At 32.2% G+C, this 72089-nt stretch overlaps 1 protein-coding gene across 3 annotated transcripts; it reads right to left on the reverse strand.

Annotated features, from left to right (window-relative positions):
• Positions 1 to 26604: 26604 nt before the first annotated feature.
• Positions 26605 to 33707, reverse strand: LOC110631561 (putative axial regulator YABBY 2). Of its 3 annotated transcripts, none has more exons than XM_021779425.2 (6): positions 33407 to 33707; positions 31226 to 31345; positions 30550 to 30670; positions 29015 to 29063; positions 28770 to 28845; positions 26605 to 27097 (listed from the first exon to the last, which is right to left on the reverse strand). In XM_021779425.2, the coding sequence occupies exons 1-6, from the start codon at positions 33473 to 33475 to the stop codon at positions 26963 to 26965; spliced, it is 570 nt and encodes a 189-aa protein (XP_021635117.1). In that variant the 5' UTR covers positions 33476 to 33707; the 3' UTR covers positions 26605 to 26962. The 3 variants fall into 3 exon arrangements, with proteins under 3 accessions (XP_021635117.1, XP_021635118.1, XP_058001360.1); XM_021779426.2 differs by having other exon boundaries at positions 30550 to 30661; positions 33407 to 33706; XM_058145377.1 differs by lacking the exon at positions 33407 to 33707 and adding an exon at positions 31439 to 31888.
• Between the last annotated feature and the right edge of the window lie 38382 nt (positions 33708 to 72089).

Consider the following 72089-nt stretch of genomic DNA (forward strand, 5'->3'; position numbering starts at 1 on the left):
TAATGAGTTATCGGTAGGTGAAGTTCGGTAGTTCATTAGGTATTCTACGGGATCATGTTATGCCTTACAGAGGGGTAAGGTGTGACACATTAATTCATATTTCTGATGTAATTGTACTATATATATCAAATATTTTAGCAGTTGTATGTACCGACAAAATATTTCAAATTCAAAGTTCAAAATTTACTTTAAAACCATTGCTTTGATACCACTAAATATGTCACACCCTACCCCTCAGTAAGATGTAACATGATCCCGTAGTACATCTAATGAATTACCATACTTCGCCTATCGATAACCCATTAAATATACTACAAGGGATTTTAAAATAATTTTCTTACTTTACGAAGGTGTCGAGCACTTTTGGTAGGGATTAAAAATTTTTACTTGAAGTTTAAAGACTAGTTAAAATTTTTGTACATTTTTATTTTTACACAAATTTTAGAAAATTTTCAGTAGAGTGCCATCTATATTTGGGAAAAATAGTTCTTCAAACACCTGTAAAAACACTTCCAATAATTCATTTCATCAAAATAAACCACTTCCACAACACAAATCAACATAATTTCCCCCAACTCCATAATTCAAAATAATTCTCAATTCAATTATCTTCAAAAATAATATTAAATAACGTCATTCATATTCTACTAAAGAAAAATTAATTTACATTCATTACAAAACTCAAAAATAAATTTGAACATTACAATAATTTGCATTTCATTACATACCAAAATAATATTACAAGAGTTTTTGTACAACTACTCAAAAAATTTACACACATATATTTACATACATAATCAAAATCTAATATACAAGGGTATACTTATAATATACCCGAGGCTAGTTACAAGCAGTCTTCAAGGTGCAGCTACAGGAATCTCACTCAACTGCTCTATCTCTACTCTCACCTGCGATAGCATACAAAGCTATCGCTGAGTGGTGAACTCAGTGGTGCATAACTATAATTTAAAATGTAATACAATATATATTGACAATAATTATACCAAAAATTTTGGAATCTCGAAACTTTACCAATTTCCAAATGTCAAAATTTTCATTGCTAATAATAATAGTCACTTGTTAAAATAACCTTGATTAAAATTTTAATTTGTTAAATCACAACTGAACAATAAAAATAATTCCTGCAATTATGGAAATAAACAATTATTTTAACAAAATCATTTGTGCACAATCTCATTTAAAATCACAATTTCTTATGAATCAAAACCCATTTTTTATCTCACTAACTATGCAAGACTAATCCAAAAAGGCCATCTTCAGGGTGATTCTAACTCCCTATGATCAGGGAGGTCGAATCGAGATTCTAACTCCCTATGGTCGGGGAGGTCGAATCATCGTGCATAGTACAACACAATAATGAAACTTCCGACGGGATAATAACAATTAGTTAGATCTAACTCTAATAAGAGGAGGATCTAAGCATGTGCACATACCATGGTATTCAAAACAAAATAAAGCTAACTCCATTGTCTTATCAACAAATGATATAGAGACGGGTAATAACCTAGTCAAGCATCTATAGTGAAATATAAAATCATATCATGCATTTCGTTGTCCTTTTTATGAGCATAAATCACAACACAATATTAATTCAAGATTAATTCCAATATTCTATAATTTTTTTATGCTTATCACAATCCAAAACAAAATTTTATATTTTATTCGTACAAATTGCCCATCACAATTCAAAACATAATTTATCCAGTCCAAAACAATATTCAATAATTATTGAAATAATATTTCACAAAACTAAACTCATGCTTGCTATACCGATTTCAATAATCATTGAAATAAATCACATAATTGATAAACATTGTGCATAAGGAAAAATAAAATCATTTTCTTACGTAAAATATTCAAAAAAAAATTCAATTAAAAACTAGTTGTGCACAAACCTCTTTTGTCGACTCAATTTACTAAAACTTTCGTTTCTCCTTCGAAGATCCCTTTCCAACTGAAACACATAAATTTAAAGTGCTTCAGTATCCATTTCTAATACTTAAATTCCAATAATTTCTTTGCAAACTTATCCTACCTATTATGGTTTATAAATTTCGGGTCTTTCACATTTTTGTGTATGGTGGCACTATCATGGCACTATTTAAGTCAAAATATTGACTTTTCTATACTTAATAGGTTTATTAGTTCTAATTGTACCCATATACCATACTTTGGGTATCAATTTTGTTGGCATTGATTGCCAATTCAATTTCTAAGTCTCCTAAGAGAAATTACAATTTTTTTTAGTTTTTGTCACACCTTACCCCTTTGAAGGCATAACATGATCCCGTAGAATACCTAATGAACTACCGAACTTCATCTACCGATAACTCATTAAGTACTCTACAAGGGATTTTAAAATAATTTTCTTACTTTTTATAAGTGGTGAGCATTTTCTAATAGGTATCAAAATATTTAATTAGAGTTTGAAAACTAGTTAAGATTTTTGTTTCATTTTATTTTTTCGCAAATTTTATAAAAATTTCGACAGAGTGCCATCTGTATTTTGAGAAAACAATTATTCAAATACCTATAAAAAGCACTTCAAATGATTTATCTCATCAACTTCATCAATTCAACATCCATCCTAACCAATTTCAACATCATTTCTCAAATTTCAAAATTCAACATCATCAAAAATACTACTAGGTAATTTCATTCAAATTAAAACAAAATACTTCTATTCATATTTCATTAAAGATAAAACAATTTACATACATCATTCTAAAATTTAAATTAGGAAAAATTCAAACTAAAATTTATTACAAGTTTTATACAACTGCTCATGAGTAGTTCTACATGTACATACATTTACATACATCAAAATAATTATTACAATCAGGGTATAAAATATACCCAATAGAACTTCAGAGTAGGTAGCTCCTCACTCCTCAGCAGCTCACTCTGCTACTCCTCTAGTTTTTATATTTGCGACAGCAATAACAGCCATCGCTGAGTACTAGGACTTAGTGGTGCACAACATACTAAAATAACCTTCATGCAAAATTTAAATCATACTTATTTAAAAATTAAACTGAACATGAAATATAAATTTAAAACATGATCTATAATATTTTAATCCAAACAATTTCATTTCAAAAGTCTCAAAACAAATTTCATAAAAACACACAGTCATATCATGCCATTAGAAACAAATATTATCTCAATAGCCAGAGGCTAAGGAGAAGTCACAACACAAAGCTAGCTAGCTCAAATATATGGGAACCCATTCTTTTTCTTCTTCTACTGGCACACACCTCAACACTTCAGCCAGAGAAGGAATCAAAATTCGAAACTGATTTCCCCCATTAGTCATGCTAATGAGAAATTCAAATATATGATCATGACACTGTGGTTTCAAAACTATCTTAACAATTTACTAAACATTTAATGCCATTTCAAATATATAAAATTAAACTTTCAACAATTTAAATTAAAAGCATAATAAACATTTCAAGACAATGATATCACAATTCAATATTTCAATTCATTCATAACGATGTGCAGAAGAAAATTTACAGAAATTCTTTGTTGTGCACAAACCTTATACGAGTCGCCTCTTGGCCTTGACTTGATCCCTTGGGTTTTTTCTCGGTATTCTTTTCAATTGAAACACACAGTTTCATAGTGTTTCAGCATCATAACTTATCATAAATCCAAAAATAAATTCAAATTTACTTTTACCTAACTTTAATATTCTAAAATTGGCATTTTTTAAAATTTGTGTTTCGGGGTTACTATTCATTACACTATTTAAGTCAATTTGTTGACTTTCTAATGCTTAATAGGCATGGGAATTCCAATTTCACCCACATAACATATTTTGGTTACTAAATTTGTTGGTTTTGGTTGTTTACTCAAATTTTAAGTCTTTTAGGCAAATTTGCAAATTTTCAGTTTTGGTATCCTATGTTGCACTGTTCCATTGGTCACGTTGCTGTTAGAATTTGGCTAAGTTTTCCTCATAGAAATTGTTTCCTATTGTCTTAAATTTATTCTCCTTTTTGAATTACTCTAATTGGAGTTTTGTAGCTCAAGTTATAGCCATTTGAATTATGACTGCCGGATTGGCCTAACCCAGATTTCTGGGCACCAAAACTAGTTCTGGCAGTTTTAAGTCACCAATTTTGGGTGGCTAAATGACTTGGTTAAGGGTATAATTTGGATTTGTGTTCTTCATAAAAGTTTTAGGCCTATATCTCAGCTTTCTACTGGTAAAATTTCAGGTCATTTAGACCTACTTAGCCTAAGTTATAGCCAAATGAACAAATACTATTCATTTGGTAATTTTTGTACAGAGCATAATACCTAAGTCTGGATTTGGTCAATTTGTTCACTAGGTTTTAATCACGTTTTGGGCATGATTCCTAAATGAAAAATGTGTCATTTTGTGTCTAATTTCATTCCCAATTGGCCTCACACCAATTGGGTTGGTAAATTTTCAGTTTTGGTCCCTGAAAGGGACCTTGGTTCTGCTGCCTGCATAATGGCCCTAAGCAATCCGAATTTCCATTCAATTCCAACACTTCCAACATACCACAATTGGTCACAAATGACCATTTTTCAACTCAAACTAGGTCAAACACACCATTTGACCAATTCTCCAATTTTTGTCTTCCAAAACCCTAGGTCCAAACCCTAATTCACCAATTTGTTATATTTAATTGATTCCAAACATACCAACATCATTTCACCACTCATACAAGCTTACTAACATATTTAATTCAATCAAATTCATACATTCCCATCTCAAACCCTAGCTAGCCAAAATCCATGCCTAGTCCTCCACACTTGTTTTCATAAGTTCCTTAAGCTAAAATCACAAAGATTAAACTAAAAGTTTCAAGTTTGGATCACTAACCTTAGTGCAGAAATTTTTGTCCTCTTCAAACCTCTTCCTTTCTTCTTTCTTTTTCCTTGGACCTTCTTTCTAGTTGCCCAAACAAAGCCTAATCATGGTGAGTAATTTTTCTATGGTGGGATTTTGGTTCTTCAAGCTCAAAAATGAGCTTCAATGGTGGTTTTTGGAAAGGGTCTGATGCAGTCTTAAGTCGATCTCTGATCAACCTAATCTTCTCCTCGGTCTACTGAACAATTTCGGGCCCAATCATCTTCCTTTCACTTACTTCATCCCAACACAGGGGATTCTGCCATACAAAGCTTCATATGGAGGCATCTCAATGCTTGATTGATAGCTATTATTGTAAGCAAACTCAATCAAAGGCAAGTGTGTATCCCAACTGCCCTCAAATTCAATCACACAAGCCCGTAGCATGTCCTCTAAGATTTGAATTACCCTTTCAGACTGGCCATCTATCTGTGGATGGAATGTCGTACTGAAGTTCAATCTAGTTCCTAGGGCTCTCTGAAGACTATCTCATAATCTAGAAGTGAACCTAGGACTGATACAATGGATACTGGCACTCCATGCAGTCTTACTATCTCATCAATGTATAACTTGGCCAATCTTTCTAAACTGTAGTCCATCCATACTGGCAAAAAATGAGCAGACTTGGTCAGTCTGTCAATAATGACCCAAACTGCATCATGACTCTTCTGTTTCCTCAAAATTTCCATCACAAAATCCATAGTTATTCTCTCCCATTTCCATTCCAATACTAGTAGTGGATGTAACAAACCAGCTGGTACTTAATGCTCTGCCTTTACTTGCTGACAAGTTAGGCATTTGGAAACAATTTCTGTCACATCTCTTTTCATACCCATCCACCAGTAATGCTCCTTTAGCCCTCTATACATTTTTGTGCCACCAGGGTGCATGGCAAAAGGAGACTCGTGTGCTTCCTTCAAAATAATCTGCCTCAAATCAACATCATTAGGAACACACATTTTGTCCTGGTGTAGCAGTAGACCATCATCTCTAATTGAGAATTTTGGTTTCTTGCCCTGCCAAACTTCTTCCGACAGCTTATGATACTTTTTGATCATTTTGAGCAGCCATTCTTATCTGATCAATCAACACTGGCTGTACATGCCATGCAACTGCTGTCTGCCCCTCATCATTAATCTCTAAGCTGGCATGTAATGATCTCAACTCATGTACCATAGACAAAGGAGTAACTCGTAGACTTGCCATAGTCTTGCGACTTAAGGCGTCAGCCACAACATTAGTTTTCCCTGGCTGATAGTCTATCAGACAATCATAGTCTTTTATCAACTATAACCATCTCCTCTGTCTCAAATTCAACTCCTTCTGAGTGCCCAGATACTTCAAACTCTTATGATCTGTGTAGATGTAGCACTTCTCCTCATACAAATAATGTCTCTAGATCTTAAGAGCAAACACAATAACTGCAAGCTCCAAATCATGTGTTGGATAATTCCTCTCATGCGGTTTTAGCTGGCGTGATGCATAGGCAATGACATTTCAATCTTGCATCAATACACAACCTAACCTATTATGAAAAGCATCACTATATACTGTGTATTCTTTACCTGGGGTAGGTAAAGTCAGGACTGGAGCCTCAGTCAAACACCTCTTCAATTCATCAAAACTTTACTGGCATTTGTCCGTCCACTGAAATTTCACATCTTTTCGAAGTAATTTGGTCAATGGAGATGCCAACATAGAGAATCCCTTCACAAATCGACAGTAGTATCAAGCTAAACCCAGAAAACTGTGAAGCTCCGTGATATTTCTGGGTGGCCTCCAATTAAGGATAGCTTCTATCTTACTTGGATCTACCTTGATGCCCTCTACTGATACTACGTGCCCCAAGAAGGATATTTCCTTCAGCCAAAATTCACACTTTGACAATTTGGGGTATAGCTGTTTCTCCCTCAAAGTCTGCAGTACAATCCGCAGATGTCTATTATGCTCTTCTGCACTCCTCGAATAGACTAATATATCATCTATAAATACCACGACAAACTAGTCGAGGTATGGTCTAAAGATAGTGTTCATTAAATCCATAAAAGCAGCCGGAGCATTAGTTAACCCGAATGGCATGACTAAGAACTCATAATGGCCATAGCGGCTTCTAAAGGCAGTTTTAGGAATACTCTGCTCTTGTACTTTTAGCTGATAATAACCTGATCTCATGTCAATTTTGGAGAACAAAGCTGCACCCCTCAACTGATCAAATAAATCATCAATGCGGGGCAATGGATATCTATTCTTTATTGTCACCTTATTCAACTACCGATAGTTAATACATAAGCAGAGAGTGCCATCCTTTCTCTTAACAAACAACACTGGCGCTCCCCAAGGTGACACATTAGGGCGGATAAAGCCCTTATCAAGCAATTCTTGCAACTGCACTTTCAACTCTATCAATTCTGTAGGTGCCATTCTATATGGTGTTATGGAGATTGGGTCCACACCAGGCATAACATCAATCTCAAACTACACTTCTCTTTCTAGAGGTAATCCTGGCAATTCATCAGGAAATACATCCGGAAAGTCACATACTGTAGGAATGTCCCTTAGTGTTGGACTCCCCACTTGGGTGTCTATCACATGTGCCAAGTATGCTTCACACCCCGTTCTAATCATCCTTCTGGCTAGTGTAGCCGAAATAATGTTTGATGGCAGTAAATGTCTCTCCCCATGTATTACCACATCACCGTACAGAGGGAGACCAAAAGTGACTGTCTTCAGCCTACAGTCAATCATGGCGTGATGCCTGGCTAACCAATCCATGCCTAAGATAATATCATAATCTCTGAAGGGCATTTCAATCAAATCTGACAGAAAAACATGTCCTTGGATCACCAAAGGACAGTCTTTATAGATTCTGTTAACCTGAATCTCTTGTCCTAATGGACTAGTTACTAGCACTTCAAAACCCATTTTGACACACGGAACAGCAAGTGAAGTGACTATGCTAGCACTAACATATGAGTGGGTTGAACCCGGATCAAATAACACAAATACTTCTTGATCAGAGATAGAGAATGTACCGGCCACAATGTCAGAAGTCTTAGCCTCTTCTCGCTGTCTCATCGTATAAACCCTGGCTGAAGCACTTCCTTGTGCTGACTGACCAACAATACCCTGACTGCCTAAAGCATGGCCTCTACCTCTGCCTCTTCCTCTGCCAACTAGTTGTGAACCTCTGGGAGCAAGACTCTGAATAGATCCTTCTGCAGTCGTAGGAGCTGGACCGAATCTAGGAGCACTAGTATAATCTTTCGTAATATGACCCTTGCCTCCATAGTTAAAATAGGCTCTTGTTGCCCAATAGCATTCTCCCCCATGAATCTTGCCACAAGTCTCACAGGGCCGGGGAGGTTGTGAACCCCTGCTCGACTGTTGACCAGACATAGCGGGTCTCTGTCCAGAGAATCTGCCCCTTCCAAACCTTCCACCTCGACCTCTACTAGGTCCACCAAATTTCTTCCTCTTCTCAGAAGTACCACTAGAACTTGGCTCTACTGACTTTTTCCCCTTATCTTTCTCTGATTTCTTAGCTTTTTCTGATTTTTCGTTTACTGGGTCGCTTCTGATTCAATTCTTTCCAACTCAAGTGCTTGAGAAATGAGCTCTGAAAAATTATTGTGTCTGAATCCCACTACTTGCATCCGTAGGCTGGGCTTCAAACCTGTCTCAAATCTCTTACACCTTTCCTTACTGGTAGAAAGGAGACCCCAGCATAGTGGCTTAAGCAGGAGAACTCCCTCTCATATTCTACCACTGTTCTATTACCTTACTTTAAACTCAGAAATTCTTGTAGTTTCTGATCAACATATGCATCTGGGATGCATTTCTATCTGAACTCTCTAATGAAGTCATCCCAGGTCAGTACTAGTGGTTCTGCCAAGCTGTGGGGGATGGTCTACCACCAATCATACGCATCCCCTAACAGTAGTGACACGGAGTATTCAAATTTCAACTCATCTAGGTAGTGCAACTTCTTGAACACTCTGTCCATTCTTTTCAGCCATTGCTCTACCTCTAAAGGGTCTACTGTACCCTTGAATTTCGTAGCCCCATACTTTAACAGCTTGTCATACTGTCTGATTGGAGCTTGAGGTTGCACCATAGAAGTCTGGAGTGGAGCTTGAGTAGGCATACCCCCGGCCATTTGTTGAAACATTACCGCCATCTGTTATGCGAACTGTGCAGGAAACTGCGGCATTTGCGGGGCTGGTGCCACTGACCCACTAACATTCTGTAGAGCTGGGGCTTCCCCTTGTGTCTCAGCTTCAACAGATTGCTTAAGCAATCTTCTTCTCCTTCCATATCAGTCTAAAATTAGGGTATTTCCTGAACAAATAACACAAGGAGATTTCCCTCTATTAGTTCATATTTATGATGTAATGCACTCTATGTAACAAATAAGAACATTGAGTAGTTGTACTTAACAAAGAAAAGACACAAATTCACAAGTTAAAACACACTTTAAAAATTTGCTCTGATACTATTAAAACATGTCACACCTTACCCATCTGTAAGGCATAACATGATCCCATAGAATACCTAATGAACTACCGAACTTCATCTATCAATAACTCATTAAGTATCCTACAAGGGACTTTAAAACAATTTTTTTACTTTTTATAAGTGGTGAGCATTTTCTAATAGGTATCAAAAAATTTAATTAGAGTTTGAAAACTAGTTACGATTTTTGTCCCATTTTATTTTTCTGCAAATTTTATAAAAATTTCGGTAGAGTGCCATCTGTATTTTGAGAAAACAGTTCTTTAAATATCTGTAAAAAGCACTTCAAATGATTTATCTCATCAACTTCATCAATTCAACATCCATCCCAACCAATTTCAACATCATTTCTCAAATTTCAAAATTCAACATCATTAAAAATACTACTAAGTAATTTCATTCAAATTAAAATAAAATACTTCCATTCATATTTCATTAACGATAAAATAATTTACATACATCATTCCAAAATTTAAATTAGGAAAAATCCAAACTAAAATTTATTACAAGTTTTATACAACTGCTCATGACCAGTTCTACATGTACATACATTTACATACATCAAAATAGTTATTACAATCAGGGTATAAAATATACCTGATAGAACTTCAGAGTAGGTAGCTCCTCAATCCTCAGCAGCTCACTCTGCTGCTCCTCTAGTCTCTATATTTGCAACAGCAATAACAGCCATCGTTGAGTACTAGGACTCAGTGGTGCACAACATACTAAAATAACCTTTATGCAAAATTTAAATCATACTTATTCAAAAATTAAACTAAACATGATTTATAATATTTTAATCCACACAATTTCATTTCAAAAGTCTCAAAACAAATTTCATAAAAACACATAGTCAAATCATGCCATTCGAAACAAATATCATCTCAATAGCCAGAGGTTAAGGAAAAGTCACAATACAAGGCTAGCTAGCTCAAATATATGGGAACCCATTCTTTTTCTTCTTCTACTGGCACACACCTCAACACTTCAGCCAGAGAAGGAATCAAAATTCGAAACTGATTTCCCCCACTAGTCATGCTAATGAGATATTCAAATATATGGTCATGACACTGTGGTTTCAAAACTATCTTAACAATTTACTAAACATTTGATGCCATTTCAAATATATACAATTAAACTTTCAACAATTTAATTCAATATTTCAATTCATTCAAAACGATATGCAGAAGAAAATTTACAGAAATTCTATGTTATGCACAAACCTTATACGAGTCGCCTCTTGGCCTTGACTCGATCCATCGGGTTCTTTCCCGGTATTCTTTTCTACTGAAACACACACTTTCACAGTGTTTCAGTATCATAACTTATCATAACTTCAAAAATAAATTCAAATTTACTTTTACCTAGTGTTAATATGCTAAAATTGGCGTTGTTTAAAATTTGTGTTTTGGGATTACTATTCACTACACTATTCAAGTCAATTTGTTGACTTTCTAATGCTTAATAGGTATGGAAATTCTAAGTTCACCCACATACCACATTTTGGTTACTAAATTTGTTGGTTTTGGTTGTTTACTCAAATTTTAAGTCTTTTAGGCAAATTTGCAAATTTTTAATTTTGGTGTCTTATGTTGCACTGTTCCATTAGTCATGTTGCTGTTAGAATTTGGCTAAGTTTTCTTCATAGAAATTGTTTCCTATTGTCTTAACTTTATTCTTCTTTTTGAATCACTCCAATTGGAGTTTTGTAGCTCAAGTTATAGCCATTTGAATCATGGCTGCAGGATTGGCCTAACCCAGATTTCTGGGCACCAAAATTGGTTCTAGTAATTTTAAGTCACCAAATTTGGGTGGCTAAATGACTTGGTTAAGGGCATAATTTGGGTTTGTATTCTTCATGAAAGTTTTAGGTCTATATCTCAGTTTTCTACTGGTAAAATTTTAGATCATTTAGACCTGTCTAGCCCAAGTTATGGCCAAATGAACAAACACTGTTCATTTGGTTATTTTTGTACAGGGCAAAATACCTAAGTCTGGATTTGGTCAATTTGTTCACTAGGTTTTAATCACGTTTTGGGCATGATTCCTAAATAAAAAATGTGTCATTTTGTGTCTAGTTTCATTCCCAATTGGCCTCACACCAAGTAAATTTTCAGTTTTGGTCCATGAAAGGGACCTTGGTTTTGCTGCCTGCATAATGGCCCTAAGCAATCCGAATTTCCATTCAATTCCAACACTTCCAACATACCACAATTAGTCACAAATGACCATTTTTCAGCTAAAACTAGGTCAAACAAACAATTTGACCCATTCTCCAATTTTTGTCTTCCAAAACCCTAGGTCCAAACCCTAATTCACCAATTTGTTACATTTAATTGATTCCAAGCATACCAATATCACTTCACCACTCATACAAGCTTACTAACATATTTAATTCAATCAAATTCATACATTCCCATCTCAAACCCTAGCCGACTGAAATCCATGCCTAGTCCTCCACACTTGTTTTCATTTGATTTTATGTTCATTTCTAAGTTCCTTAAGCTAAAATCACAAAGATTAAACTAAAAGTTTCAAGTTTGGATCACTAACCTTAGTGCAGAAATTTTTTTCCTCTTCAAACCTCTTCCTTTCTTCTTTCTTTTTTCTTGGACCTTCTTTCTAATTGCCCAAAGAAAGCCTAATCATGGTGAGTAATTTTTCTATGGTGAGATTTTGGTTCTTCAAGCTCAAAAATGAGCTTCAATGGTGGTTTTTGGAGAGGGAGAGGGTGAGAGAGAGAAGGCTCACGGCAACTTGAAGAAGATGACACTTTTTGATTTTTTTTCCTTTATTTTATGTATTTTAACCCTTATGGAAGACCACAAATTAAATTAAATAAATTTGTTAATTATAATGTTTATTGCATCATGCATGATGTCATGCATGATGTCATCACTTTTCACTTTTCCTTTTTCTCTTTTTTTTTCTATTTATTTTTTCATTAGTTCTTTAATTTAATTCCCGACTCCAAAATTTTCTTTTCTCCGATTTTATTTGACAGTTAGGTCAGGAATCAGCTCCAGGGGTCAATTGACCAAATTGCCCCTCGCCGGTTCGACCCAGTTTGCAAATAATTTAATATTTCTTCCGGATCCCTGACCTAATTATTTGACCAGCTTAACATTTCTTTTTTGTGATTTTCTCTTTTCCACTGTGTTCCCAATAGTCCTAAGGACCGCGGCATCACATTTTATGGTTCAAAATTTGAGTTTAAATCGACTTCACAGTCCTTGCCGAGAAGGTCACCCATCGCTGTGACTCTCGGCTCATTTAACTTCTTATGTTCTATTTTTCTTATTTATACTAAACTAATTGATAAGTACTAATTATTTGTGTTTAGGGCTTATCTAGTTGTCTTAGATGTGGTTCTAATCCCCTTAATTATCCGGACTGACACCGGTCACTGGAATAGTGAAATATACCAGGCTATGCAAATAGGGGTGTTACAGTTTTGGTTTCCTATTTTCTACTGTTCCATTGGTCTGGTTATTGTGAGAATTTGGCTAAGTGTCCTTCATCAAAGTTGTTTCTTATTGTCTTAGCTTTAATTCTCTTTTTAAATCACTCCATTTGGAGTTTTGTAGCCATTTGGAGTTTTGTAGCCCAAGTTATACCTACTTTCCTAAGGCTGACCGGATTGGTGTTACCTAGAATTCTGGGTATTTTCTAGATACTGGCAGTTTTTAGTGTGCTGACTGCAGGTGAGTTTTTGGATAGGTTATGGTCAAAATTTGAGTTTGCTTTCTTCATGAAAGTTGTAGGGCTATGTCTCAGCTTTCCATCGGTATAAGATTCAGGTAATTTGGACTTTCCTAGACCAAGTTATGGTCATTGAAGTAACTACTGTTCATTTAGTCATTTTTGTACAGGGCAATGTGCCCTAATCCGGATTTGGCCTAATTGTTCACTAAGTTATGGTCATTTTTTGGGCATGATTCCTGAATGAAAAATGGTCCATTTTGTGTCTAGTTTTATTCCCAATTGACCTCACATCAATTGGGTAGGTAAATATCCAGTTTTGGTCCCTGAAAGGGACCTACATCAAGCTGTCTGCATACTGACCCTAACCAATCCAAATTGTAACTTGGTTCTAGCAATTCACACACACCACAAATGGTCACAATTGACCATTTCTCAACTCAAGTAAGGTCAACTATATCAATTGACCAATTCTCAACTTTTCTTTACTTTTTCAAAATGCTCAAAACCCTAATTACATAAAGTTCAAATCTAATGCATTCAAAGTGCACATTCAATGTCTACATACTTCATTCAACCTAAACAACCAATCAATTCACCAAGATTTCATATTTAATCTAACTAAACACCATCAAAATCCTAGGGTACCATGGCTGCCGAAATTTCTTTATTCCCATACGAGCATGAATTCTTCACTTTTCTAAGTAATTTTCACTTGTTCAATGTTAATTCTATAAGCATAAATCAATTTTAAGTTAGGAGAGAGATTTACCTCATATGGAGCTTTTCAATTCTCCACTTTTTCTCTTCCTTCTTGCTTCTAAAGAGCTTATCTAGGTCTAAGGGTGAGATTTAGTGTTGGAATTTGAGGGATTTATGGAAGGGAACCAAAGAAATTCAAACTTTTTATTCTTTAACAACTGTGGAAGATGAAGGAAGAGAGAGAGAAGAGAGAGGGAGTCACGACAACAATGAAGAAGAGAAGACAAAATTTCATTTCTTTATAATTTTTTTATTTTTATCTCTTATTTGACTTGGTCAAAAAATATAATTAATTGGAAATTATTTTTATGGTCATGCATGATCATCTTGGGTGATGTCATAATTCCATTTTCATTTTCTTTTCTTTTTCTTTTGTTTTCTTCACACTTCTTTAATTTAAATCTATATTTCAAAATTTTCATTTCTTAGATTTTATTGGACAGTTAGATCAGGAGTCACCTCTAGGGGTGAATTGACCAAATTGCCCTTCGCTGGTTCGATCTGTTTTACAAGTTATTCAATATTTCTTCCATATCCCTGACCTAATTATTTGACCTGCTTAACAATTCTTTTTTGTGATTTTCTCTTTTCCATTGTGTTCGCAATAGTCCTAAGGACCGCGGCTTTCTGATTCGAAATTTGAGTTAAGACTGACCTCACAGTTATTTCCCGGGAAGGTCACCCATCGCTGTGACTCTCGGCTCATTTAACTTTTTATGCTTTATTTTTCTTCTTTATACTTAACTATTTGGCAATTACTAATTACTTGCATTTAAGGCTTATCTAGTTGTCTTAGATGTAATTCTAATTCTCTTAATTATCCGGATCGATACCGGTTACCGGAACAGTAAAATATACCAGGCTATACAAATAGGGGTGTTACATAATGTCTCGCTTAAGTCTAATAGCATCTAGCATGCATAACCTATTGCCATATCGTAGAATACCTTTGTTATCAAATTGGAACTCACCAAAACTAATTTAACTATTTTTACTAATTCTACACGCTTATTCTATTTCTCTACCATTTATTTCAAATATAGTGTGTCACCTTCGTCCGAGTTATCCTAGTACCCCTTATTGATAACTCCAACTGCAAACCATTATCGATCAAGTAATGAAGTTCCTTCACTAATGGTTGCCTTACAATTGAAATGTGAGCCAAACTGTCGAATGCTTTTCGACTAAGAATATCAGCCACTACATTTGTCTTACTCGGATGATATTGAATAGTATAGTCATGATCACTAAGTAGTTCTACCCACCTCTTTGCCTTAAATTCAATTCCTTATGTTTAAAGATGTACTAGAGACTTTTATAATTTGTGAAGATTTCACACTCACCCTATAAAGGTAGTGTTTCCACATCTTAAGGGCAAAAAGATAATTGACTTCATGATTCTTCAATCGCCTTGAAGCATAAATTATCAATTTACCATTCTACATAAGAACACAACTTAGTCCCATCTAGAAGCATCATAGTACACTATGAAATCTTCATTTATAGATGATAAAGTCAACATTAGTGTTGTGATCAAACTTTCCTTCAACTTCTAGAAACTCTCTTCGAACTGATATGTTCACTCAAACTATTCTTCTAAGTCAACCTAGTTATTGGTACTGCTATCTTGGAGAAATCTTATACAATTTCCTTTAATAGCCTTTTAACCTTAGGAAACTCCTGTCCTCTATCACTGAAGTCGATTTGGTCAATCTACTACTACTTCTCCTTTTTGGGGTCCACTACAATACCACTTCCTGTCACCACATGCCTTAAGAAAGAGATTTTCTACAACTAAAACTCACATTTTGAAAACTTTGCCAACAACTAGTGCTCCCACAGTGTCTTCAAAACATCCCTCAAATGTTGTGCATGCTCTTCCTAGATTTTGTATTACACTAGGATGTCATCAATAAAGACTATCACAAAGTGATCAAGAAAAGGTTTATATACCCTGTTTATGAGATCTATGAATGTTTTTTAGTGTTAATTAACCCAAACAACTTCGCAAAAAACCCATAATACCTATATATGGTTCAAAAAATAGTCTTGAAATAACAACATGCATGAGAAATACACGTAATTCTAAGGAATTTAAATCACTATTTGTAACCAAAATTTGAAACATAACCCCAAAACTTACTATACCCTTAAGTTCTTTAACAAAGAATAAAATCTTGATAACTTCAAAGGAAAATTAGGAGGCAAGAAGAGTGAAAATACCTCTAGAACTCCATAGTCTATAGGAAGAAAAAAAGTGATTTGCCCATAAAAACTTTAAGACTCTTCCTTTAGAGTATGGCAATTCAGACTCCAAATTAAAGATTTCTTCCATAATCACAAGAATTTTAAAAAGGTGGGAGAGAAGAATAATTTTATCAAGTGAAACTCAAGCTGTAGAAAGAAATGGTGAGTGGCAGAAATGAAATCCCAAAAATTACATTTTCTTTCATATTTTAAATGAGGCCTTAAATACTCCTTGCTACCAAGGGAGGTTTAGCAGTCGAACTTCATAATTTTAAAATACATGAGTTCAAAAGAAAAACCATAGAAACGACGTTGCAAAGGCACACATACACACTTAACAAAGAGTTTCTTAAACCTTAATCCCCTAAAAAATTCATCGTCAAACCAACTCGAAGTTTCTCCTAAAGCATCCATTGACTGTCAAAGTTTACTATCAGAGTTCATGGGCGTTGCACACATAAATGAAAATATAAATTTCAAGCTAATAATTTCATATGTGAAAGAATATGTACCAATTATTAAGGCAATAATTAAAAAAAAAATGTTCAAAAGAAAGTGTATTCTTTCAAAATTTAAAGAATTTATATAACTATTAATAATTTAGTTGTTTTTAATTATTTCCTAGAAATTTATTTTTGACTAATTTTCATACATTTTTATTTGATTCTCAAATATGATCATTTAATTTTTTTCTGCCATACCGTCCTTCTTTCCTAAGGAATAAACATAACTAAAAACCTATTAGATTTAAATTACAAATCTACCTTTGTATAAACATTGAAAATTCAATTACTTCGCATTTGAATGTAAATTTTAAATTGTAAGATTTGAATTTGATGAAACTATAGGTTTTTTTTAATTGATTAGAGTCATGAATTTATATTAGACTCATAAATAGAAAGCATCTTATTTGGGTATTAATTTAAAATAATTTATAAAATGGTCACTAAAAGAAACAAAAAAATTTTAGTGAGTCGATTTATAGATCTGTCGCTATTTGCTACTAAAACCTTTTAGTAACGAGGTTTTTAGAAACTACCATAATCCGTCACTAATTCATAAAAATTGACTCTCAGCAATGGATTTTAATGTGTCACTAAAAGCCTTGTCATAAAAGTATCAATGATAAATCTATCACTGATCAATATTATTAGCGACAAAATATCCATATATAAGTCTACGATTGCACTTGGACACTTGACACATGTACGTGTACAAATAAATAAAATAAATATTTATTTTATTTTATTTTTAGGATTAAAAGAATAAATTTTAAAACCAACAAATATGTTTGATAATAATAGACGATTATATCTATATAAAGAAATGCCATTATCTGATAACTTCTCCACCTAATTTCTCTAAAATCAGTTTGTATAAAAGTTCATAAGAAAATCTTCAAAGATTGATGTCAGTGGACTTCAAATTTTGTTTTATCTTGCCAAAGTGTATGTGTAATATATATATATATATATATATATATATATAATTTTTATTAAGAGAAAATCCAAGAAAAACTTAGCATATATCATAACATAACCATAATTAATTTATCTTGAAAGTATATTATCTTAACATTACCAAATGGAAGTAATTAATAACTTAAAAATAACGATTTATCACTCCTAAAGGTTTAAATTACATCCACTTTATTCTTGCATATATTGTTTCATCTCTGATTGTGATAATCAACTTTACTTTAATTTTTGCAAAATTTAATTAAATATAATAATGATATATTATAAATAAAGCTAAAAATATAACTAAATATAATAATATATTTCTAGATTAACTTCTCGAAAATCTACTTTAGAAAATGTTGAATTTTAGTAACCAAATCGCTTTTGCTTTACGGTAAAATAAAATTTCAGCATAAACAAGAAAAGTTTTCAATAGGCATCGCCCACACTCAATAATACCCCTGATTTTGATAAAGAAATTCCAACTTTCATGAAATTTCAGGCAAACAAAAACGAATTTATTAGTTAGTCTTTTGGAAGTTGCAAGGAAAGAGAGGCTACAAGCTTATTTTTATACATGTGGGGCCAGATTGTAATGAAAGAGCACTTGCCTAAAGCACAAGATTAAGAAAGTGTTTGTTAGAAGGATAAAAAATAAGGTTAAATGTTATTTTTTAAATTTTTGTGTTTGAAGAAGATAATTATTAATTTATGTTTTTAAAATTAATATTTAACTTTTTAAGAATGCATAAATATTAATGAAGTAATAATTTAACCTGATTTTTTTAAGTATTCAAATAATATTAATGAGCCATTAAAAATTACAAGGATAATAATTCTCTTATAACTTCATACCAAATACCTTTTAATAATATTAAAAAGGGTTTCACTTTAATTAATGAAGTAGCAATTAGATAATATAGCTTCACTTGAGTTAATTGATGAAGTAATAATTAGATAATTAACCTAATTATTGTCTTTAATTAATAAATTTGTGAGCAGTGATAATGGGCCATGCATTTGCCAAATTTATTTTCTTCTTCACTTGTCTTCCTATCTCCTTTCTTTCCCCCTGTTTGTTCATTTTGGTGTCAAAGTATGGCACATATGCTAATCAATTTCAGTGTACCAACCAATAAAAATCATCCACGTTTGATAATTATAGCAAAAGTGCAATCATAGCTAAGTATGGTTGCACTGTCAATTTCATCAAAATAGAGTCAAAGACTTACCCAACTCACGTGTTCAATTATTCATCATTCCTATGCCTCAATATTCATTCTATCAAAATGAGGCCAAAACCCCGTTAATTTTTTTTTTCTTGTTTTCTTAATAAAAGATTCATTATTAAGTTGTCTCCCTGGTTAAAAAAAATAATTATTCATATTGAAATAAAAAAAATTTATACATATAAAGAAGAAATTTTCATTTCCCATTTGAGTTTCTTCTAAATTTTAATATATCAATAACTAGATGATCATATGATTTCATTATTTCTTATAGTTAATTTCAATTGAAATCAAATTTGAAATCTTTCAATATATATATATATAAAATAAAAACTTGGAGAAATTATATATATGATCTCTTAATTTTTCTTGTATTGGGTTTGGGAATAAGACATTTAGATTTGAAAAGAAAAATCCAAATTCATTAAATGATGGGTATATTCATATGCATGGAATTGGCAGACATTGCAGGAACATGGAAATGAACAAAGAAACATGTAGGGCACTCTTCGAACAGTTGATTGAGCAAATTACGGCTAATGGGAATTAATGGAATCCCTCCTTTTTGGCTGCCCCACTTTATAATTATAAACACTGCATGTCGCACCCATTTCATTTCTTCTACCAGATATTATTGACCATGTGAAATTTTAGAAGAATTTAATTAATTTTTTCTATCAATTTTTATGTTTAAAATGAAAAAAAAAATTAATTTAAATTTTTTAAAATAAATAAAAAATTAAACATAATTTTATGAAAATTTAATTAAATTTCAGAAATCCCAATATTCTCATCATAATTTTCAATACTTATAAAAAAAATCGGCTCTTTATTTCTGGCATGTGCATGAGATATTATTTGGTACAATGCATTGAAATTACTCAATAATTTAGTTTTGTTTTTTCCCCAACGGGATATCGAAATCAAATAATTAAAAAAAAATTATAAAAGATTTATTCGGTTCTCGAGGATCCCTTAGTTGTTTTTCGTAGATATATCTTATTATATATTTATAAATGTGTATAAAGTTTTCTTGTGATGTAAATGGAAGATTGAATTTCTTATATTTTATTTTTAACAAAAGTTTTCCTTGTATTTCATGCTCCATGAATTTTAAAATTAAAAATTAAATAGAAAGTTTAGAATGGAGGCCGTTTAAGGTCTACATATGAATTTTTAAAATTTTTAGGATAATTTAGCTACAAATAGAAGGTATATATCCTTAAGAGTTTTTAATATATATATATATATATATATATATATATATATATATATAAAATTGAAGGGCAATTTTGAAATTAAAAAAAAAGTTTATTAAATTTCCCATATTCATTCCCCATATCTTATTATTGTTGTTATTATTATTATTATTATTATTATTATTATTATTATTATTATTATTATTATATGAAATACAAAAGGTGGAATTTTGTGAAATAACTTTTTTCTTTAAAAAAAAAAGCAATTTTTCGAAACTTTGTATGATGAATGCTCTCCTTATTAATGTGGTTATAACTAATGTTGGACTTTCTTCAAATTCATTGATTATTTAAGTTGGCTTTCCCAATATTTATCCCATGTCAACCGACATTGTTTTACTGCATGTTTGGTATTGTGGTTTAAAAAAAAAAGCACTATTTTAGGTTTCATTTATTCCATAGAAAATAATTTATATATGGAAAATGTTTTCTAAAAAAATATTTTCCATGAAAATATTTTTAATCATTTAATTGTAATGTTAGATTAATGGTATGTATTTATATAATGTATATATAAGTGTTTTCATATTTTAATAAGATTATTAAATTCTATAAATGGAAAATGACTCATTTTTTCTTAAAATTAACTTAATTTTCGTTTGATCTGAAAAATATTTTTTTGTTGATCTTTTTCTTGAATGCTCCAAATGCTAGAAAATGTAGAAAATATTTTTTAGGAAAATATTTTTTGTGAAACAAATGGAGCCTTAGATGCTATTGAAAAAATAATTTGAAAAAAAAAAAGAAACTTTTTTTCTATTTTAGATTTAACAACTAAAACTCATTTAAATTTAATTTTAAATCATTTTTTAATAATATCTAACAAATATATTTAAAATTTATTTTTTAAACAGCAGCTTCAATGCCTATTAAAAATAATATAGTATCTTCAACAAAAATGTCAAACATAGTCTTAGAGTGTCATAATGATATCATTTTGAAGAAGGATTAGGTCAAGTGGGATATATAATTATAAATGTCTGAGGTTTCAAGTACTTGATGGTAAACAAGTAGTTTAATTTAAGATTGGGGAATTACGGTGGTTGGTCAAGATGTTAATTTTTTTGTTTCCATCTATCACTACAGTTTCCATTTCATCATCTTTTATTTGATCATTTCTCAAAATATTCCAGCCCAAGAAACTTCTTTAAAGGGAGTTGATTGTGGAAGAAACATAAAAAAGAGAAATGATTGTGTGAAAGGGAGGTAAAGGGAAAGAATAATTGGTTGGTAAATTTTGTTTTTGCATTTCAACTCATTAATTTCCCTTGTCAAATCACTTGTCTTAAAATGTTAGAAGGCAAAAAGAACTCATTGTTGGTGAGATGACTAATGATAAAGCTTTTTTCCTTTATTGGATGATTCTTCATAAGCTACTTAATTACCCTGTTTATTAATTAGTCATGTTATTACGGTAGGTAAGTTACTTTGGTAGGTTTAAATTTGAGCATAGGTTTTGATAAGTGTCAAAATTAATCAATCTATGAGAAATTGATGCGCATCGACTTGTACGAATGTCATGATGATTAATTCGAGACTATATTAAATTTATTTATTAAAAACATTTAGATGGATGATGAAAATAAAATTGATTTACAATCAAAATCGATCTGATAATTATAGAATTTAATACTAAATAAGTAAAATATAGATTATCAAATGTCAAGACATGTGTAGAGCAGTAGTACATAATACAATACAATTTAACTACTAAAAAAGTAATATATCAATTAAGGATTTTGACATAAAATATGAAAGAGTTTTCCCAAAAACATCACAATTAATGAAACATCTAGAGTAAAAATATCATTATTATGCTACCTAATGCCAATAATTCTTAAGTAACCCTTGACGTATTATGGGAAAAATTTTAAAATATAACTGTTGTATGTATAACAGTTGCATTATTATAATAGATTATATGGGTCTCATGTGAATTCCATCATAATCATTACTATACTTCCATCCCTTAACAAGTTTTACAATATTAGATGAATTTAAAAAAAAAAAAAAAAAATCTTGCATGGCTGCATTTGAAGATAGTTTTTATTTGTTGAAAACAAAACTAGAACTATAATTTATATTTATTTTATAAATTAATCATGCCAATTAGTGTTAAATTGATTAATGCCTTTAAACTAATGATAAAATAGACATTTGAATATTTCAATTTACATATTTAAATATATTAAACATATTTGGGTTAACAAAAATTTTTAACGAATGATTAATTAAAGGGGTTAAATTTAAATAATTTATTTGCATGTTAATCTTCATACTTGTTTAATTGAGTGCTTATGAGCCAACCTTTGATTATTATGCTTCCAATAACTAATTTAAAGTGTTTGATAAATACAATCTTTAAATTAAATTTCAATAATCCAAAATTATAACTATATATTGACCAACTTTCTATTATTATGTTTTCCATCCCTAATTTAAAATGTTTAATAAATGCACTTTTTAAATAAATTTTTAACATTTTAAAATTGTAATTACATTACTGAAAATTATATATATATATATATATATATATATATATATATATATATATATATATATATATATTAATTTTGACTCTTTAACTATTATTGAACAAGTAGAGCATCAATTACCTACTTCGTATCAAAATTTAAGATGTGATTTGCATTCACATGTATTTCCCTCGTAAGATTTGAAATTTAAGTTTTATTTCTTTTATTAAAAAAAAAAAAAAGAATCTTTCATGCTATAGAGAAACTTTAGTAAGAGAGATGAAAGAAATACATGATGGGTGAATAGAAGAGGAATAGGAAGGGAGTTATGATGAAAGGAGTATAAATATAAGAAAAAATTATCTAGAATTATTATTTATTACAAATTTAATATATAAGTATATAATTTTTCTATTTTATATATTATTTAATCTTTGTATTTTAAGGAAACAAGCTATTTAGTTTCTCATTTATTATGAAAATCAAATAGTAGTATTATTTAAATTAGAAGAATTGAATAATTAAGATAGCAAAAAAATTGCTTTAAAATAATAAGAGAGATCCTAAACTGTTTAGGAACTTAAAAAATAAAATAAAATGATTAAATATTATATTTTTTAAAACAAAAACACTAGATAATTAATTTTATAAAGTATAAAGACTAATTAAATAATAACTTTTAGGGTAATAATTTACTCTCTAGGTTGCTTAAACCTATAACTTAGTCTCTGCAGTTTTAAAACCAAATATATAATTTAATTTCTAATATTTTAATAAGCCTATAAATTAGTTCCTATCGTTATCATTAGAATTTTCATTAAGTTATCATTAGTTCTAGTAAAAATGACTGAAATGTCCTTAACTCTACTTTCAATTTGAAAATAATTTAGTCATTCTAGTTTTATTTTATAGAAAATTTAGTCCCTGTGATTTGTTTTATCAACAATTTAGTCCTTATATTTTTAAAATATGGGTCTTATTAAATTAAAAAATTTTAAATTTAAATTATAATTATTAATATTATAGATTAATTAGTTTGAGGTCATTAAAATTTTTAGTTAATTATAAAATCTTTAAATATTTCAAAATTTAATTCTTAAATTTCATAACTATTTCCAAATAAACCCTTATAATTTTGTAAAATTCTATGTCATTAATATATATATATATATATATATAAAGAAAAAAAAATAAAATATGAATTTGGATGCAAATTGTTATTAAAAAAAATAGGGCTAAATTGTTTTTGATTAAAAATAGAGTACTTAAAGACATTTAAGTCATTTTTGGTAAATTTAATTGGAGAATTAATGGTAATTTTTATAGTAAGGACTAACTTATAAAATTATTAAAATATTAATAACTAAATTGCTTAGTATACAAGGAATTAAGTAATAAGTTTTACTTAACTCAACTCAACTAAACCTTTATCCCAAAAATTTGGGATTGGCTATATGGATTCGCTTTCTTCACTCTAAACGATTTTGGGTTAAATCCTCAGAAATGTGTAATGCTTTTAGGTCATGTTGTACTATTCTCCTCCAAGTTAATTTAGGTCTACTCCTTTTTTTTTTCTTTCTATCCTCTAACCTAATGTACTCTACTTATCTAACTGGAGCCTCCATATGTCTACGTTTCACATGACCAAACCACCTCAATCTCCTTTCTCTCAACTTATCCTCAATTGGCACAACTCCTACATTTTCTCTAATACTCTCATTATGGACTTTATCTAGTTTAGTATGACTACTCATCCACCTTAACATTCTCATATCTGCAACTCTTATCTTAGACGCATAATAAAATGAAATTTTAGAGATTAAATTATTTAATATTAAAATTAATTAAGAGTATTTTAATTATTTTTTCAAAATTAATGATAATTTAAATAAAATTCTAATTACATAGACTAACTCAAAGATTTATTAAAATATTATGAATTAAATTACTTAATTTTAAAATTAAAAGGATTAAGTTATAGAGTTAGATAAACCTATCGAATTTTTGTTTTTTTGACAAGGATAAACCTATCGAATTAAATTATAGTTTACCTAATTTTTACATTTATACGTGGGTGTGTGTCAGCCTTGAAATCTCAAAGCATCTCCAGCATTGATGTTTGCAACGAGAAAATGTTATGTCACTGCTATCTTTCTAATACCACCAGAGAAGGAGAGAGTCCCAGGCCCAGCAATAAGTGATATGACAGGCCAATCTAGACATTTTTAAAGCCATAAAGTAAATGTGAGCATCTTTTTTGGGGATGACCCACTCTTCTCACCACCACATAAACCTCCAAATGACCAACTGCTTGATTTGACATATCAGATTCTGTACCCTTAGCCCCATCCCAACAGACAAACCCCCATTTTTTTCGATTTTTTAATTTTTTTTAGAATTTCAATTTCTTCAGTACCTTTTATCTCTCTGGGTATCATTGCGTTTGCCCCTTTCACTACGCAGTGGGATTCATGCTAGGCTACACAAATGAGCTTAGTTGCAGGAATCACACCTTTTCTTTCTTTCTTTCTTTCTTTCTTTATTACTTCAAATAAAAAATATATATAAACATTACGCATGCTTCATTTTCTTGTACAGTACAAGGCGAAAGATGGGGCTTTTGTCTCTTGAATCTTGATGACCCACCTTCTGACTCTGGACCATCTTTTCCATGATATCGACGGTGGAAAAGAAAACCCATGATCATCATCATCATCTTCAACATGGGAAGTATAGCTAGGGTTTTATTCACGTCAGCATGACAAGATATAACCTTGATAGGTCTTGTTAATTCAACAGAAGTACACAGTAGTTACTAGAGAGAAAGAGGGAAGTTCATGTGATCTAAAGTGAAAGTTGCTACTTGCAATAGCTTAGTTAAGAGATAAGAGGAATAATTACATTGCTTAAGAAATTAATTATCGAGCTATCCCTATATCGTACGAGAGTGACTACTGACGTCTAAACTTCACCAAACCCTAAAAAGGAATGGGAATGTAAATTTATTTCTAGCGTTGTTGACAGCAAAATCTAGGGTCTTGTTTTCTGCCCTACTATATATAGCACTTTTCTTTTATCTTCTTCTTACCAACTTCTTTATTGGTAGAATATTGATCAACAGTTAATTAAGGCCTAATATAGAGAATATATGTACGTCCATTGGTGAATGATTGGGATCGATAGTTGGCAACAGTGTTTTTTTTTTATTTTTTATTTACAAATGGTATTACCGGGACTCAAACTGGATACTTTACAACCCTAAAATTAATTTCAGTATGGCTGAGTTAAAACTTATTGTTACTTGCCAAGGGATCTTAAGTTTGAATAAGTTAGGTCTAGCTAGCTAGGGTGAAGGGTTTATTAGAGGGAGACGACTAACGCCATTGCGTAATTCGTCCAATCAATATATGTATGATCTAGTTGCCATTAGAATATTATTATAAAAAAAAAAAAAAACATAATTGTATCATTAAGAGTATCTTATAAATTTTAAGATTTTAAATTTAAATTATTTTATTTACTTTGTAACGTTATATATTCCCACATTGAACCGATTCTAGTTGATTGGATTAATTATTCTTTGAATAATGTAAAGGGGTATGATTTTAACTTAATTGTATTGAGCAGTATCCAAGGCTTCGAGTATAAATTTTTTAATTGGAGCTAATTATATATAAAAAATAATATATGAAAAAAGTCATTTGAGGTGGAATATAGCATATAAATAGTCTAATGTCTGGAATATATCGACAGTTGGCGCGTGCAAGAGCGGTATCAAATATCAATCGTCCTCCATCTTCTACATTTATACGGTACAAGTATAATTTATGCAAAAATCTGAAAATCATAAATAAAGTTGCAAATAATGAACTCCAGAAAGGCAGTACTCATGATCCTTTATGAAACAATGTATAATCGAATGGCATATTGGTTAAGTGGTCCTCTCTCTCTATTTCACAGTGGACAAAATGGACAGCCACCTTGTCCGTAATGGTGGGGAGAGAGAGAGAGAGTGATAATAATGGCAATGAAAACAAACGCACATAGCTCTACGGAATCTTGTTTACTTAAACTTAGAATTAATATAAAGTTTCAAATATAAATGCAAAAATCACTAGAATAGCAGTCACTTCTTGAAGTGTTAAAAAAGGACAAAACACACACACTCAGACACTTATATATATAATACTACTAAAAAAAATAAAAATTAAAGTGAAAAATAAGGTCATGAGGCTTTCAAGAGAGCTTCCTATTTGGTCATAGGATAACACATGAGATCAACTTCGTTTCAGCCTCTCATTTCAATCTTCAAGTTATTATTAATTATCATCATCGTCATCATTATCATTGTCATCGATTTAATTATTATTTTACATATATAAAGCTTGATTATTTCTACAAGTTCAACTCACAGGCTGCCATTGATCTCGTAGAATCCATTAGATTTTTGAGTACCCTCTCCTGCAAATGACTGGTGATCTAATTTCGCGTGCTTGTTTCCATCCAGCTTGAGCCCAAAGTGAATGTGAGGGAAGTGTGCCCACTGCAAAACAAATTTATATTATTTCTTGAGCTTATTTTATGGAATAGAAACATGCTAATATTTTGATTTAGAAGAGTTGTATTTTTTGGATAAGCAGATTTTTTTATTAATATTAAATTTAAAATTCAAGAAAAACTTAATATGGACACGTTTCAAACTAGCCCCAAATCCATAGACTTTCCCAAAACACCAAACCTAAGATATGACATGCTAAGTGAAAAAACCCTAAGCAATATAAACCATAACCAATGCTAAAGCATTTAAAAGAGTTTGTATTTTATTAAAAAAAAAAAAAGAAGAGTTTGTATTTCATTACAATTATTATTATCATCCAAGTATCAAAATTAACCCTGAGTTTTCTCTCTGCCAACTAGTTCGTTAATTACTATGCTTAACTTAATCGTATTGTATAGCACAAAACATATCTATGAATTATGCATGCATTATAACTAGGATAAGACTCTAGCAATAATGATAATAAAAGCCCTATTAATTGTAATGAATATACAGGAACCTAGCTGTATATATATATATATATATATATATATATATATATATATATATATATATATATAGAATACCATTGAATACAAATTTCAAGAGTTATTGTTCTGTCAATTTCTTTCTTACTTACTAGAGAATAAAACAAACAGATCCCTCGAAATTGGAAATGATTCCTTTCAATCATGAAAATTTGTGATAACATCAGTCACAGTCAAAGTACAAGTTAGTGCTAATTAAGACCTACTTTTATCTCTCTTTAGTTTCTTTCCAAAACTCCTTCTGTACTCTTGACCTCTCTAGTCTCTTTTAGCTACTCGGGATGGTTTTATCTCTTGTTCTTACACTTAACGTCCTTTGGGTAATTTTCTACATACTTACATACTATGGATAGTTAACAATATATTGATTTTGTAATGCCCTACAGAGTCATAGTACATGCAAAGAAGTCATTTGGATTAGTAGCACAATAATCTAGCTAGTTTTTGCTATACAAAGTTAGAGTTCGATTATCAATAACCCTCATTTCCTTTAATAATTTCTGAAAATACTATAAAAATACAAAGAAAAGAAAGTACCCACTAACAAATGATTGGATTAGTAGCTTGTACCTGATCCTAGTAAAACTTTACCTGTAAGATTAGAGTTTTGAATCCTAGAGTGTTGGGAGAGTTTTAGCCGAATATTACTACCAAATTCAAACATGAGAAATCATGTACTTAATTTTTTTTTTTAAAAAAAAAGCACCAATCCAAGCTCCACTCACTCTCTAGAAGATATTTTGTATTTGGGACTTGCTGAACTCCAGGGTAATTTTATTTTTTATGGAGTGAACTGGCCAAAAAACAGCCTTTAAAAATGCCTTTTGGGTTAATAGATAATTGGTTCAAATTTTAACATTCATTTTCCCTTGTAAATTTTACTGATGTACCACACACCTAAAAAGAACTTATAAAACATAGGTTTTTCTAGCAAATAATAAAAAATAATTGTTCGAGTTTGGAAAATATAGGGGTTATTGTGTGCTAATAATGGAACGATATGTAAAGGTGGCAATAGAACAGGGATTAGACCTTTAAGAATGCTACCATGTTAAATGGTCAATTGCTCAAAAAGTTGATAATTATTTTTCAATCTTATTGTTAAAAGATTGATTATATCAAACGCTTACATTTTTTGCTGCTGTGCTAAAAGCTTCCCTGTGGCTGATGTCAGGATTACTAGCCTTGATCCTTTGAATTTCCTCCCTGAAAAAAAAAAAAGATTTTAAAACTCACATCAATTTTAGTTAAAGCTGTGGTTAATCAATCAATTTCAAGACCAACTTCTACTTTTCTTTAATGATTCCAATACAGATAAGACCTTAATTAATGATTTAAAATTAATATAATATGCAAAACGGGATGTTCAGCTTACTTAATGAACCTGTTATATGCGGATGGAACACGTTGTCTCTTCTCTGGGGCTGCATTTATTCAAAACAAATAGAGATATAATTAATTCCAAAATATATCCAATATAAGAATTGCACTAATTATTGTGGATTAATCATCCCATAAACCCTAAAATTTGCAAGAATAAGTTATTAATCATTACTCCAATTGTTAGTATGTGATTAAAAAACATTGACTTGCAAGTTATCACTATTAATAATCATCTTTCCACCTGAAAAAAATATTAATAGTCATCTTATGCATGATATAGTAATTGTAATAATAAGGTGCATATATAAGTGTTAATTCAATGTAGGTCTCATTGATTATCAACCCTAACTAGATAAACAATACATCATCAAAGCCCTAGATCCTGTTTAACATTCCTTCCATCTGCGCCATTAGCTTCTACATTTATTCGTTTAGGTTCTGAGCAAAAAAAATAAAGTATCAATAGACTCGATATAAGTTTAGGCTATGAACGTATCATCACCATTTCTCAGTGCATTAATTATATATAGATAAATACAGCAAGCAATTAAGCCAAAGGTAAAATGTAGAAAGGGTAACATTTTATAATGAAAACTATTGAATTTTAATTTCTTTGTTTAACTTGTTTTTTTAATCATTATATTTTACAAGACCATAAAGGAGAAAAAAGTTAATCAAACGAAACATAAATAAATCCTTTCAATATATATATGTACAAATTTTATAATACAATGATAGAATTTATGTCTATCTTATTTTCTTTGTTTAGAAACTATAATTTTACAATATTTCAATTCAGGTGATTTTTTTTTATCAATTCTTATGTATGTAATAAAAAATTTAAATTCTTTTAACTTAAAAAAAAATTAATTTAAAAAAAAAAAAGAAATAAAGCATGATTATGTGAAAATTTAATTAAGTTCTTTGTTTTCTTTAAATAATTTATATTTCAAAAAAAGTAATAAGATAAAAAGTCAGAAATTTAAATTATAAAACTTTATTTCCCTTTATATAATTTCAAATATAGAAAAAGCAAAAGTTAAATGAGTATATATATATATATATATATATATATATATATATATATATATATATTAATTATAGGGAAGTGTTTTCCATTTGTTAATAAATTTTGTTAGTCCTGATAGGTAGGGCATTGTTGTTAATGATAAATGGTCAGTTACATTTGTCATGTAAGGTCACCATCTTGGAAGGGCTATATATGAATGAAGAGTGAAGGCATGTATTTTCATCTATCACAACTTTTTTACTAGGGCTTGTAAATAATGACCTTAAAGATTAATTAGTTACCACTCTTGTCAGTTTTTGTGGAGCCACTTTCTCAAAATTTCTATGTCCACCCATGACGCATATACCTTAAGCCGATCCCTAACCAGTTGGCTGGCTAAATATGCATTTAGCCTCTGGAATCATTTACCCATATTAGCATAAATATAGTAGCTATGCCATGTGTAGGAAACATATGGTACATAAAGATATGCGTGAAAGAAAGAGAGATAGACTTACGGCGGATCGGAGGCATTCTAGGTGGTTCATGATCCCCAGACTCAAATGCGGTGACCTTTTCGGAAGATGATCCACAGTCCTTGTTTACATCTTCAGAGCTTAAGTGCATTTTCTGCGAGGACTAAAGCTAAAACAAATTAGCCAAATTACAATTTCAAACACTTCTACTTTTCTTCTTTCTGTCCACTTGTCAGTGGCAATTAATTAATGTATGAAGTAAGTTGAATGAAAATTAATCCAATTATTTGAATTCTTGACTACCTGCACTACCGCCCAAGCAAAAGAAAGGATTCAATGAGAAGGTTTTAATCGTTTTCACTAAACCATTGTAGCTTTTATCTTTGGAAAGGATTTGATACGAACATGCAGCAAAAAGACAAAACACAGAAAAAAAAAAGTTTTTGCAAAGATAGAAGAAAGAAGTCTAATCAAACTGAATCAATTAAACAATTGTTCAATATATTTTGAGGAATAAGAGGGAAACATTCATTTCATTACTAAATAATGTTGGAATCTTGGTTTCTGGATAAAATTAAATAAAAAAGAAATAGAAACTGTAAATTTCCTTATTGACCACAAATTCTAGCAAACAAATAATGTATAAAACATACCCAGTTAGCCAAATATTAAGAATGTCCGTAAATGGAGAGGGGGAAATAAGGATCAGAAATTATACCTGGGGATCTTGAAGAGGAAATGTTTGAAGTGAAGCTGCCATGTTCACAGACAGCAAATTTGCACAATGCCCACATCTGACCGTCACAATATTGAACAAATTGCTGCTTGGAACACTAACCTGCCAACCACAACATTTCAGAACATGAAAAGGAATCTCCTTTATTATATATGCACGTATCTCTCCCACACATATACTCCACCTGTTACTTACAGCATGTAGAAACCCTAGCATCCAAAACCCAACTATTCTTATGACCAACAGCAAATACCCATGAAGTAATTCGTCAGATCAAACAATGTTATAGAAACATAAGAAGAAGTAACATTGCATGCATATGCTGAAACTCAAAAGCTTTGAGAGGTCTACACAATAAGTAACTAAAATCACAACTATAAATAGATTTCTTTCTATCAATCATGTAAAGGAAGATGAATGAAAAAGAAAATGTAGGGCTGCAATTCGAGTGGAAGTGTAAGTATAAAACGAGAGAGAAGGAGGAAGTGAGAATGAATGTGCCAACGAGAAGTAGAGAAAGGACAAATCATTTTTTTTTTTTTCCTGCAAAATTTTATGGGTTTTCATTGACATTGTATGGGGCTCATTCGTGGGCTAAGCTTGAGAGAGAGATGGAGAATTGTATTTTATCTATGTAAAGATCAAATGCACTAGTTCCCAGTTATCACTGACCTCACAGACACCTCACATGGGTATTAACTATAAGGACTCGACCTTGTAAATTTAAATGCTACTCTTATCTCTCAAAATTGCTCCTTCCTTTCGGTGCTGCTCCTGACTTTTTCTCCTGACACAGAGACCAATATTATAAAAGATAAAAAATAAAAAATAAAAAAGAAGAAAATAGGCATGAAGCAAGAGGGAGAAGAGAAGATGAAAGGGACGTGACTGGAACGGAAACCATAGATAGCAATGAATAAAGAGAGATGTGTCATGACTAGAAATTATATACTGATCTTTGTGCACTGCTTAGGATCTCCATTTCTGAAAAGAGATGCGCAGAGAAGAGAGTGAGACATAAAAAGCAGAATTTTCTCTTTAAATTTAACAGATAATTGTCATGATGATGAAAGATGGTTGAAAAAGAGAGACTAAAAGCAATTTTATTTCTCTATGGCTTGGCCTTGATTCTTTTCGGCTAGCTAACTAGCTCGATCACCTCACAATTTCTTGTAGAGAAGAGAGACAACTCCTTTTGTACTTAAAAGGCACAAACCATAAAATAAGCAAGAAGAAGATCACATTTCTGATGAAAATTGATTCTTCATTGCCTTAGTTCGCAGCAACAGAAGCACCCACCTCAGAAAGAGAGAGAGAGAGAGATTGATCTTGAACAATTACCATTCATAAATTAAAGATCATTACTACACTATCGAATGGAAAATGGAAAGCCATGTGCCAGCAGTGATAGGCCGCTATTGATCGATAGGGTAGCATGACGTATGAAACTGTGCAACATTTCTGCAAGCCCAAGGAAAAGCTTTCCCTCCCCTTGTACCCTATAGCCTGCTAAGAACCCTAACGCCTAAATGTAGTCCTAGTAAATAGCTCATCAGCTAAAGATTGTCTTCTTTATAAGCGTTTGAAATTGTTATAAACCTAACTTCTTCTTCTTCTTCTTCTGGGTTGTGATCGATTCTAGTTGTTTAGCGGCTGACTCTTCATTTCACAGCCTTTACAAAGCTCTTAAACATCATAAGAATTCCCTCACCTGCTTCAAGATACGCTAATTACTCATCATTCCGATTCATGTTGAAGCGTTTGGGGGAAAACTCAGTTAGAATTGGTCATAAAATATGAGATAGAGTTAGATTCTTTAGCTATTTCCAAGTAAAATCAAGGAAATTCTTTGATCCCATGATGGTTTGAAATTATAGCAGAATAAAAAAACCATAAAAATTGAGTTACATAACCCAAATCTTTGTTTATATACTTTCATGACTAGTCTTGTCAATTGAATCCCCCCCTATGAAAAAAAAAAAAAAAAAAAACACAAAACTTTCACCACCAAAAGCTCACTGATGATTGAACATGATGGTTGTCATGGCCAATTCAGCTCTGTGGAGAGATATGAGACAAGAAGCTTAGATGTTTTTTGGTTATGAAAAAGAGAAAGATACATATATAGAAAAAGAAAGAGAAAGAGAGAAGTGAGTGGTGTACCGCTAAAATGGTGTTGCAGAAGTTGCAGTGAACATAACAAACACGTTCAGATGCCAAGTCCAGTGACATCTTTAATGCTTGAAATTGTAGGTAAAAGGCCAGATCAAGGAGAATTATTTAACAAGAGAGAAAAGGTGGACAATAAGCGAAGATGGTTTTATAGATCAAGAATTTTTATAAAGAAATGGGCACAAAGACAAACGGAGGAAGAAATTATTACAAGAAAAGCGAGAGAAAAAAAAAATGTACAAAATAATGTGAAAGATGAGGATGGGACTACATTGGTTGGGCAAAACAGGGTGAAAGTAGACCCTCTTATGGACTACTTCAAAATTGATCAAATTTGAGCTTGGGACTGTTGACCGGTCCAAAAGCAGGATCCCTAAGGATATTGGGCTCGGCTCCTGCTCTCCAAACTTTTAATCAAACCCAATCAAAACCGATGACTCGGCCAAGATTGAGTATGGACAGTATACGGTCTGAATAGAAAAATAAAATCAAATTGAGTTAATTCATTTCAATCAATTTAATTTTTCAGTATGATCTGTGTGGTTTAATTATTTAATTTTTATAGTTTGGGTTTTCGATTGAGTTCGATTTTTTATTAGAAACAAAAAAAAGAAAAAGAGAACCAATTAAAGTAACAAAACTAAATTAAAGTAACAAAACTCACTAGTTTTATGTAACTATATATATATATATATATTATAATTTCTTTTCTAGCCTTATTTTCATTTCCCTCAGAGACAGTTTCCTCCTAACCTACTCTCCGTCGCCACCTCTTTCACTTCATCCTCCTCCTTTTATGGTTCTTCTTCTTCATCTTCTTCTTCGATTTCTTCTTCATTGACCTATTGCCGACAACACCCAATCCAATTTGCATGTGGTTTCGTTGTCTTCTTCTTCTTCAAAGTCTGCAATTTCTTTTTCGATTCAGTTTAATCTCACCCTAATCAAAAGCATTGGATGGATTCGTCTGTTTGATTCACTTTGCATATGGATTTGTTTCCCTTCGCTTTGTTTTGACGGCCACACCAAAGGCACTGAGATTGATTTGTTGGGTGCGTTGCTTGGTAGGGTCTATTGATTTGTTGGTTGTGTTGCTTGGTTGAGTCTTGGACTCTTGGGTGCGCAACTGATGTTTTCGGAGAATAAAAAATTCATGTTGCATGTATGTATTGCTTGGGTGTGCAACTGAGAAATTCTCAAATTTATATTGCTTGCTTTGCTTGTATTTCATGTTGTAGTATTTTTTTTTTGTTTGAAAATGCAACTGGTTCTTTTTTTTTTTTTTTTTCTTAGGAGTCAAACAAAAAGATCAACAAATTATTTTATGAAAATCATAAAATTCTTACTCATACAGATTCTATTAGACAAAATGAAATGTATACTGTGCCTGTTTAAATTGTGAAATTATAATATAGGGACTATTAGTCTTAACAACCCAATAAGAAAGAACTACTTATTTCATATTGTTGTAATTATGTAATATTTAGGCCTCATTCGTAATACGTTATTGTTTTGAGAATTTTTATTTATTTGAATGAATTTGGATTCATATATGTGATCATGGGAATTGATTTTTATGTATCACAGCATGTTGAAGTTGAATTTTTTTGATAAGTTTGGTTTGCTTTAAATCGAATCAAATTGAACTGATATTTATCGATTTGGTTTGGTTCGATTATTCTTTTATTATTGGTTTTCCTTGATCTTAATTTTTAAGTGATTTATTTTTTTTCTTTTATAATTCTGGTTCGATTTGGAACCAAACCAACACTAAGATTTTTTTTTTATATATATAAAAAAAGACAAACCTCAACCTGTGCATGCCAATTGGTGCACGTAGGGGAGGCGAAAACCCTCCTCCCTTGGCTGGTGCTTGGATGGTAGGCTAGTAACAGGAAGGGCTGTATATAGGCGGATTTGGGCGGTTTTACTTTGTCAAATCAAATTGACAAAATTGATTTTGATAGTAGTCAAACTGAAATCAACAAATTCAATTATAAAATCATATATCTTCAGTTTTCACATTAATTGAGTTGGGTTCAGTTTTCATAGTTTTTACTTTTATTTTTTTAACACTTTTTAGGCTTTTATAATTTAACTCTTTATTACACCTTTTGGTTATACATATTATCATACACTAATTAAAAATAATATTAATTTAATATATATTATTCAATAAAAAGAAAATGAAATAAGTTTATCCACGTGTTTCTCTAACAAATACATTTGATTTAGGCTAAACTTTTACTATGTAACCTGAAACTGAAACCGAAAATTCGATTTATAATTATTTCAAACAATAACTAGTATTTAAATGTATAAAACCAGTAATAATTTTGATAGGATTCATTCGGGTTGAACTAATTTGTCAGTTTAATGATTTTATTGTAAACCCCTAGTATAGAGATGGATACATGATTAAATATAGAGGGATCAAAACTTAAATTTTTATAGTTATTATAATTTATAAAAATTTATAAATTGCACGTTCATCAAATAATAATTGATATTTATTCATAAAAATAAGCAATAGGAATTTCTACAAATATCCAAACAATTAATTTAAGAAAAATATTTAAACAATATAAATTTAATAATTTTCATATGAATAGATCACTACGTAGACTTTTTGGAAGCCATGGCTATCACCCAGACTTTTGGCGTGCATATCTTAAATCAAAAAGATTTTGTAGCATAATCGTTTCAATATTAGACTAATTATATTGCAGCGACTAAGAATATACTATATATTATAAAAAAATGTTAATTAATAACTTATTTATTAAAGCATATAAAAAATAAATTCTTTGAAACATTTTTTCAAACATGCATGTTGAAGATGAAACAAGAAGAAAAAATTTTTTTAAAAAAAGTTAATTTGATATTAAAACAACAATAACAGTGCTATTTATTAAAAAATACTTAAAATTATAAAATATTTGAATCCTATCTAAAATGGTTAAATTCTTTTCTAATTAACTATTTAAAATTACACTTTGATAATTGAGTTAAGAAGCAAATCAAGTTAAAAGATATCAAAGAGAATCTATTTTAAATAGTAAGCAATTCAATTCTATAGCTATTCCAAAATTAATGGTGAAAATAAAATAATATAGGAATTTATACGGATTTTAAAGTATATGTACATCATTTTAGCCTTATTTTTTTTCCCCTCGTCACTTCCCATCATTCATTTTTTTCTTTTTTTTATATATTTATTTATTTTATTTTTTATTTTTAAAATATTAAATTAATATTCATACATTATAATATTTAATTATTATTTTGTTAAATTATTCAATATTTTTTAAGCATAATAATATCTTAACTCTATAAATTTATTATTGTTATTGTTATTATTATTATTATTTTACATTTAATATGTTATAATATAATATATTTAATAAAAAAACTAGGAGTCTTTTTAAAATAAAATAAAATTATAAATAACAAATTTATCCATTATAACTGTTGTATAAAAATTACATTTTGAGAAATTATAAGAAAATGAAAATTGCCTATAAATACCAATAAAATTTTCACTTTTAAACATATAAAGAATTCTTTCAATTCTCTTAGTTTCTTTACTCCCTAAATATTCCACTTCTTTATTTTTTTTAACTAATATTTTATCTAATTTTCAATTTCTCATTATAAAATTCATTTTATTTTATTTTATTTTATTTTATACATATATATATATATAAAAAAACTCAAGTGAAGGTTATTCAAGTTGTCCAAGAAACAACGATAAAGGAAATTTTGAATACTGAATTTTCCTTTGATCCTAAATTTCAATTGAGAACGGACACAATCAAACAACTGTTCGATAGTTAATTACCATTCACAATCAAACAATCACCATAGTGTTTCTATTTATTCGGATATATATATATATATATATATATATATATATATATATATATGGAGTGACCATTAGCTAGTAAATTGCATTGTGCAAGTTAATTGCTATATGTTTCTAACTTATCATTGGATTGGTGATGATTTTGGTGTTAAAAAAAGAGTTTTTGCATTTAGATGTTTTAATGAAGAGCACACCACAAAATATTTTTAGGTTGATTAAAAATATGTTTGATAAATATATTTTGACACTTCAAAATGTTTTCCAATAGTTTTGATAATGCTTCAGCAAATACTTCATCTATATATGATTTAAAAAGAGCATGGCATCCTATTTATGATGGTAGATTTTTTCATATTAGGTGTAGTCAGAATAGATGTGTCCAAGAAAGAAGTGAATTGAACAATAGTCAATTTTAGGGCACTTGTTCAAAGTACTATGAAAAATTGAAATTATGCACTTTATTACATGTGAAGTAGTATGTTAAAGAAGTTAGACAAAATTTCAACATGGTTAATTATTACACATCATCACTCAATTTTATGAGTATTTTCATAAGAATCACTAAATTTTAATTTCTTTCATAAAACTTACTAAAATTCAATTTGATTTCATAAAATTTAATATGATAAGAAATTAAGGGTTTTCATGTTAACCTACTAACTTGTCGATTATTTACAAATAAAATTATCGTATTTTTTTAATTTTCTAAAAAAAGAAGAGAATATGATACATAAAATACATTCAGTTCCCCACCCCCCACCCCCCACCTTGCCAACAAGAACAAAATACCATACATAAAATGCATTTAGTTACACCCTTCGCCGTCAAACCCTTCCCCTTTATCCGTTTCTTCTCCACCAGTAACCACTAGTTAGGTAATTTTATTTGTAAAATAGTCAACAAGTCAAAAGGTTAATATGAAAACCTTTAATTTTCGGTCACAGTGACTTTTATGAAATTAAATTAAAGTTCAGTAAGTTTTATGAAAGAAATTAAAATGTGATAACTTTTATGAAAACAATCACAAAGTTGAGTGATCGCATGTGATAATTACCTTTTCAATACAAATATGTAACCAAGATAGTAGCTATGATAATATATATATATATATATATATATATATATATATATATATATATATATATATATATATATTTTTTTTTTTTTGAACCTCAAAATGATCTTCTTTAAAGATCAATCAATTGTACTAAGGCTTAATTTCACCTATCATCCCTCAACTTATCGGATTATTTCAATGTTGTGTCTCAACTTCAATTTATATCACAAAAATATCTAACTTCAATTTGATACTATCCAAAGTTTGACTAAATTTCACTCACCATCCCTCAACTTTGAGGGTTGTTTCATTAATGTCCCTCAACTTCAATTTGCATCTCAAAAACCTTTCAATTTCAATTTAACACAACCCAAAGTCCCTCAGGTGACTTTTCGATGGAATCTTCGCTAGAAACTTATGTGGACATGCCTAGGTGGAATAAAAGCGATAAAAACTTTTTTCTATCTGCCATGTGGCATTTTAATAATAAAAAATTTCTCTCTCACTTGCCCCTCCCTCTCTCTTTTTTTTTTTTTCTTGCTAGAAATTGGTGTCTCTCTTGCTCTCTCCCATGCCTTTCTCCCTCCCTTTTTTAGCTCCTATGCATCAAACTCTTGATACACTTGTATTATATAAATGTTTTTAAGCACATTTGTATAATATTTCATGGTATTTAGAATAGCAATCTCATGCATAGTTATTGATTTCATTAACTTTTATAAATTCCAGTGCCAAGCTCTAAATTCCATACTTCTGCAGTATTTCAGGTGTTTTGGTGAAGTCCCAGAGCATAGGAGTGCGAAGGGAAGCTTAGAGAGGTCAAAAGACTAAGAATTGCTGCTGATACAAAGTACACGGGTCGTGTAAGAACAGCCACAGACCCGTGTAAGATTCTGCTAGAAGAAATTCAAAAGAGTCGAGGAAGAAGCAAAGTACACAAGTCGTGTAGCTCGACCCGTGTAATATCTCCGGACCCATGTAAGTCTCTGCCGGGCTAGGCTTGAAGAACTTCCAAAAGAACAAAAGTATACGAGTCATGTACTTAGACCCGTGTAACCTCCTGTGACTCGTGTAACCTTCTGTGCCAATGCAAGACAGACTCGTTCAGCTCCAGCAAGTTACACGGCCCTGTGCCGTGTAGTGATACACGGGCCGTGTATCTATCGGCAATCAGTTTTCCTGATTTCACTCCAGTTGTAGTTTTTGACAGGGAACAAGACTCCTAACACCTCAGGGACTCTAAAAAAGTCGAACCCTAAGACATTCAAAAAAAAAAAGGTGAGCTGCAGAAAAACAAGAAAAGGGGGAGGATGGAAAAAAAACACATAGCAAAAGACAGAGAGAAATAGCAGAGAAGAGGTAAACATAGCAGAAAGAAATCCAATGTCTGACGAGATAGAGATCTAGACACAGCAGTTCATTACTTTCTCATAGCCATCTAGAAGAGCAGGACATCGGTATCAAAGAGGAGCTGTAACATCCTCATTTTAGCTAGTCCGTACAGTCTACTGTTCTGGTGACTAGTGTCGGTCCGGACAGCTAGAACGTTCGGAAAAATATTTAAACTAAAGTGAGGAACCAAAAATTAACTAAAATAATTAATAAAAAAAATTAATTAAAAAAAATTAGGAAAAATTATAAAATAATTCTTAGGACCCCAGAGAAGGATCATTAAGGTTCTGATGATATTAGAATGCCAGGAAAATACTTAGAAAATTTTTTCAATCTGTAAAGACAATTTTGGCCCGTTAAGCCAAACGGAGGGCATTTTGGTCATTTCGTGTTCAGAGATAATTTTTGGGCCAACTTGTCCAGTTAAATAAATAATTTATATAACATAAAATATGATTAAATATTGTTAAAAATTTAATTGAAATTAATTGGACAAGAAAAGGATGGAAAAATGAAAGAAATTAAAATTATGACATCATAAGGATGTCATTAAAAGTCTCCAACCCAATCAAGTGTTGACACATGTCACCAAGGTATTTAAAAAGACTTAAGTGGCAGAAAAAGAAAGAAAAAAAAGCCCAAAAATTCGTGAAGCTCCTCTCTCCTTCTTCTTCATGTCACCCCCTTTGCCCTCCATAACCAAAGCTTTACCAAGCTTGATTTCTTGGGTTTCTATCCATTAAAACCTAAATTTCCCAACACAAAAAATTGTTCTAGCATCTTGGAGATTCTTTTGGGAGCAAAAAGAAAAGGAAAGGAAGAACTTTAGCAAATTGGAAAGCTCACTCCTTTAAGGTTAGTGACCTAACCATGAAATTTTTCTTTAAATTCATGTTAAGAACTTTGAATATGTATAAATTGCAAAGAAAAAAATTGTTGAATACCATTTGGATGGAAACCCTAGATTTTTGGTAGCCATGGTTAGGGTTTGATTGTGTTGAGTTTAATGAAATTAAAAAACTATCATGGCTGCCCACAACATGTATTTACTAAATGGATTGATGAAATGAAGTGAAAATGCATTTGGGGTAATGTTTGAGATGTTAGGGTTAGGGTTTGGGGTGGAAAATGGGACTTTGAGCATGTAATGATGAAAGTGAGTTTTAATGGTCAATTAGTGACCATTTGGTTATGTGTAAATAGGAAATGAGGTGGTTTCATTAGTGGAAATTGCAGTTGGTGTGGCTGCCCATGGTGACCTGTAGAATTGGACATGAGTCCAGCAGATTTGGGCAGCCATATCTTGAATTTTATGGGTTCAATTGGTGCAAGGCCAATTGGACATGAAACTAGACACATAATGGCACAACTTTGGTGAAGCAACCATGCCCATAAAACCAAACCAAGTTGATCAAAAGCTTGCTCAAATCCGGGTGACCTGCAGGCTGTTTCTGCAGAATGACCAAATGAACATTGATTGTTCATTTGGCCATAACTCAATGTAGAAAGGTCCAATTGACCTGAAATTTTACCAGCAACAAGCTGAGATATAGACCAACAACTTGTATGAAGAAACCTACCCCAAATTATGACTAGAACCTATCCAACAAGTGAGTTGCAGTCGGTGACCTACAGTCTGATTATGCAGAATGACCAAATAAACAGTGATTGTTCATTTGGCCATAACTCAATGTAGAAAGGTCCAATTGACCTGAAATTTTACCAGAAACAAGATAAGATATAGAAAAACAACTTTTATGAAGAAACCTACCCCAAATTATGACCAGAACTTATCCAACAAGGGAGTTGCAGTCACTGTTCACTGCACTGTAGATATGGTCAGTCCAGAAAAATTCCAATCCGGACAGTTGTGGTTTTTGGACCATAACTTGAGCTACAAAACTCCAAATGGAGTAATTCAAAAAATGAAATTCAACTAGACAAAATAAGAAACAACTTTCATGTTGATCATTTTACCAAATTCCAGCTGCAAAAATTGTTAGTAGTATGCCCTAGAGCATATCATTTAGTATGTATCTTGTATATATTTTTATTAATAAAAGGCATTTCCACTTTTCCATTTACATAATATATTTATGTGTAATAGAAAAGGTCCATTGATATTTTGTTAGAAATATTATTCTTAAGTTGTTAAGAATATGAGTGACAATATTTCTAGCACAAAGTATCATAAATAGGTTCACAATCGAGGATACTTCATAATAAGGACATGACTTATCCAGAAAGATTGTATTCATGTTTGTTCCCAAGTTATTTATATGAGATATAAATAAGATGGAATGGTGAGTCTCATGCCATATGACAAACATGATAGGCACTTATAAATGATAAGTAGGCGAACGGTGACACTTATGACAAGCACATGGAGTTTACTCTTGTCAATGTTTTGTCATAAATCATATCAGTGCATATAATCTTTAGACCTGAGATAGCACAGTTATCTTGTATATAGGTAGTTTGAGTTTGATACTACTTTCATACTTGTACTGTGTATGGGTATATGGGCATGTGTTGGCTCCTACTAGTTATATATGGAGGTAGGTGTTGATCAAGATGGAATCTGTTCCTCTAAGTAAATAGAGATAAAATCCTATGTTCATTTAATTGTTCTTGATGTTTCAAGTTCCTGGCCAGGACAGATAGATTTATTCAGAAAGAGTTTCTGATGAGAAAATCTTTTTAATCAAGAACTGGAATTAAAAGAGAACATAATATTCATAGCAAATGGAGTTTGACATAAACCATGACTCGGCTTGAGTTGGGATTTTGTATGAGAGATTATAGTGCATGGTAACATATGATTATAGGTTCATTTAAGGTAAACCTTATTACTAATTGGGTGGCCATGGCATGCTATGCTAGGTGTTAACCATGGTCTATGAGGTGCATAAAATGATTTAGAGAAATCATTTATGGTAAGAAAGAGTTCTGATGATATTAAGAGTTGATATCATGTCTCATTGCTAATTAGTGACGAGCCTAGTAAGTCACACACATACACAAGTTATCACCTAATTAAATATGATTTAATTAATTAATTAAAGAATTTAATTGATTAATTAAATAGGTTTGGTTTGCAATTAAATTGCAAAGTCCCTAGCATGACTTGAAACCAAATCTAGATTATTGGATGTATAATATAAGTTAAATTTATATTTAAAGTGTTTAAATATGAATTTAATTAATGAGAAATTAATTAATTGAGATTAATTAATTAATTTATATTTGATATAAATTAATTTATATTTGATATAAATTAATTAGAAGAAGAAAAATAATTATTTTGGGTTGAGAACTCAAAATTAAGACACAGGGGCATTTTGGTCATTTTGCAGTGTGACACGTGGCACCATGAGATGGTGACACATGGGATTACACATAAGCTTGCCAAATGTTTTTTAATCATGTAAGATGATTAAAATCAAGATTAAATATAGGTTTGACACTTGGCACAATGTGATTGGGTCACTTAAACCTAGAGCTAATCAAAGGGTGACATGTGGCAAGGGTTTAATGTGTTAACCTAGCTATTTAAGTGTTGTTATGAGAAAATAAAACACAACCAGCAGCCACACTCCTTTGTCACGCCACTTTGAGGGTTTTCATCTCTTCTTCTTCATCTCTTATCAATTCAAAGAGATTAGCCATCAATCTCTTGAATTAAGAACACTAGAAATTGTTTCTAGTGTCCTGTTTACATCTTTAATCTCTTAAAAGGCAGAACTTGATTTTCTAATTAATAGAAAAAGCTTTAGAAGCTATTTAAGGGCTTCCATAGGTGTTCTTGGTGTGGACAAGCTAGAGGGACAACATCTGGTGTCCTGAAGACGAATCTCAAAGGCGCAGACACGCTGCAGTGCATCAAGAGGTTAGTGTAATCGTTCTTGATTTAATCTAGGGTTCTAAAATTAATCTGATTAATTTTAAAATCTTAAATGGCAAATACAGATCCAAAAACATATTAAAAGAGTTTTAATATTTTGTTTATCATTGAAATCAAATAGATAAAAACAAATCTTGCATGATGCATGTGACCCTAGGTGAAAATTTTTGAATTCAATGGTATAAACTTGTGTTTTTACGCTTCCGTTCCTTCAATTGGTATCAGAGCCACTATATTTGCCATTTAGATTGTTGATTATATGATTTAATTGTGTGATTTGATCATGAGATGATTGATTCATTGCTGGTTAGATCAAGAGGTGTGGCGGCACACATGGTGAAGCCACCATTGGTGGTGGCAACAATGGTTCCATGGGTGGTTCAAGGTTTGGCTTTTAATTCTGCAATTGTTGTATGATCTAAGGCCTATTCTTTGACTAATTAAAGTGTTTAATTAGTTGTTTTAATCACACAATTAAATTATGATTCAAATCAGAATTTTAAAAATTGTTTGAATGTGATTCAAATCTGAATTTTAAAAGTTGTTTGAATGTGATTCAAATCTGAATTTTAAAGTTGTTTGAATCATATTTAAATCTGATTTTTTAAAATTGATTCAATAAAATTCAGATCTGATTTTTTAAAAAATATTTGAATGTGATTCAAATCTGATTTTTTAAAAAATGTTTGAATGTGATTCAAATCTGAATTTTTGAAGTTGTTTGAATGTGATTCAAATATGAATTTTTAAATTTGTTTGAATGAGATTCAAATATGAATTTTTTAAATTTATTTGAATCATATTCAAATCTGGATTTTTAAGTTGAATATGAGATATTCAATTTAATTTAAGTATGTATGTTTTATTTAATTGTTAAATAGTGATATGCATGATGGATGATCATGGACTATAAAAGACCAATGTGATTGGATTTATTTCTTTTATGTTTCTTTGGGATTGTAAATTAATTAATTTATTTTAATTTATTTTGGGCATGTATTATTAAGTTTGTAATAATTTTTGGGTTGTAATTTCATTTATTTAAATTCTTGTAAATTCGCCTTGGTATGCCAAGGATTACTATGTAATATTGGATTGCAAGAAGTTCAAGGAGGTCAAGAGCATTGGTGGGACCAGTGGGAGGAATTCAAGATCAAGTGTTGATTATGTACTCCTTCAGCAACTCTTGTAAAATGAATGAATGAAATGCACCTAGGAATGCCCTGATTCAATTCTTGGTGGCTCAGAATTGAATCCCTTAGAAAGTCCATGATCATACCATATTTCTGCTTATCCATGAATGCATGAGATGTATGGGAATGTATGCAATTATATGATATATGCATGCTAAATGGATAATGTGCAAAGTGAGACCTTAATAGTAAATAGAATGACCATAAAATCTTCCAAACAAATGATTAAGTTGGAAATGTTATAATTAAAGTAATTATAACATAGGCCCTCCATTGGGGCAATTATTTTAAGAAATTTTAAATAGTTGCATAAGATGCAATTTATTTAAGAGATTTTCTTAAGAATAATTGTTAAGCATGAGATGTTGTAAATATGTAAATGGTTTAGTGGCCAATATTGGATGTACCTGAGGACATTAAAATTATTTGCATAATTACTGGCTCAATGGGATCAACTTAACTAATGCAAGATAAGTCAATAATGGATGTACCTGAGATTTTGAGCATTAGGGGCTAGGTAAAGAATTGAACCTCACATGAGATGTGATGGGCAAAGAGTTGCTCACTTATAGTTTATTGTAATTCCAATAATGGATGTACCTGAGGATGATCAATAGAATTATAAGAATTCAATCACCCACTAGAAATCCATCCAACTAGGATTTCAGTTTTCTACTTTGGAAGTGTAGGATTCGCTAAGTTAGTGGGAGGACCAATTTGATTAAAAGACCATAATCATTTTGGTTAATTACATGATACATTTACTAATTAATTTGGTTATTTTCTACAGTTAATTTTCTGATAAAAATGATCACAAAACAACCACCACCATCCAATATCCTTGCAAGCATACTTGATCACAATAGGTTGACAGGACCTAATCTGTCTGATTGGCTAAGAAATTTGAAACTTGTCCTGAGCCTTGAACATATAGGATATGTTCTAGATTCAAATGTTCCTGGTCCCTTACCTCCAGAGGCCACACAAGAGGAACATAAAACTTTGGACAAGTGGAAGGAGCATGATATGAGAGCTAAGTGTTACATGCTTGCTTCCATGAGTAATGAGTTACAGAAGCAACATGAGAACATGCAGAGTGCGAGTGAGATCCTCCTTCACCTACAAGAGTTGTATGGTGAGCACGGAGAATGCTAGGTATGAGATATCTAGGCGGTATTCCGCATGAGGATGTCCGAGGGATGAATGTTGGGGAACATGTCCACAAGATGATTTGGCTGATTGAGCAGTTGGAATATCTTGACTTCAACATGGATTTCCAACTACAGACGGATTTGATCCTTCAGTCCCTTCCTGGGTCTTTTGGAAAATTTTGTGACAAATTTCCATATGACTCAACAGGAATACACCTTAGCTGGTTTACTCAACATGCTGGTTATTGCCCAAAAGAATATGCCAGGCAATAAAGGAAAAGAGGTAGCTTTGGTTGCATCTTCTTCTGCTGGAAAGTCCAACAAGAAGAAGGGCAATAAGAAAAAGAAACCTCAGATTCCTGGTCCTTCTAAGAAAATAGCTAAACAGAAAAGGAAGACTAAAGCTGATGAAGGCAAAGGAAAGTGTTTCCACTGCCAACAGGAAAGTGTTTCCATTGCCAATAAGAAAGTGTTTCCATTACCAGTAAGAAAGTGTTTCCACTGGCCAGAGTATAGCAATCTAAATGAAAGCAATGCCGTGGTGAAAAAACAACTCAAGTTCAAAATATATTTGGCACTTAAGGTTATGTCATGTTGCAAAAAATAGGATTATAAAATTGGAGAAAATGGGGATTCTATCCTTATTGGACTCTGAGCCTACTCCAACTTGTGAATCTTACCTTCAGGGCAAAATGACTAGATCACCCTTTGTTGGACAGGGGCTAAGAGCTGAAAATATTTTGGAGCTAATACATAGTGATGTATGTGGTCCATTTAAAGAAATGGCTAGAGGGGGCTTTCATTATTTTATTACCTTTATTGATGATAAATCAAGGTTTGGGTATTTGTATTTGATGAAATACAAACATGAATCTTTTGAAAAGTTCAAAGAATTTAAATCTGAAGTAGAAAATCAAACAGGAAAGAGTATTAAAGCTCTTCGATCAAATTGTGGAGGTGAATATTTGAGTACTGAATTTGATGAATACTTGAGAGAGCATGGCATTGTTTCTCAGCTGACTCCTCCAGGAACACCACAACTGAATGGTGTATCTGAAAGGAGAAATCGTACCCTATTGGATATGGTACGTAGTATGATGAGCTATACTGATATGCCAATCTCCTTTTGGGGATTTGCATTAGAATCAGCTTTGTATATTCTGAATAGGATTCCATCAAAATCAGTTTCTTCCACACCTTATGAGATATGGCATGGAAGAAAACCAAGTATTAAGCATGTTAAGATTTGGGGTTGTCCAGCTTATATCAAAAAGCTGAACACTGATAAATTGGAGACCAGATCAGAAAAGGGTCGATTTGTTGGATATCCAAAAGATAGTTTTGGATATTATTTTTATTTGCCTACTTCACAAAAGGTTGTGATAAGTAGAGATGCCACATTTCTTGAACAACAGTTTGTTCAAGAAGGAGGCAAAGGAAGGCAAATAGAGTTAGAATTGGAGAATTCTGACCAACCAACATATCAGATGGATATAGATCCATCTAGTCAACCTATACCCGTTGATGAAACATCTACAGTTGTTCCTCGTAGAACAACCAGGGTATCTCACCCACCAGTGAGATATGGTTTTCTTCATGAAGAAGAACAAGAGTTGTCTACTCATGAAGAAGTAGATCATGGAGATGATCCACTTACCTATGAAGAAGCTATATCAGATATAGACTCTTCAAAATGGATTGATGCTATGAAATCCGAGATTGATTCCATGTATAAGAATCAAGTTTGGGATCTTGTTGACCCACCTGAAGGTATTGTACCTATAGGGAACAAATGGGTTTTCAAGAAGAAAATTGGTTCTGATGGAAAGGTAGAGACCTTTAAGGCAAGGCTAGTAGCGAAAGGGTTTCGCCAAAGGCAAGGAATCGACTATGAGGAGACTTTCTCACCTGTTGCCATGCTTAAATCAATTAGGATTTTATTAGCAATAGCTACGTACTATGATTATGAGATTTGGCAGATGGATGTCAAAACAGCTTTTCTCAATGGATACATTGAAGAAAACATTTTCATGGAACAATCTAGGGGATTTGAATCCCAAGATGGTTCCAAGGTATGCAAGCTAAAGCGATCCATTTATGGGTTGAAACAAGCTTCGAGGAGTTGGAACATCCGTTTTGATGAAGCCATTAAATCCTTTGGTTTTATCAAAAATGAGGATGAGCCATGTGTATATAAGAAGGTTAGTGACAGTGCTATCACTTTCCTTGTCTTATATGTGAATGACATACTATTGATGGGTAATGACACAGGTATGTTGACAACTATAAAGGTATGGTTGTCAAATACATTCTCCATGAAAGACTTAGGGGAGGCAACCTATATTCTTGGGATTCGCATCTATAGAGATAAAGCGAAAAGAATAATTGGTTTATCCCAAAGTCTATACTTGGAAAAGGTGTTAAAGAGGTTTAACATGCTTGATTCCAAGAGAGGATTGTTACCAGTGAGACATGGTATCCATCTTTCTAAAGAGATGTCTCCAAACACACCTGAAGAAAGAGATAAGATGGCCAGGATTCCATATGCTTCGGCTATTGGAAGTATAATGTATGCAATGTTGTGTACTAGGCCGGATATCGCATATGCTGTTAGTTTGACTAGCAGGTATCAATCCAATCCAGGTTTGGAACACTGGATAGCTGTCAAGAATATCCTTAAGTACTTGAGAAGAACTAAGGATTTATTCTTGATTTATGGAGGTGGAGACTTGCAATTGGATGGTTATCGATTACGATTTCCAATCGGATATTGATGATAGAAAGTCTACCTCTAGATATGTGTTCATTTGTAATGGAGGTGCGATCGGTTGGAAGAGTTCCAAGCGAGCACGCATTGCAGATTCCACTACGAGGTGAGTATATTCTTGCATCGAATCTTTGTAAAGGAAGCTGTTTGGATAAAGAAGTTTGTGACAGAACTTACAGTAGTTCCTTCCATTGAGTCAGCAGTTCCACTACACTGTGACAACAATGGAGCAGTCATACAGGCTAAGGAACTAAGGTCTCACCCAAAATCCAAACACATAGAAAGGCACTACCACATTATCAGACATATAGTTGGGCAAAGGCGATATAGCCATGCAGAAAAATAACATCAGCTGAAAAAATTCAGCTGATCCATGCACTAAGCCTTTGTCACAAGCTCAGTTAGACTGACATCTTGAGAAGATGGGTCTAAGGTATTGTAATGAATGGCTCTAGTGCTAGTGGGAGATTGTTAGTAGTATGCCCTAGAGCATATCATTTAGTATGTATCTTGTATATATTTTTATTAATAAAAGGCATTTCCACTTTTCCGTTTACATAATATATTTATGTGTAATAGAAAAGGTCCATTGATATTTTGTTAGAAATATTATTCTTAAGTTGTTAAGAATATGAGTGATAATATTTCTAGCACAAAGTATCATAAATAGGTTCACAATCGAGGATACTTCATAATAAGGACATGACTTATCCAGAAAGATTGTATTCATGTTTGTTCCCAAGTTATTTATATGAGATATAAATAAGATGGAATGGTGAGTCTCATGCCATATGACAAACATGATAGGCACTTATAAATGATAAGTAGGTCGAACCAGTGACACTTATGACAAGCACATGGAGTTTACTCTTGTCAATGTTTTGTCATAAATCATATCGATGCATATAATCTTTAGACTGAGATAGCACAGTTATCTTGTATATAGGTAGTTTGAGTTTGATCTCGCTTTCATACTTGTCTTGTGTATGGGTATATGGGCATGTGTTGGCTCCTACTAGTTATATATGGAGGTAGGTGTTGATCAAGATGGAATCTGTTCCTTTAAGTAAATAGAGATAAAATCCTATGTTCATTTAATTGTTCTTGATGTTTCAAGTTCTGGCAGACAGATAGATTTATTCGTAAAAGAGTTTACGATGAGAAAATCTTTTAATCAAGAACTGGAATTAAAAGAGAACATAATATTCATAGCAAATGGAGTTTGACATAAACCATGACTCCAGCTTGAGTTGGGATTTTGTATCAGAGAGATTCTAGTGCATGGTAACATATGATTATAGGTTCATTTAAGGTAAACCTTATTACTAATTGGGTGGCCATGGCATGCTATGCTAGGTGTTAACCATGGTCTATGAGGTTCATAAAATGATTTAGAGAAATCATTTATGGTAAGAAAGAGTTCTGATGATATTAAGAGTTGATATCATGTCTCATTGCCAATTAGTGATGAGCCTAGTAAGTCACACACATACACAAGTTATCACCTATTTAAATATGATTTAATTAATTAATTAAAGAGTTTAATTGATTAATTAAATAAGTTTGGTTTGCAATTAAATTGCAAAGTCCCTAGCATGACTTGAAACCAAATCTAGATTATTGGATGTGTAGTATAAATTAAATTTATATTTAAAGTGTTTAAACATGAATTTAATTAATGAGAAATTAATTAATAGAGATTAATTAATTAATTTATATTTGATATAAATTAATTAGAAGAAGAAAAATAATTATTTTGGGTTGAGAACTCAAAATTAAGACACAGGGGCATTTTGGTCATTTTGCAGTGTGACACGTGGCACCATGAGATGGTGACACATGGGATTACACATAAGCTTGCCAAATGTTTTTTAATCATGTAAGATGATTAAAATCAAGATTAAATATAGGTTTGACACTTGGCACAATGTGATTGGGTCACTTAAACCTAGAGCTAATCAAAGGGTGACATGTGGCAAGGGTTTAATGTGTTAACCTAGCTATTTAAGTGTTGTTATGAGAAAATAAAACACAACCAGCAGCCACACTCCTTTGTCACGCCACTTTGAGGGTTTTCATCTCTTCTTCTTCATTTCTTATCAATTCAAAGAGATTAGCCATCAATCTCTTGAATTAAGAACACTAGAAATTGTTTCTAGTGTCCTGTTTACATCTTTAATCTCTTAAAAGGCAGAACTTGATTTTCTAATTAATAGAAAAAGCTTTAGAAGCTATTCAAGGGCTGCCATAGGTGTTCTTGGTGTGGACAAGCTAGAGGGACAACATCTGGTGTCTCAAGACGAATCTCAAAGGCGCAGACATCTTGCGATTGCATCAAGAGATTAGTGTAATCGTTCTTGATTTAATCTAGGGTTCTAAAATTAATCTGATTAATTTTAAAATCTTAAATGGCAAATACAGATCCAAAAACATATTAAAAGAGTTTTAATATGTTGTTTATCATTGAAATCAAATAGATAAAAATAAATCTTGCATGATGCATGTGACCCTAGGCGAAAATTTTTGAATTCAATGATATAAACTTGTGTTTTTCACGCTTCTGTTCCTTCAATAAAATGATTATGGTCTTTTAATCAAATTGGTCCTCCCACTAACTTAGCGAATCCTACACTTCCAAAGTAGAAAACGGAAATCCTAGTTGGATGGATTTCTAGTGGGTGATTGAATTCTTATAATTCTATTGATCATCCTCAGGTACATCCATTATTGGAATTACAATAAACTATAAGTGAGCAACTCTTTGCCCATCACATCTCATGTGAGGTTCAATCCTTTACCTAGCCCCTAATGCTCAAAATCTCAGGTACATCCATTATTGACTTATCTTGCATTAGTTAAGTTGATCCCATTGAGCCAGTAATTATGCAAATAATTTTAATGTCCTCAGGTACATCCAATATTGGCCACTAAACCATTTACATATTTACAACATCTCATGCTTAACAATTATTCTTAAGAAAATCTCTTAAATAAATTGCATCTTATGCAACTATTTAAAATTTCTTAAAATAATTGCCCCAATGGAGGGCCTATGTTATAATTACTTTAATTATAGCATTTCCAACTTAATCATTTGTTTGAAAGATTTTATGGTCATTCTATTTACTATTAAGGTCTCACTTTGCACATTATCCATTTAGCATGCATATATCATATAATTGCATACATTCCCATACATCTCATGCATTCATGGATAAGCAGTAAATATGGTATGATCATGGACTTTCTAAGGGATTCAATTCTGAGCCACCAAGAATTGAATCAAGGCATTCCTAGGTGCATTTCATTCATTCATTTTACAAGAGTTGCTGAAGGAGTACATAATCAACACTTGATCTTGAATTCCTCCCACTGGTCCCACCAATGCTCTTGACCTCCTTGAACTTCTTGCAATCCAATATTACATAGTAATCCTTGGCATACCAAGGCGAATTTACAAGAACTTAAATAAATGAAATTACAACCCAAAAATTATTACAAACTTAATAATACATGCCCAAAATAAATTAAAATAAATTAATTAATTTACAATCCCAAAGAAACATAAAAGAAATAAATCCAATCACATTGGTCTTTTATAGTCCATGATCATCCATCATGCATATCACTATTTAACAATTAAATAAAACATACATACTTAAATTAAATTGAATATCTCATATCTCATATTAAGCTTAGAAATGGTATTGGCAACCAATACCAACAAAATTTGAATGCAAAATGTGGCATATTGGGAGTATTAAAACTAATGTACCTATTGTCTATGCAAAAGTCAACATTTTGGTTGACTAATGAAGTGAATAATAACACCAAAACTTGAAATTCAAAAATTGTAAAACTTAAAAGTGTAAAATGCCCTAGTATACCTAACAAGATTGGTTTGGATAGCTTGGTATGCCAATAGGGTTCTGTTAGCAGTACTGCATATGGCTTCATGCCATTTTGTGTTTCATGGCTTTCCCATGCCATTCTGTGAAATAATAGCCTTTGGCTATGTTATTTGAGTTGATATGCTTGGGTTTTGACCCTGATAATTATTACAGCTTATTAGGCTCATTGCATTTGCCGGAGACACAATGTGACCGATGGTGTGATGGTCCGAGGTACTTAGTACCCAGTGCCGGTTTACCCGTTTATCCAGTCTAGTCAACTAGTATGGGTTACTCGGGCAATGATAATAAACCGTATCAAATTAAGTGAATAATACTACAAACAATACTAGAAATTAAGTCTACCCAAAAATGAAATCATACACTCTGCATAATTATTTTATTCTATTTTATTTTATTTTATATTATCACCACTAAGCAGAATTGCTTAGCGCGTCGCTTTTGCCACACGCAGGTACTGGAGACCTAGCTGGGGAGCCCAGCAGACATCAGACGGGGTGAGTCTTCAGAGCTATATCAGGAGTCCAGAGTCACCTCACATCTGCATTGCATATGGTAGGACATTAGGACTATAGGTGGCCCTTTTGTATTTTACATTTTGTATTAGTTTGGATTGTAATTATAAACTCCTATAATTATGTATTAATGTAAATATATAAAATTTCATATTATTGAGATTTTCTGCATTATGTATGTTGATAAATGAAATGTTGAGAATTATTTGTGAATATGCTTCAAGTGATGAAGTGAACAGAAAAGTTTTGAAAATAATATCGTGATTGAGATTGAGATTTTGAGATTGACTTGAATATATATAATGGAGTTTGGATTTGTAAATTATTTTGGAAGTGTTTTTAAGCAGGTTCAGAAGAACTGTTTTTCCAATTTACAGCCGGCACTCTGTTGGATTTTCTATAAAATTTGCGGATAAATTCAGATTTATCAAAATTGAAAATAAATGAATTATAAAGGGATAAATTGTAATAGAAACATAAATTGGTGCTCCGACACACTGAGTGGCATAACTTGCTCGGCTACATTGTAGACGGGTAAGGGGTGTCACAGGAGCCTTCAGTCAAAGTTCCAAAAGATCAAATCTGTAGATCCTTTTTGGTTCCCTTGTTCTATTTCTTCTAGAGGATTTCTTTTTACTGTCTTTACCTTTTTATCATGATGTTTGCTGAACTCATTCTTTTTATCATGATATTTGCTGAACTCACCATGAGTGAGTAGTTTTCATATTCCAGAATTGGAAGAGTAATCTTATAATCATTATTATGGATAAACATTAAGTTTTTTTTATTGGATTCGAGAATTATTTCTTAATTTAATTTCTTGTGAATTTAATGCATGCTATGTGTTTGTGACGTCCCTTACCCATCTACTGTATAGCTGAGCAAGAAGTGCCACATTCGGTGCTGGAGCACCCTATCTTGTTTTGTCATATCTATTATAAACTTTTGATGTCATTAAAAATATGTATTCTATGTGTATAATTTTTTTTTATATCTTATTTCTTTGGAGACCCAGACAGAGCCTGCCCTGTTTTATTAGCATCTGGCGGGTTTTCACTAATCACCTGTTAACATGTCCATATTCATTTCACACATTTCCATATCATATTCTCTTTTATCATATCATTCACAACTATTTATGAGATCTCAAAATGAAGTATCATCTATTGCATTTATATGGAAATTCATAGATAATAAATTACAAGTTTTCATTTCAATCTCAAGTTTAATTACAAGTCCAAAATGAAATACATCATGACTAGACATAATGAACCAAAATACTAGTCTATACATGGGCCCTACCAAAATATAAAATTCTGGTGAGGTGACTCTAGTCGGTGGCAGATCTGGTTGGAATTTTGTCCGAACACTACTGTGGCGGCTGCTGCGATGGCGGCTGCTGATCTCTAGTACCTACGCAATGGAAAAATCAACGCACTAAGAATAATGCTTAGTGGTGCATAATTTATAATAACAATAATTAAACAATTGAATTTATATCTGCAAATCATAATTTCTGGGTCTTTTACATTTTTATTACTCTTTGGAAACAATTAACATTATCGGGATCTTTTATGATTACTTATTGTATTTTAGGTCTTAATTAATTTTTTCCAGTGCCCAAGAAACCTATAACAAATTATAAAAGCTGGATGCATGGGTGTATACTAGTTAGATAGCCATATATCTGTCCAGTATACATCTGTCAGGCACGAGGCCAGCTGTCGGGCATGAGACCCGCTGTTAGGCTTGTAAAGCCAGAAATAAAGTTAGGCACAATGGCCAATGGGTAGGCATATAGCCTATAGAACAATCATATCAGACATATATTGTTAGTTCATGATTTGCTCTGTAAGCAGTACTGCTATCTGTGGTCCCTAATTGGTATACCAATCGATCTAACTATATACATATAAGCCTAGGCATATTTTGGGCAAATTAGTACTATTAAGCACTTATAGTTTTATTATTTCATGCTATGTACTATTAAGGGTTCATAACATATTTTTATTTCACTTCATGTACTACCTATGCTTTATACCATTTCCATGTTATTATAATGGGAACATAGGTCCCAAGCACTTATTTGTATAACTTATGTATTTATCACTCACATTATTTTATGTCATGCGCTATACATATTTATAGTATTGTTATTTCATATATGATGGAAACATAGTTTCCAAGTGTATTTTCCTATGACTTATGTGTTTAGCAAACCATTTAGGTAAATTTACATTTCATGTATCAACTAATTTCATGTCACCTTGTAGTGGGAAAATAGGTCCCACATACCTATTTCATGTAATTTAGCATGTAGAGACTTATTAGGGATAAGTTCTTACTAAAAACAATTTAATTCAAGAACTTTTCTTTAGGTTCAGTTTCACTGTTTTGACTTTACATATCACGTTGAGCAATTACACATTATTACTTATTTCTTTGAAATGTATATATATATCACTTTATAGTGGGAAAATAGGTCCCACATACCCTTTTATGTGGTTTAGTATTTAATGGCTTGTTAGGGTTAAATTCCTACCATAAGAGAATTTATCTCATGGACCTTTCTTTGGTTTCAGTTTTTGTGTCTTACTTTTACCTATCCATATGATCAGTTTGTAGCCACTGTTTGGCCACATTTCCTCTATGGAAGTTGTTCCTCTATGTCTTATATTTATTTTTCCTTTTGAATCATGTCAATTTGATTTTTAGAACACAAGTTATGGTTAGATAACCATAACTGACTCATTCCCAGATTTTGGTTCCTTAACTAGGCAGCTTTTGGACTTAAATTTTACCTAATTAATGGAACACATTGCAGTCACTTTCAGGCATGGTGATTTTCATAAAAGTTATTGCCCTATTTCTTATGATCATTGAGAAATTTGTATCACAATTTTTCAAATTTTGTGGAATTATTTATGGCCAATTAACTGACCTAGGTTCATGTACCCTGTGCCAACAAGGGCTCAGTTCAAGACAGTGAATACATGCAACTTTTTGAGATTCTTAAATTCATAATTTGAGGAAGGTTCCTAAAACAAAGTTGTAGCCCTATTTCTCAGATTCCTAGAAAGGTATGGCTCATCTCAATTGGATTTTTCTAGTGGGAGTTATGACTAAAAGACTGTTTTGGGGTCAAGTGAAGTTTGGTCAGATTCCAAGTTTTGATGCAGTAACTTGTTCTAACTATTTGACCTAGTTCTCTTGATTTTTGGATTTTGGTCAAAATACCAATGTTGTAGGTATGTGTCTTGTGGACATTTTGCCACTAGTTTCACTATATTTGAGTTCTTGTAGACCAAGTTATGACCATTTTGCCAAAACTGATCGGATAAGTTTATGTCCAAAAATTTCTGGGCAACACAGGTCTGGACAGTTTTGTAACCCAACTTGGGCCACAATTTGGCTTAGTTCTTGGCATTTCTAGGTTCGGAGGTTTTCATAAAAATTATAGCCCTATATCTAAGCTTTCCAATGGTATCAAATTCAGGTTATTTGTGTAAAACCTCTATATATTCGATAGTGCATTCTACTGTTCCGATGACCAGTTTCTGTCTGGACAACTAGGACGCTTAGAATTATACTTAAATGTTAGTGAGGAGACATAAAATAATGAAATACAATAGAGGAAAATACAAGAAAAAAAAAGAAAAAAAAAGAGTAATGAAATGTGATTAAGTTAAACGAGCCAAAAACTGTAGCGATGGGTGGCCGCACCGAAAAGTTGCGGCGAGGACCGTTGACTAGCCCTGGACTGCAGGGAACCGTAGACATTATTTTTGGGACATAATTAAACATCTATTGAGGTATAAATGACATTAGAAATGTCAAATAAAAATTAATAAATTAGTATAAAGAAAAATAAAAAAATCAAGAAACAAATAAAAATCAGTGTTAACGAAAAATCGGGAATACAAACCGAATAGGGACATTTTGGTCAATTGACACCTAGGGTTGCCTTTTGACCTCAATGTCCATTAAAAATGAGTGATAGCACACTTTGAAAATGTCATAAAAATTAAAAATGTGGTACATAAAATAAATGATGGAATTTTGGGGAATAATTACAATTAAGGGAAAATTTGGATTATTAAACATTTAATCCACCTTAGTGGAGCACTATGGATTTGTATATTGATTAAGTGGACATCATATCCCACTTCAGCCACTTCTTCTTCTTCATTTCATCTTAAAGCAAAATCCAATCCTCCCAAAAACTCCATGGATGACCAAAGCTTCAAGCTCTCATCCACCAAGATCAAGCCATGAAATCTTCAAGGTTCTTTCATTAAACTTTATCCTCATACCTTGAGCATATTGGGAGCAAAAAGAAGGAGTTTTGTTAAGGTTTGACCAAGCTCCAAAAAGAGATAAGGGTCCAATTCACTTCCTTTCTTAAGTAAAGTTTATGTTTAGCTTGAGATGAGTTGATTAGTGATGAAAATTGATGGAATTATTGAGTTATTGGACTGCCCAATTTTAGATAGCCATGGGAGCCTATATTATTTGAGTATTCTACCCAATTTACTTTTCTGGAATTGTGTTGAATAAATGTAGAAGTGCCAAGAATGAATATTGAAGTATTGGGAGGAGGAGGATTGCCAAATTGGGAGTGTAAATTCTCTTATGCAGGTTGTGATTGTTGGCAGTGTATAAATTAGGTTATAAGTATAAAGTTGTGACTCCAATTGGTATGAGGCTAATTGAAGGTGAAACTAGACATAAAATAGGCCAACTTTCATGTAGAAGTGTTGTTCAAATTCTGCCTAGAAGTGGCCTAAAAGAATGACCAAATCCAGAATTGCATGACATGAAAACCCAGAATTTTGACCATATGAACAGTAGTCAGTATTTTGGCAATAACTCACTCAAAAAAGGTCCAAATGACCTGAATTTTACACCATGGAAAGCTTAGACATAGAGCTACAAATCTTATGAAGACACCAAAGCCTAGAAATGATCAGAACCAAGTCAAAATGCTTGCATAAGTTGGGTTACAAAAACTGGCCGAATTGACTTTGACCTAAAAATGACCTAAACTTTGCAATGTAAGTGCAACTTGACCAGCAATAGTAAAATGACTATAGCTTGGTCCATAGAACTCCAAATGACATGAAACCAGTGCCAAATTTTCACTAAGACATAGGCCTACAATAATGGTATTTTGACCAAAACCCAGAAACTTAGGAAACTAGGTCAATTAACTTGATTATATTGGCATACCAAATCTGGAAATGGTTCAAATGACCATTAACTCTAGCAAAGTGTTTTAAGTATAACTCCCACTAGAAGTCTTCAAACAAAATGAGCCATACTATTCTGGAAAGCTAAGAAATAGATCTTCAACTTTGTTTTAGACCTCTCCCTCACCTTATGAATGTAAGAAGCTCAAATATTGGGTCAAATCTACTGTCCTAGTTGAACATCCTGTCACTACAAGACCATTGAGTCCAGTCCAATAACTTAACCATAAGTAACTCTACAAGGCTTGAAAAATTACAATAAAAAATTCTTAGTGACCATAAGACATAGGGTAACATATCTATGAAGAGTAATAGACCTAAATATGGCAGCAACCTACTCAAATAAAATTGGTACAATGTAATACCAAAACTGCTTAGTAAGGGAACCAAAATTCAAAATTGACCTAGTTATGGTCAATTGACCATAACTTGAGTTATACAAATCCAAATGACATGATTCAAAAAGGAAATTAAAGAAGACACAATGAAATATAATTTAATGAAGAGAAATCTGTTAAATTTACACTGTAGCTTGGTCCAATAGATAATAAATATTGGCCATGAAATCTGAATAATTACAATAAAATGCAATAAGCTTTAAAATGAAATTGGTAACATATACCAACACTTAGAGACTATAAAATGTGACAAATTGAGAACATTAAAATTGACTCACTTAGAGTGCATCAAAGGTTAACATTATAGGTTGACTAATGAAATGAATTGAAGGGAATAGTACAAAAAAAATTTAGATATTGGATTTTATTATTAGAAACAATTTAACTAATACTGAAACACTTTAAATTATGTGTTTTAGTTGAAAAGGATATTGAAAAGCATAAGGAACATTGAGTCAAGGCCAAGAGGCAACTCATCAGAGGTTTGTGCACAACTAGTTCTTAATTGATTTTGTTCTGAATATTTCATATGATTAAATAACGTTATTTTCCTCATGTATTATGTTTATCAAGTATTGAATTTAATTCAATAATTATTGAAATTATTATAGTATGTATGAATTCAGCTTTGCGAAATGGTATTTCAACAAGTATTAAACATTGTTGTAGATTGAATAAATTATGTTTTGGAAAATTTTGATAGAATATGTTTTGAATTGTGATGGGCAATTGCAAGGAAAAATACAAATTTATGTTTTGAATTGTGATGAGCATAAAAATTATTGGATATTGGAATTGACTTTGAATTAAATTGTTTTGTGATTTATGCTCACAAAAAGGACAAAGAGATTCATGATATTATTTTATATCTCACTATAGATGCTTGACTAGGTTATTACCCATCTCTCTCATTTGTTGAGGAGATAATGGAGTTAGCTTTATTTTGATTACCATGGTACGTGCACAGGCTTAGATTCTCCTCTGATTAGATGTTAGATCTAAGTTTTTATTTTTTATGGCCCATTTGGAAGTTTCATTATTGTGGTGTGTACTGTGCACGATGATTCGACCTCCCCGACCATAGGGAGTTAGAATCTGATTCGACTTCCCCGATCATAAGGAGTTAGAATCACCCTGAAGATGGCCCTTACGGATTAGTCTTGCATAGTTAGTGAGATAAAGAATGGTTTTTGAATAGTAAAAAATTTCAATTTCAAATGGGATTTATGCATAATTGATTTTGTTGGAATTAATCTTTATTTTCATGATTTCTGAAATTACTTTAAATGTCCAGTTGTGATTTGATAAATTGAATTTCTTATTCAAAGTCATTTTAACTAATGATTTATATTATTGGCAATGAAGATTTTGACTTTTGGAATTTTGTTGAATTTTGAGACTTTTAAATTAATTGTTATAATTTTGTCAATGTATATTGTACTATGTTTTAAATTATAGTTGTGCACCACTGAGTTTACCACTCAGTGATAGTTTTGTATGCTGTCACAGGTGAAAAGAGCATAGAGCAGTTGAGTAAGCTTCTTTGAAGACACATTCAAATCAGCTCCAGGTATATCATAGATATACCCATGTACATACGTTTTGATGTATGCATGTAATAATATGTATGTAAATTATTTGAGCAGTTGTATAAAAACTCTTGTAAAATATTTTGGTATGTAATTAAATGTAAATTATTGTAAATATAAATTTGAGATTTCATTTACCTAAATAGTTTTGTAATATTAATTTTTAAGTCTTGTAATCAATGAAATATTTCTTTTATGATGAGGTTGGTTTGAAAATGAAATGATTTGATTATTGAGATTGCATTGTGAGATGAAATGAAGTTTATTGGAGTTTATTTGAGAAAACATATTGGGAGTGTTTTCTTTTTCAGGTTTGAAGAACTATTTTCTCAAAATATAGCCGGCACTCTGCCGAAATTTTGATAAATTTTTATAACACCAGATTTTAATCGATGATTTAAATTTTGTAGTATATTTAATGGGTTACCGGTAGGCGAAGTACAGTAATTTATTAGGTATACTACGGGATCATGTTACATCTTATGGAGGAGTAGGGTGTGACAATTTGGACCAGTATAGAGGGAGTTATGACCAAATGAATATGTATTGTTCATTTGGTCATTTTCTGGGTTTTGTGCAGGGTGATCCGAATTTGGGCAGTGTTTAGGTCAAGTTTTGGACAGAATTTGGGCATGGTTTCTTCATAGAAAGTGGGCTATTTTGGGTCTAGTTTCATCTCCAATTGGCATCATACCAATTGGAGTAACACACAATCAGTTATGGTTCATCAAACACACTGGACTCATTGAGTCCCAAACCTGCAGAAAATGGCACTCCCAATATTCAGTCTCCTCTAACTCCCTTACTTCAATTTGACATTCAAGGCACTTCTAAATATCATTAACACATCTTAATAATCCCAATTGCAAAGGTATGATACAAAAGTACCCAAGTTAGGTCAAACCCTAACTCACAATTTCAACCTCATGAAACTTCAATGTAAATCAACTTCTAATACTTATAAATGCATCAATCAACATCACTAAATCACTTTATATACACTAAAGTCATCAAAGACCATCACTCACCATGGGTACCAAAAATTCACTCCCCTCATAACTCACCTATTTCTTTTAGTTTCTTACAAATTTCACTTCATTTTAACCTTAACTCAAGGATTAATAAAGGAAGACAGGAAGATTAGGCACTAACCTCTTGTGACCAAACTTCAAACTTCAACTTTTCTTCTTCTTAAGGGTATTTAAAGCTTCCTTATGGAGTGGGGAGGATTTTTAATGAAGGGGACTAGGGGTTTTGGTGGATAAATAAAGAGAAACTCAAGCTCAAAGCTTGAGCAAAAATGGTGGAGGGGAGAGAACAATGGAGACGGCAAGGAGAGAGAGAAGAGGAAGATGAAGAAGATTTGTGGTTGGTGAATTTTTGTCTCTTGTGTCTTATATATATTCTATAATTATTATACTTTAATTTTTTTTTTTAAATGCCATAAGTCTATTTCCTTTCTTTTCTTTTCTTTTCTTTTCTTTTCTTTTCTTCTTCTTTCTCTTTTCTCATTTTCCAAATTCAAATTCATAAATTTAATTTATTTTAATTATTTTATTTCCTAGTTTTAATTTGACATTTAGGTCAAAATTCACCTCTAGGGGTGAAATGACCAAAATGCCCTTCATGGTGCTCATCGGGTTATTTTTATTATTTTATACCAATTAATAAATTCTCTAAATGGTGGCATAGCTCCGATGACTTGACGGAGCAATTGAGTCATTTGCTCTAGGAAGGCCTATTGTGTCCTTACTAAAGTACCCAACGATGGTTTTGCTCTACTGCTACTGCGTCCTTGACTAGACGCAGGTGTAGGTGCATGACTCTCTACCTCTTCCTCTGTAGATTTTAGAGACCCGTGCTCTGACGGATTAGACGCCATCAATCCTATAAAACAGATAAAAAAAAAATAGATTTGTATTAGTGTCACCTCGACTCTATCTAAAGGCCCATGCATGTGATGCAACTATTTCTTTCTATCTATCTTGGTCTAGGACCGCCTAAACCTCTGCTCTGATACCACTAAATATGATGCCCCTTACCTGTCTACTGTATAGCCAAGCAAAAAGTGCCACATTTGGTGCCGGAGCACCCTATTTTGTTTTGTCATATCTATTATAAACTTTTGATGTCATTTAAAATATGTATTCTATGCGTAGAATTTTTTTTTTTTTTATATCTGTAACACCCCTCACCCGTCTACAGTGTAGCCGAGCAAGGCGTGCTACACGGCGTGCCAGAGCACCTGATCTTATCTGATTTCATTACAGTTCTTGATTTATTTATTCAAAAACTTTATTTAAGGTTTAGGCTATTTTTTTTTTTACTTTTATCAAAATCTAATTAATTTGGAAATTTCAAAAATTTTAATGATAATCTGACAACGTGCCGGTTGTAATTTGGACTAGCAGTTCTTCTGAACCTGCCAAAAACAATTTCAATATATACTCAATTTCTCAAACTTAATAGTCTCAAAAATTTTCAAACATAATGTATCTCAATACAGTATTCAGATTTCTCAGAAATCTCATCAGATTTTCAACATCTCAATATTCACAAGTACAATCTCATTATAACACAAATTCAATTCACATATAAAAAAAAAACTTACTTTGAGTAGCTTCCATAATTCATAGGTTAATTACATGAGTTTATTTCGTACAAGATATACAAATAATTTACAATGTGCTAGGAATGAACAATATACATAACATGTATAAAATGAGCCCTATCTACATGCATTGCTGAGGAGCTGACAATCTTGAACTCTTCTGACACTTCTGCAGGTCTGCACTCCAAAAATCTCAGTCGACAGTCTACTGGTTTTACCTTCCGTACCTACACGAGAAAGCAATTTCATCACGCTAAGCATTTCTGCTTAGTGGTGCAATAATATAACAAGAAATAATATATACAAGTAAAGAAAGAAATAAATCATAATTCAGATACTCAGGAATCAATTTAATTTGGTATGGTATTTCTAGCATCAATGATCCCATATACTAGTTTGTTCCTCTTTGGAAGTGCTTAGTTTATAACTTTTCAGTAATACTACCCAGTATACAAATTATTCTAACTGTATTGTATTTCAAGTCTCTACGGTTCTGCAATTTATATTTTTGTTATGTTTCTTTTGCTAATCTCTTTTACTCATTCATTCAATACTTAACTTAATTATACTGAAATTTCATTATACTTAACTTAACTTAATTGCTTGAATTGAATAATATTTTAATTGACTGCCCATGTAGCCTATACATTGACCAGACTGGATAAACGGATATACTAGCACTGGGTACCTAGTACCTCGGGCCGTCACACCATCGGTCACAAAGTGTCTCCCGGTGTGCAAATAGTGTGGCTAAAAAGCCATATAATCAACCAGGCATTAAGCCGAGTATAATAACACAATCTGTATAGCCATAGGCTATTAAAATCATAGTATGGCATAATAAGCCATAAAACACAATATGACGTAAAGTCATTTACAGAACAGCTGTCAGAATCCTATTGGCATGCCAACCTATCCAAACTAGTCAATTAGGCAAATTAGGGCATATTACAATATTACATATTTAATTCTTTATTCATAGGGTTTATACATCTTTATGCTTTTCACTGGTCAATAAAATTATTGACCTTTTTATGCATCATGGATAGGTTGATTCTAGCATCACATGTCACAATTTACAATTCAATATGTTGTCAATATAATGCAATTTACCCTTTTCACAAGTTGGCATTCATTGCCAAATCACTTCAAGCATTATTTTATGTAATTACCAATCTTCAATTTTTGTGAGCTAGATTGATCTAGCTTAAAGTCCTATTTCCCTTGGTTTTTAGCTTCTGGTCAAAGAAGCAAAATTGTAGCTCTATGTCTTATTGCACGCGGGGTAAAATTTCAGGTCATTCTGAGTTGTATAGACCAAGATATGGTCAATTTACTAAAGCTGGACAGATTGCAACTTTGGTGCGAAATTGGGTTAATTTCTCACTTTTTGTGTGCTAGATTTGTCTAACTTAAAGTCCTATTTCTCTTGGTACTATTCCCTTCAGTTCATTTCATTAGTCAACTTATAATGTTGACCCTTGATGCACTCTACGTGAGTCAATTCTAATGTCACCAATATGTCACATTTTATAACCTTTTAGTGTTGGTATATGTTACCAATTTTATTTCTAAGTGTATTGCATTTTATTGTAATTTACCAGATTTCGGTGTACTATTTTGACCTAGCCGGACGACCTAGTTTCCTCGGTTTTCGGGTTTCAGTCCAAACTACAAACTTGTAAGTCTATGTCTTATGGAACGCGGGGCAAAATTTTAGGTCATTCTGAGTTATGTAGACCAAGTTATGGTCATTTTACTATTGCTGGTCAAAATGTATCAAAATTGGTCACTTTAGGTCATTTTAGGTCATTTTAGGTTCGGCCAGTTTTTGGACCCGAACTTGTGCAAGCTTTTTGACTTGCTTATGGTAATTTCTGGGCTTGGGTGTCTTCATAAGACTTGTAGATATAGGTCTTAACTATTCATGGTCAAAATTTCAGGTCAATTGGACCTGTGTTGAGTGAGTTATGGCCTAAAAACTAACTGCTGCCCAAATGGTCAGTTTTCAGGCCTTAAATGCACTAATCCGGATTTGGTCACTTTTTAAGGTAAGTTTCTAGGCAGAATTTTGGCAACCTTTCTACATGAAAGTTGGCCTATTTGGTGTCTAGTTTCACCTCATATTGGCCTCATACCAATTGGGTTCATAGTTTGGCACTTATGGCCTCATTTAGGTGCTGCCTTCAATACACAACCTGCACAAAGCTCATACACTCCCAATTTAATGTTCCTTCTCCTCCTCATTACTACAATATTCCATCAACAACACTTCCATATATATATATATTGTACACAATCCCAGTAAAAATTCTGGGCAGAATACTCAAGTGCACAAGGCACACAATACACCATTAAACTTCAATATTTACATCTACCCAAATTCAACATACTTCAATGTTAATATTACACATATAATTCAACATATTCATACTTCAACATCACTTACAATTGCTGCCCACAAATTGACATTCACATATATCATTAATAACCATATATTCACACACAATTTCATGCTATTAGGGGCTGCCAAACATGGCAGTTTGCTCAAGGTTTCAAGGTTCCATTTCACACCTTTAATATAAACACTACATGTACATACTTGTGCACAAACTTACTACAACTTTCATTTAGACAATTCAACCTTCATTTTCATTCATTAGAAGTAAAAATAACTCAAGCTCAACAAGGGTTCACGGCTGCCAAAAATGAAGCAACATCACAAATCTCCAATAATTGTTTCAAACCATAATTTAAATTTCTCAATTTCAATCAATTCAAGTCCTATCACTTCCCATATATATACCCATATCAAACATCATCTTTAAACTCATCTACATCATTTAAACACATCAAAATCCCATGAATGTCTTGGCTGCAGAAATGAAGGGCTCACCAAATATACGTTAATTTACTCAATTTCTTCACAAATCAACTCACCCAAAGCTCAAAACAAGATCTAATGAAAGAAAATGGGCAGATTAAACACTAACCTCATCTTGGGCTTGATTAAACTTCACCAAAACTCCTCTTTCTTGCTTCCTACATGCAGCCCATGATGTGTAGAACAAGTTTAATGAAGGACTCTTGAAGAAATGATGGCTTGATTAATGGTGCATGAAGGCTTGTATATGGGCATCCATGGATGAAGCTTGGAGAACTTGAATTCGGCCATGGGTGTTTGGATAAAGAAATGGAAGGCTTTTGGGTCATGAATTCTGTCCACTTAAGTATTTATACCCTCCACTAATGTAGATTAATGAATATAATATTTACCACTCACTTTAGGTTAATATTAGAATAATTAAACTTATGGTTATTTTACTCATGTCCCCATAATTTCTTTTAATTACATTATGTATAAAACTTCTTATTTTCATGACATTTTCAAATTTTAATACTACTTATTTTTCATGGATATTTAGGTCAAATATCAACTCTAGGTGTCAATTGACCAAAATGCCCCTCTTCGGGTCAAGTTCGGACTTTTTCGGTAACACCGATTTACTCCTTGTACCGCCGATTTCTTTAATTTTTATTTTTCGTTTATATTAACTTTCTAATTTTTCTTTGACATTTTCTAAGTGTAATATCATTTATTTTTAATGGAGATTGAGGTCAAAAGGCAACACTATGTGTCAAATGACCAAAATACCCCACTTCGGGTTATATTCCCGATTTTTCGGTAACACCGATTTTTGTCTTTTTCTCGATTTTTCGTTTTTCTTTATACTAATTTATTAATTTTTCTTTGATATTTCTAGTGTCAATTACATTTCAATAAACCTTTATTTATGTCTCAAAATTAGTTTCAGAGGGTTTCCCACGGTCCTGGGGTCGGCAATGGCCTTCCCGGTGCGGTCACCCATCGCTGTGGTGCCGGCTCGTTTAACTTAGCTTCATTTTCTCTCTTTCATTTTTGTTTGATTTTTCTTGTATTTTCTTTTTATTTATTTCATCATTATATGTCTGTTCACTATCACCGAAGTGTAGTTCCAGACATCCTGACTTGCCTGGACTGTTATTTGACTACTGGAGCAATAGAATGTACAGAACACGTACAATGGGGATGTTACAACTCTTCCCCTCTAAATAAAAATTTCGTCCTCGAAATTTGCCTAATGTGAAGAGCTAGGGGAACTATTGTCTCATTGTCTCCTCGCTCTCCAATGTTGCCTCTTCCGTGTTGTGGTGTCTCCATAGGATTTTCACTAGTGGAATTGTCTTGTTTCTGAGCTCTTTTACCTCTCGTGCCAAGATTTTAATTGGTTCTTCTTCATATGTCATGTCAGGTTGTGCTACAATTTCTTCTGCTGAGATGACATGTGAAGGATCTGATCTGTATCTTCTGAGCATCGAGACATGGAACACATTTTGTATCTTGTCCAGCTCAGGTGGTAAGGCTTATCTGTAGGCTACTGGTCCCACACGTTCAATAACTTCATATGGGCCAATAAACCTAGGGCTTAATTTTCCCTTTTTCCCAAATCTCAACACTTTCTTCCACGGTGATACTCTGAAAAATACTTTCTCGCCAACTTCATATTCAATGTCCTTTCTTTTCAAGTCAGCATAAGATTTCTGTCGGTCTGAGGCAACTTTCAAATTGGCCTTTATTAGTTTCACCTTTTCCTCTATCTGTTTTATTAGGTCTGGCCCCACTAGCTTATTTTCACCCAACTTAGTCCAACATACAGGTGTTCTGCATTTTCTCCCATACAGTGCTTCATAGGGTGCCATTTGTATGCTAGCTTGATAGCTATTATTGTATGCAAATTCTATCAGTGGAAGGTATCTGTCCCAACTTCCCTCAAACTCAATAACACAACTTCTCAGCATATCCTCGAGGACCTATCACACATATTCAGTTATTACTATCATTACTATCAGTTTATTGTTTGCAATAACTCAATGAGTTTCAAAATTTACCTAGATTATTCTTTCTGACTGTCCATCCATCTGAGGATGAAAAGCCGTACTAAAATGGAGTTGTGTGTCCAAGGATTCTTGTAATTTCTTCCAAAATCTAGATGTAAACCTCGGGTCTCTATCAGATATAATGGAAAGTGGAATTCCATGTAGTCTAACTATCTCACTGATGTACAATTCTGCTAGCTTTTCCAGTGAGTAGTCAGTTCTAACTGGCAAAAAATGTGCTGATTTGGTTAACCTATCCACAGTCACCCATACTGCATCATGCTTCTTCTGAGTGAGAGGTAGACCACTGACAAACTCCATAGTGACTTGATCCCATTTCCATTCAGGTATGTTTATGGGTCAGAACAAACTGATGGAACTTGATGTTCGCTTTGACTTGCCGACATGTCAAGCATCTAGTTACATAGTCAACTATGTCCTTCTTCATACTTGGCCACGATATCGGAGTTTGTGTCATGGTACATTTTGTGCTTCACGGTGCATAGCATACACACTGTTATGCGCTTCTTTCAGAATACTGGTTTTCAATTCTTTATCATTTAGAATACACACTCTTTCTTTATAGTACAGGCACCCATTTTCTTTCACTTCATATTCAGTTTCCTTCCCCTCAGTGATTTTGCCCATAACAGCCATTAATTTCCCATCTGTCTTCTGCCCATCCTGTATCTGTTGTAACAGATTCGGCTTCACTTGCAGCTCAGCCAAAATAACTCCATCAATGGAAGGTATCTATTCTTGCTTCCGGAGTGAGCATCAATACAATTTCTAAATGTATTCTCAAATACCTACATCATTCCTTCCTGTCAAAAATATTAAAATACTGATAAGACTCCATATCAATGTCCAGATATCTTCATCCTCAAGGTGTTCTTTCTAATTTATAGCCATACTAGATTCTCTAAGCTCATAGCAATTTTTGTGGTAATGGTAGTCCACATTAGTGTAACCGAGTCACTTACTCTAGCTACCTTAGAAGTGTAGTCTTTCGATAGGCTAGTTCTGAAGTTTTAAATTTCTGACTAGAATTTTCACATTTATTTCCAGTAATAGTACTCTATTCGGGCGTAACTGTATCAAATTATAAATTACTTACAAATATTCTTAGTTTATTGTACCATGAGGAAGCACGTAGCTTTACATAATAATCTCATGTCGATACTGTAATCTGCAGCTTACAATACAAACATCGAGAATATTACATAGTCACTACATTATAACCTCATGAACTAGGTTTTCTACTTCTTTTTCTAATGCCCTCTGCAACTCTGAGTCAATACCTTAACTTTGAAGAATCAAAAGTAAACAGATCTGCATAGTGTCACCTCAACTCTTATGAATGCAATGCATGTATGCACACTAGTTCTTTCTACTTATCTTTGCCTAGGAACGCCTAAACCGTGCTCTGATACCACTAAATGTAACACCCCTCACCCGTCTACAGTATAGCCGAGCAAGGCGTGCTACACGGCGTGCCGGAGCACCTGATCTTATCTGATTTCATTACAGTTCTTGATTTATTTATTCAAAAACTTTATTTAAGGTTTAGGCTATTTTTTTTTTTACTTTTATTTTGGAAATTTCAAGAATTTTAATGATAATCCGACAACGTGCCGGTTGTAATTTGGACTAGCAGTTCTTCTGAACCTACCAAAAACAATTTCAATATATACTCAATTTCTCAAACTTAATAATCTAAAAAATTTTTAAATATAACGTATCTCAATACAGTATTCAGATTTCTCAGAAATCTCATCAGATTTTCAACATCTCAATATTCACAAGTACAATCTCATTATAACTCAAATTCAATTCACATATAAAAAAAAACTTACTTTGAGTAGCTTCCATAATTCATAGGTTAATTACATGAGTTTATTTCGTACAAGATATACAAATAATTTACAATGTGCTAGGAATGAACAATATACATAACATGTATAAAATGAGCCCTATCTACATGCATTACTGAGGAGGTGACAATCTTGAACTCTTCTGACACTTCTGCAGGTCTGGACTCCAAAAATCTCAATGATACCATCTGGTTTTACCTTGAAGACTGCATGAGGAAGCAATTCCATCGCGCTAAGCATTTCTGCTTAGTGGTGCAATAATATAACAAGAAATAATATATACAAGTAAAGAAAGAAATAAATCATAATTCAGATACTCAGGAATCAATTTAATTTGGTATGGTATTTCTAGCATCAATGATCCCATATATTAGTTTGTTCCTCTTTGGAAGTGCTTAGTTTATAACTTTTCAGTAATACTACCCAGTATACAAATTATTCTAACTGTATTGTATTTCAAGTCTCTACGGTTCTGCAATTTATATTTTTGTTATGTTTCTTTTGCTAATCTCTTTTACTCATTCATTCAATACTTAACTTAATTATACTGAAATTTCATTATACTTAACTTAACTTAATTGCTTGAATTGAATAATATTTTAATTGACTGCCCATGTAGCCTATACACTGACCAGACTGGATAAATGGATATACTAGCATTGGGTAACTAGTACCTCGGGCCGTCACACCATCGGTCACAAAGTGTCTCCCGGTGTGCAAATAGTGTGGCTAAAAAGCCATATAATCAACCAGGCATTAAGCCGAGTATAATAACACAATCTGTATAGCCATAGGCTATTAAAATCATAGTATGGCATAATAAGCCATAAAACACAATATGACGTAAAGTCATTTACAGAACAGCTGTCAGAATCCTATTGGCATGCCAACCTATCCAAACTAGTCAATTAGGCAAATTAGGGCATATTACAATATTACATATTTAATTCTTTATTCATAGGGTTTATACATCTTTATGCTTTTCACTGGTCAATAAAATTATTGACCTTTTTATGCATCATGGATAGGTTGATTCTAGCATCACATGTCACAATTTACAATTCAATATGTTGTCAATATAATGCAATTTACCCTTTTCACAAGTTGGCATTCATTGCCAAATCACTTCAAGCATTATTTTATGTAATTACCAATTTTCAATTTTTGTGAGCTAGATTGATCTAGCTTAAAGTCCTATTTCCCTTGGTTTTTAGCTTCTGGTCAAAGAAGCAAAATTGTAGCTCTATGTCTTATTGCACACGGGGCAAAATTTCAAGTCATTCTGAGTTGTATAGACCAAGATATGGTCAATGTACTAAAGCTGGACAGATTGCAACTTTGGTACAAAATTGGGTTAATTTCTCACTTTTTGTGTGCTAGATTTGTTTAGCTTAAAGTCCTATTTCTCTTGGTACTATTCCCTTCAGTTCATTTCATTAGTCAACTTATAATGTTGACCCTTGATGCACTCTACGTGAGTCAATTCTAATGTCACCAATATGTCACATTTTATAACCTTTTAGTGTTGGTATATGTTACCAATTTCATTTCTAAGTATATTGCATTTTATTGTAATTTACCAGATTTCGGTGTACTATTTTGACCTAGCCGAACGACCTAGTTTCCTCGATTTTCGAGTTTCAGTCCAAACTACAAACTTGTAGGTCTATGTCTTATGGAATGCGGGGCAAAATTTTAGGTCATTCTGAGTTATGTAGACCAAGTTATGGTCATTTTACTATTGCTGGTCAAAATGTATCAAAATTGGTCACTTTAGGTCATTTTAGGTCATTTTAGGTTCGGCCAGTTTTTGGACCCGAACTTGTGTAAGATTTTTGACTTGCTTATGGTAATTTCTGGGCTTGGGTGTCTTCATAAGACTTGTATATATAGGTCTTAACTATTCATGGTCAAAGTTTCAGGTCAATTGGATCTGTTTTGAGTGAGTTATGGCCTAAACACTAACTGCTGCCCAAATGGTCAGTTTTCAGGGCTTAAATGCACTAATCCGGATTTGGTCACTTTTTAAGGTCAGTTTCTAGGCAGAATTTTGGCAACCTTTCTACATGAAAGTTGGCCTATTTGGTGTCTAGTTTCACCCCATATAGGCCTCATACCAATTGGGTTCATAGTTTGGCACTTATGGCCTCATTTAGGTGCTACCTTCAATACACAATCTGCACAAAGCTCATACTTTCCCAATTTAATGTTCCTTCTCCTCCTCATTACTACAATATTCCATCAACAACACTTCCATATATATATATATATATATATATAT

This window comes from Hevea brasiliensis, chromosome 1 (assembly GCF_030052815.1).
Source record: "Hevea brasiliensis isolate MT/VB/25A 57/8 chromosome 1, ASM3005281v1, whole genome shotgun sequence".
Classification (NCBI taxonomy): Eukaryota; Viridiplantae; Streptophyta; class Magnoliopsida; order Malpighiales; family Euphorbiaceae; genus Hevea; species Hevea brasiliensis.

Excerpts from the sequence above, each read along its gene's own strand:
- LOC110631561 (XM_021779425.2), bottom strand. The coding sequence starts at position 33,475 with ATGTCACTGGACTTGGCATCTGAACGTGTTTGTTATGTTCACTGCAAC. Across the intron at positions 31,346-33,406 it reads TCTGCAACACCATTTTAGCG|GTTAGTGTTCCAAGCAGCAA; the intron begins GTACACCACTCA and ends TGTGGTTGGCAG. Across the intron at positions 28,846-29,014 it reads GCATATAACAGGTTCATTAA|GGAGGAAATTCAAAGGATCA; the intron begins GTAAGCTGAACA and ends TTTTTTTTTCAG.